The sequence below is a fragment of the Oncorhynchus mykiss genome, chromosome 30 (assembly GCF_013265735.2).
Source record: "Oncorhynchus mykiss isolate Arlee chromosome 30, USDA_OmykA_1.1, whole genome shotgun sequence".
Classification (NCBI taxonomy): Eukaryota; Metazoa; Chordata; class Actinopteri; order Salmoniformes; family Salmonidae; genus Oncorhynchus; species Oncorhynchus mykiss.
Window position 1 is genome coordinate 44215927 of NC_050570.1, and position 70642 is coordinate 44286568.

Sequence of the window (70642 nt, forward strand, 5' to 3'; positions counted from 1 at the left end):
AATATTTCTGGGACCTTTTATTTCATCTCATGAAACATGGGACCAACACTTTACATGTTGCGTTTATATTTATGTTCAGTAATACACCTCGCTACATGTTTTTCCTGAACTGCGTCAGACTCGCTCTCCTTCCATCGTTTTCCCTACCTCAAGAATGTGCTTGAGATAGGGTATCTCTCTTGTCTTGTGTGTGTGTGAATTTCTGTTATGTGTTTCTAGGATGTTGCGGTTGTCAAGGCAACGGTTGGCAGGGAGGGAGAGCAACCGGAGAAGCGGGGATAGAGCAGGGTGGGAGTGAGGTCTGACTTCTCAGTATTACTAGAATTTACATTTTAAATCCATATGAATTATTAAAAGCTTCTGCCACTGTGGTTGGAAAATAGGAGAGAGAAAAAATGACGGGGTGAAAGAGGGGGGCTGCAGAGAAAGAGGGATAGATAGATAGATAGATAGATAGATAGATAGATAGATAGATAGATAGATAGATAGATAGATAGATAGATAGATAGATAGATAGATAGATAGATGATAGATAGATAGATAGATAGATAGATAGATAGATAGATAGATAGATAGATAGATAGATAGATAGATAGATAGAGAAAGAGCGGTGTAAGGAGAAGAGAGAAAAAGGAAGGGAGAGAGGGGTAGAGGGGAGAGCACGACGGGTTGGGGAGGATGGCTACTGGCGATGGCAGTAGGAAGGAAGAAAAGGTGATGGAGGTCCACAAAAATAAATGGGGTAGCTACAAATCCCTGACAAGTGGAAAAAAAACATGGCATTATCAGACAGATAATGAGATGGATAGACTTGTTCTGTTTGTAAGGTGTGGTGGGGGCGGGGAGGCAGAGAGCAGAGTGGGAGTACGGATGGCGCGAAAGAGAGAGAAAGAGGGAGATAAAAAAAAAATAACACGTAGAATGACACAAAAGCAGAAAAGGAAGGAACTAGAGAGACAGATAGAGGTAAAGATAAAGGTAGGACATATCGAGCAAGGGAGAGAAAGAAGAAACAATCTTCCAGACTATCATAATGCAGTTGAACGCAGATAGGAAAGGGGGAGAGGGAGGGGTCTGAATCAAAGGTAAAAAGGAGAGCTGTAATAGAGGGAGAGAGAACGGGAGAAACAAGATAAATAGTGTACTGTATGTGCTGTGCTTCTGATGTTCCGAACCAAGAGCCACGAAACAAATACACACACACGTCTCGGTAGAGTTCAAAGGAGGGTGTGTGTGTGTGTGTGTGTGTGTGTGTGTGTGTGTGTGTGTGTGTGTGTGTGTGTGTGTGTGTGTGTGTGTGTGTGTGTGTGTGTGTGTGTGTGTGTGTGTGTGTGTGGGGGGGGGGGGGCAAAGAATCCGAGCAGCAGTAAGAAGTGATTGGTGTGTCTACAGACTTAACTCTGTGAGAAGATACATTCTGACTTGCCGGTTTTGGCAGACTGGGAGACAGAACGCAGTGTGCTGCAGAGGACAGGGGAAAGGAAGGGAGAGGAGATCTCTTGGGAGATAGCATTTGGGACTTAAAGTGAGGGAGGGAATGACACCGACTGCTTACACTCCATATTCTGTAAGAGTATTTCTTTCCATTGAATACAACGCTTTATTCGAAATCCTCCCCCCTTGAATGTAACACAGATCATCCCTGTACAGCAGACCCGGGCTTCCATCCCACGTCAACAACACCAGTGCTCCAGAAGCTAGCGTGCTAACCTCACAATGCACATTGTTAAATGGACCAAATGATTCCAGGTAAATAACTATTTCAAAATGGTTCTGAAATGGCTGATTCAAAGCATCTTTCAGTTCAGGCTGATGATGCAGTATGTGGCCTTTTAACCTCCTAGCAGAATCAGTATTCAATTCATTGCAGATAGTGGCCTTTCAGATATTTCTTATTTGAAAAGTGTGCTTGATTTGTACAGCAGCTTGTCGTGGATGGAGGGAGTCAATTCAATTTGAATCCATTCAATTCAAAACACTTGATTTATCCAACAGGGGCCAATAATGTTGGCAGTAGTGTAGATATGTAAAACCCACATAACATTAACACACACGCCATGATCACAGCAACAACAACACCACCAATATGACATGGAAAGGGGCAGACCTGTGGTGGCGTGACCTGTTCAGCTCTGATGACCACCATATCTATAACCTTTCTATAGAGGGTGTCAACTCTCTTCGTCACCCAGGACACATTGCACTTGTGTGTCCTGGGTGAAATGCACTGCTGAGAGCGCCATAGATCAGGAAATCCACGATCATTAATATGACTCCTGGTGTGGTATCGTTTTTTTACTACCCAACATTTTTTTCAGACTATTTTCTACTGATCGCGGTCCTTACATTAACAATATTGCGCAATATCGCTTACAAATGTAATGAAAAGACAATAAACATTTTGCATCTTTATTTCACAGTTTCCTACTTGGTGTGTGTGTGTGTGGGGGGGGGGGGGGGGGGGGTTCACAGTGGCTATACATGATACCACACTGGCCCCAGAAACCAAACAGTCAAGACAGTCGAAAACCTTCAACTCAGGCCAAAATCATATTATCCAATAGTTCTCAACTCTACAGCTAAACACTTAATTACTCACCTGCAAACATTCTAACTCAACCTTTAACCATAAGATTTATTCTGTACAAGATAATAAGATAATAACATATTTTCTACCCCTTTTCCAACAATAAGAGAAAGAAAGAGAGGAAGTGAGAGAGACTGTGGGAATATCTCAATTGCATACTCTTCTCTCGTCTCCTTCTCAAAACCAACTGGATGAGAAAGCAAAAGGTCCCGCCCCTCTGACCTTCTCCTCCAATGGGGTTTGAGAAGGAGACGAGGAGAGAGGACACGAGGAGTAATGTAATTGAGATCTTCCAAGAGAGAAGGAGCGAGAGAGAGGGAGAGAGACAAAGAAAGGGGACATTTAGAGAGGGTTACAGTTAACCTTCAGGGATTTCATTTTGTTCTCTGGCTGAATTATCTCATCGTTAAATCTGACTGAGTTATCGAATCAATAAATCCGATTCAGGGACTGCAGCCTCTCCCACACAATCGGCATCTCCTCTCCTGCATGGAGGACGGCAGTGGGCAGTCCAGTCCAGAGGGTCACGCACCTCTTCGTCTCCCGACAAAGCCCTGATGTTGATACCACCGGAAGATAAGAGGCAGACCTGGGATGCGTCTCAAATGGCCACCCTATTCCCTATATAGTGCCCTTGAGCCCTGGTCAAAAGCAGTGAATATGGAATAGGGTGCCATTTGGGATGTACTGTAAACCCAGACGACCAATCCCAGCCCCAAGGGATTTGAATTGGTGGAGGACCTAAGCTGGCAGTGGCTCACTCTGTCCAGTTACCAGATTCTCTTGGGTATCTTTCTTAAAATGTAGCTACTGTTATTAACCTTTTTTAGACACTTTCTTTTGCACTTAACTGCATTTTCCAAGGAGAGTCACCGCCTGCATTGACCAGGGGGGAGAGTTGCAGAGGAGTATAGAGTTGATGTTAATATAGTTAATATAGCATAGAGTTATACTTGAAGAAAGGAAAAACCCGCACTCACTGGAATATTCTTTACATTTAAATGTCTTGTATTTTAGCAGCAGTGATCAAAGCAGGGTAGCCTAGTGGTTAGAGCGTTGGACTAGTAACCGGAAGGTTGCAAGTTCAAATCCCCGAGCTGACTAGGTACAAATCTGTCGTTCTGCCCCTGAACAGGCAGTTAACCCACTGTTCCTAGGCCGTCATTGTAAATAAGAATTTGTTCTTAACTGACTTGCCTAGTTAAATAAAGGTAAAAAAAAAAAGCAAACGGATGCGCTTCTTTCTTCCAGGATAAGCCTTTTGAACCCAGCACCCAAATCATTTTTTAGACGACAAAACGTTTGAGCTGAGCACACCAATTTCTCTTTCAAAGATAAAGGGAACCCATCTTTAATCACCTTGAGCTGTGATTCAATTGAGTTTCGTTAAAGATGCATACTACACTTGTGTAATGAGTAACCTTGCTTGAGACCTGAAGACTTGCCTTACTTACAAGCCCTTAACCAACAATGCAGTTTTAAGAAAATAGAGTTAGTAAAATATTGACTATATAAACTAAAGTAAAAAATGTAAACAAAAGTAACACAATAACAATAGCGAGGCTGTACACAGGGGGTACTGGTACCGAGTCAATGTGCAGGGATAGAGGTTAGGGGTAAATGTAGGTAGGGGTAAAGTGACTATGCATAGATAATAAACAGCGAGTAGCAGCAGTGTAAAAACAAAGGGGTTAATGCAAATATTCCAGGTGGCAGTTTGATTAATTGTTCAGCAGTCTTTTGGCTTAGGGGTAGAAGCTGTTTGGACCTAGACTTGACGCTCCGGTACCATTTGCCGTGCGCTAGCAGAGAGAACAGTCTATGACTTGGTTGACTGGAGTCTTTGACAATTTTTTGCGCCTTCCTCTGACACCGCCTAGTATATAGGTCCTGGATGGCAGGAAGCTTGGCCCCAGTGATGTACTGGGCAGTACGCACTACCCTCTGTAGTGCCGTACGGCCGGATGCCGAGCAGTTGCCATACCAGGCGGTGATGGAACCGGTCAGGATGTTCTCGATGGTGCAGCTGTAGAACTTTTTGAGGATCTGGGGAATCATGCCAAATCTTTTCAGTCTCCTGAGGGGAAAAAGTCATTGTCGTGCCCTCTTCACGACTGTCTTGGTGTGTTTTGACCATAATAGTTTGTTGGTGATGTGGACACCGGGGAACTACAGCCCAGTCAATGTGAATGGGGGAGATTGAGATTGCATCATCTTCGGATCTGTTGAGGTGGTATGCAAATTGGAGTGGGTCTAGTGTTTCCGGGATGATGGTGTTGATTGTGAGTCATGACCAGCCTTTCAAAGAACTGCATGGCTACTGACGTGAGTGCTACAGGGTGGTAGTCATTTAGGCAGGTTACCTATGGTGGTCTGCTTGAAACATGTAGGTATTACAGACTCGGTCAGGGAGAGTTTGAAAATGTCAGTGAAGACACTTGCCAGTTGCTCCGCACATGCTCTGAGTACACACCCTGCTAATCCATCTGGCCCTACGGCCTTGTGAATGTTGACCTGTTTAAAGGTCTTGCTCAAATCGGCTACGGAGAGAGTGATCACACAGTTGTCCGGAACAGCTGATGCTCTCATGCATACTTCAGTGTTGCTTCCCTCGAAGCGAGCATAAAAGGCATTTATCCCGTCTGGTAGGCTAACGTCACTGGGCAGCTCGCAGCTTTGTTTCCCTTTGTAGTCCATAATAGTTTGCAAGCCCTGCCACATCCGACGAGCGTCAGAGCCAGTGTAGTAGGATTCAATCTTAGTCCTGTGTTGACGCTTTACCTGTTTGATGGTTAGTCCGTATTAGTGTCCTGCTCCTTGAATGTGGCAGCTCTAGCCTTTAGCTCTGAGCAGATGTTGCCTGTAATCCATGGCTTCTGGTTGGGATATGTACGTATGGTCACTGTGGGGATGATGAGGTTGATGGATTTATTGATGAAGCAGGTGACTGAGATGGTATACTCCTCAATGCCATTGGATGAGTCCCAGAACATATTCCAGTCTGTGCTGACAAAACAGTCATGTAGCATATCTGCTGACTTCACTAGGTCTGTCTGTTTAGTCTTTTTGTGTTTGGTCTTCTGTTCATAGGCCTACCTCTTTGATTAAGGGCTGAATGGTAAATTAGTTGAGTAGTTGAATCAGATGTTGTTGGGATGGACCAGGGTTGAGGGATCATGTTATAAAACTACTGATGCAGAGGAAATTATACAGGGTTGCACTGCCCCCTTGTGGCTCAACATAAACAAGACAGCAATTTCACCTCCCAAACAGCAGGTGGCGATAAAACAACACACACACACACACACACACACACACTTCCGATTAACCCAACTACCAACAAACGAAGAGTAAAATCACAACATCAGCTGAGAGAGAGACGGGACATTATCCTGCAGTATTATATGTCTTTAAAATGACCAAACTTCAACTGTTGAATGCCTACCTGACAGAACGTTTAACGGTAGTGGTGCGGGAGATTCTGGACGTGGTTGGGGACACAGTGGCCGAGTACCGAGAAGAGACGGCTAGGACGAAGAGAGAGAATGAAAGCGCTAAGAGAGAAAATGAAAGCCTTCGGCGACAGCTCCGGGACATCTTACTCTTGGCGGAGACAGACTGGCGTAAGAACATTTAGTCGGATTTGTTGGATTATGCAAATTTAATGATCATGCAGAAATTAGTTGGCAAACTGTCAACGAGTTAGCTACATTGGGTGACGTCTGTCTGTTGACGATTGACAGCAACGTTACGTTTGCTCGCGAGAAGTGCCCGAATTCCCGAATATCCCTAGCAGCAAACATTAACAACTAATAGTAGTACATGATTAATTACAATGTCATACATATTTACTCAATTTCTTACTTATTTAGTGACAGCACTTTGTCTTTGCACCCTCTTTCTAAGCAGGATCCACCAGCCTTTCTCTCTCTGGGCAGCAGCAGCAGCTTTGTGAGCAAGAGTGGAGCTCCAGGCAGGAACAGGACCCAGAACCCCTTCAGCAGAGCCAGGTCAACAGACGAGGGCTACAGACACAGAGCCAGGTAGCGTTGGGTAAGGATGGGGGTCTCACAGGACCAAACCAGGGACACACTGAAACGGTCCGAGTAGAAGAGAAGTCCAGTCCAGTCCCAAAGACAGAGCACAACTCAGACCCAGAAGCCAAGGGTTTTGGAAACACCTCGTCCTTGGCACCATCTTTGTTCTCCTCCAATGCCCACTGTGCCACAACAACTGGAGCAGCCAACGCTGAAGTGCCAGTCCTTAGGACAGAGAGAAAGAGGTCCTCTCCCATCGACCCAATCCAGGGACGGATCAAAATGGAACCCAAGGAATGTGACGTCACAGTGAACCTTACCAACCATGAACCTCAATCCAGTTCAGGCTACACAGGTCTTCCTATAACACTACTACCCCACAACCATGAACTCTCAGGCGATGCTGGCTTCAAAGACCTTCCGGATATGGACATCTCAGAGCTCCATAACACACATGACCAGCAAACATATGAAACAGATCCTGGGTCCAAGGACCAGGTGTTGCCATATAACGAGAGTAACAACTTCACCCCCACCGACTACCAGGAGGGGCGCCCACACCGCTGCACCCGATGTGGGGAGAGTTTCAGCCAGGCGGCCAGCCTCCACCTCCACCTCCAGTACAAGAAGCCCTACGCCTGTGACTGGTGCTGTAAGTCCTTCGCCCAGTCGGCTGACCTGCGGCGCCACCACCGCATCCACACGGGGGAGAGGCCCCACCGCTGCTCCTGGTGCTCCAAAAGCTTTACCCAGAGAGGCAACCTGAGACGACACCTGAGGTTGGCATACATTATTATATTGTATTGTTATGCAGTGAGCTCCAAAAGTATTGGGACAGTGACACATGTAGTTATTTTTGGTCTCTGTACTGCAGCACTTTGGATTTGAACTGATACAATAACTATGATGTTCAACTGCAGACTGACAGCGTTAATTGAAGTGTATTTTCATTCGTATTGGGTGAACTATTAAGAAATGACAGCACTTTTTGTACATAGTCCCCATTTTAAGTTGGGACAAATTCACTTATGTGTATTAAAGTAGACAAAAGTTTAGTATTTGGTCCCATATTCCTAGCACGCAATGATTACATCAAGCTTGTTGGATGCATTTGCTGTTTTCATTTTCTTTTCAGATTATTTTGTGCCCAATAGAATTGAATGGTAAATAATGCATTGTGTCATTTTGGAGTCAATGCATTTTTTGGTCAACAAGAATAGAATATGTTTCTAAACAGCCGTCTATCTTCACATAAAAGCTTAGTACTGACTCTGTGGCTGGGGCCTGGGTATTGGGCAGGTATGGCAGTATAGCCTATATGGGTTGTTGGCCTATGACAACTTGTCCTCCATTGAATGTTGATTACCTGGTTTATACCCTATCACCAGGGCCGGCTCCAGGCATAAGCACCGCAGTTGCAGTCTCAACTTACTATTAAGAGTTAGAATAGTAGAATACACTAGCTGCAAGTTCGAAATTTGGTTGTGCATCGGCAATTTTTCTCTTGTTTTGTCATCACTGACAGTCAATCAATTAGCCATGTCAGATAACTATTTTTAGATTGGTAAGTTAGTCTAGCCAGCTATCTAAACTTTATGGCCAAGTACCGACCGTGCACGCAGGGCACATGCCCAGGGGCCCTGAACTCCAGGTGGCCCCCATTGATTTTGTTAGTCACTCTCACTCAGATGTCATTAACATTGCATTGGTCATGGAAAATTGTGTATAATTACAGGAAATGTACTTTAAAACTGAAAACAATTATCTCCATCACATGGCAATAGGGGTAGAATTGAAGAAAATTTGCTATAAAACTGGAAACATTTTTGCCTTTGTCCCATGGCAAAAGGAGTAGAATTAATGTGGATGCTACCATGATTACGAATAGTCCTGAATGAATCGTGGATGATGATGAGTGAGAAAGTTAGACGCACAAATATCATACCCCTGCAAAATGCTAACCTACCCTGTTATTGTAATGGTGAGAGGTTTGCATGTCTTGGGGGTATAATGTTTGTGCGTCTAACTTTCTCACTGAATGAATTGTGAATATCTGTAATCACGGTAGCATCCACATTTAATGTAGAAGTGTTTAGAAACATATTCTATTCTTATTTATAATCAAAGTGACTCCAAAACGACAAGACATTACCATTCATTTCTATTCAGCACAAAATAATCTGAAACACAACCAAAACAAACAGCAAATGCATCCAACTGCTGTAATCATTCCGTGCTAGGAATATGGGTACAAATACTAAACTTTTGACTACTTTAATACACATATAAGTGAATTTGTCCCAATACTTTTGGTGGACTATGTACAAAAACTGCTGTAATTTCTGAACGGTTCACCCGATATGGATGAAAATACCCTCTAATTAAAAGCTGACAGTCTACACTTTAACCTCAGTCATTGTCATTTTAAATCCCAAGTGCAGTACAGAGCCAAAACAACAAAAAATGTGTCGCTGTCCTAATAGTTTTTGTAGCTCACTGTATATTGTAGGGAATTTAGGCGCTAGCCCTGACCAGTGACTGTCAATCCAACACCTTTTACACTCAATCCAACACCTTTTACATCCAACACCTGTTACACCCAAAAATCCAAACCTCTTGACAAGGCTGCTAGGTGTTGGGTTAAAGTCTCTCCACTCCATTTCTATATATATTATTATAATATACACTACCATTCAAAAGTTTGGGGTCCTTGTTTTCCATGAAAACATACATGAAATGAGTTGCAAAATGAATAGGGAATATAGTCAAGATGTTGACAAGGTTATAAATAATGGTTTTTAATTGAAATAAAAAAGTGTCCTTCAAACGTTGCTTTAGTCAAATAATCCTCCATTTGCAGCAATTACAGCCTTGCAGACCTTTGGCACAAAAAGGATAATTTTTGTAAAATTCCAAATAACTTCACAGATCTTCATTGTAAAGGGTTTAAACACTGTTTCCCATGCTTGTTCAATAAACCATAAACACCTGTGGAACGGTTGTTAACACACTAATAGCTTACAGATGGTAGGCAATTAAGGTTACAGTTATGAAAACGTAGGACACTAAACAGGACTTTCTACTGACTCTGAAAAACACCGAAAGACAGATGCCCAGTGTCCCTGCTCATCTGTGTGAACTTGCCTTAGGCATGCTGCAAGGAGGCATGAGGACTGCAGATGTGGCCAGGGCAATAAATTGCAACGTCCGTACTGTGAGACGCCTAAGACAGCGCTACAGGGAGACAGGACGGACAGCTGATTGTCCTCGCAGGGGCAGACCACGTGTAACAACACCTGAACAGGATCGGTACATCCGAACATCACACCTGCGGGACAGGTACAGGATGGCAACAACAACTGCCCAAGTTACACCAGAAACGCACAATCCATCCATCAGTGCTCAGACTGTCCGCAATAGGCTGAGAGAGGCTGGACTGGGGGCTTGTAAGGCAGACATCACCGGCAACAACGTCGCCTATGGGCACAAACCCACCGTCGCTGGACCAGACAGGACTGGAAAAAAGTGCTCTTCACTGACGAGTTGCGGTTTTGTCTCAGCAGGGGTGATGGTCGGATTCGCGTTTATCATTGAAGGAATGAGCGTTACACCGAGGCCTGCACTCTTGAGTGGGATCGATTTGGAGGTGGAGGGTCCGTCGTGGTCTAGGGCGATGTGTCACAGCATCATCGGACTGAGCTTGTTGTCATTACAGGCAATCTCAACGCTGTGCGTTACAGGGAAGACATCCTCCTCCCTCGTGGTAACCTTCCTGCAGGCTCATCCTGACATGAACCTCCAGCATGACAATGCCACCAGCCATACTTCTCGTTCTGTGCGTGATATCCTGGAAGACAGGAATGTCAGTGTTCTGCCATGGCCAGCGAAGAGCCTGTATCTCAATCCCATTGAGCATGTCTGGGACCTGTTGGATCGGAGGGTGAAGGCAAGGCCCCCCCCCCCCTCCTGAGAAATGTCTGGGAACTTGCAGGTGCCTTGGTGGAAGAGTGACGTAACATCTCACAGCAAGAACTGGCAAATCTGGTGCAGTCCATGAGGAGGAGATGCACTGCAGTACTTAATGCAGCTGGTGGCCACACCAGATACTGACTGTTACTTCTGATTTTGACCCCCCTTTGTTCAGGGACACAATCCATTTCTGTTCGTCACATGTGTGTGGAACTTCTTCAGTTTGTCTGTTGTTGAATCTTATGTTCATACAAATATTTACACATGTTAAGTTTGCTGAAAATAAACACAGTTGACAGTCAGACAATGTTTCTTTTTTTGCTGAGTGTAGTTAGTCAATTTGTTGAGGTAATCTGAAGAGATTTCACCCCATGCTTCCTGAAGCACCTCCCACAAATTGGATTGGCTTGATGGGCACTTCTCAGCTCAATTGGGTTGAGATCCGATGACTGTGCTGGCCACTCCGTTATAGACAGAATACCAGCTGACTGCTTCTTCCCTAAATAGTTCTTGCATAACTTGGAGCTGTGCTTTGGGTCATTGTCCTGTTTTAGGAGGACAATGTCTCCAATCAAGCGCCGTCCACAGGGTTTTTTAAATGTTATTTTTTTATTTAACCTTTGTTTAACTAGGCATGTCAGTTATGAACAAATTCTTATTTACAATGATGGCCTACCAAAAGGCCTCCTGCGGGGACAGGGCCTGGGATAAAATCTCTATATATTTATTTTTTAATACAATAATTACAGGACAAAACACACAAGGGAGACAACACAACACTACATAAAGAGAGACCTAAGACAACAACATAGCAAGGCAGCAACACGACATAACAACATGGAAGCAGCACAAAACATGGTACAAAAATTATTGGACACAGACAACAGCACAAAGGGCAAGAGGGAAGAGACAACAATACATCACACAAAGCAGCCACAACTGTCAGTAAGAGTGTCCATGATTGAGTATTTGAATGAAGAGATTGAGATAAAACTGTCCAGTTTGAGTGTTTGTTGCGGCTCGTTCCAGTCGCTAGCTGCAGCGAACTGAAAAGAGGAACGACCCAGGGATGTGTGCTTTGGGGACCTTTAACAGAATGTGACCGGCAGAACAGGTGTTGTATGTCGAGGATGAGGCCTGCAGTAAATATCTCAGATAGGGGGGAGTGAGGCCTAAGAGGGTTTTATAAATAAGCATCAACCAGTGGCTCTTGCGACGGGTATACAGAGATGATCCGTTTAGTATAGAGTGAGGTGATGTGTCCAACAAGGAGCATTGGTGGCAAATCGGATGGACGAATGGTAAAGAACATCTAGCTGCTCGAGAGCACCCTTACCTGCTGATCTATAAATTACGTCTCCGTAATCTAGCATGGGTAGGATGGTCATCTGAATCAGGGTTAGTTTGGCAGCTGGGGAGAAAGAGGAGTAATTACGATAGAGGAAACAAAGTCTAGATTTAACTTTAGACCACAGCTTTGATATGTGCTGAGAGAAGGACAGTACACCGTCTAGCCATACTCCCAAGTACTTGTATGAGGTGACTACCTCAAGCTCTAAATCCTCAGAGGTAGTAATAACACCTGTGGGAGGAGGGGAATTCTTACCAAACCACATGACCTTTGCTTTGGAGGTGTTCAGAACAAGGTTAAGGGTAGAGAAAGTTTGTTGGACACTAAGAAAACATTGTAGAGCATTTAACATAAAATCCGGGGAGAGGCCAGCTGAGTATAAGACTATCATCTGCATATAAATGGATGAGAGAGCTTTCTACTGCCTGAGCTATGTTGCTGATGTAAATTTGAGAAGAGCATGGGGCCTAGGATCGAGCCTTAGGGTACTACCTTGATGACAGGCAGTGGCTGAGACAGATTTTATGACTTTATACACTGCACTCTTTGAGAGTGGTAGTTAGCAAACCAGGCCAAAGACCCCTCAGAGACACCAATACTACTTAGTCGGCCCACAAGAATGGAATGGTCTACCGTATCAAAAGCTTTGACCAAGTCAATAAAAATAACAGCACAACATTGTTTAGAATCAAGGGCAATGGTGACATCATTGAGAACCTTTAAGGTTGCAGTGACACATCCATAACCTGAGCGGAAATCAGCTTGCATACCCGAGAGAATACTATAGACATCAAGAAAGCCAGTCAGTTGATTATTGACAAGTTTTTCCAAACACTTTTGAGGAAAACGGCAAATACAAATAGGCCTATAACAGTTAGGATCAGCTTGAGCTCCCCCTTTAAATAAAGGACGAACCGTAGCTGCCTTCCAAGCAATGGGAACCTCCCCAGAAAGGAGAGACGGGCTTTGTGATGATAGGGGCATCAACCTTAAAGAAGAAAGGCTCTAAACCATCTGACCCAGATGTTTTTTAGGAGTCAAGTTTAAGGAGCTCCTTTAGCACCTCCGACTCAGTGACTGCCTGCAGGGGAAAAAGAGGCAGAAGCATCTGGGATAGTCGCGTTAGAAGGGGTGGGAGATGAGGAAATGTTGGACAGGCAAGGAGGCATGGCTGAGTCAAATAGGAATCCTGACTTAATGAAGTGGTGATTAAAGAGCTCAGCCATGTGCTTCTTGTCAGTAACAACCACATCATCAACATTAAGGGGCATGGGCAGCTGTGAGGGGGAGGGTTTATTCTCCAGGTCTTTAACTGTTTTCCAGAACGTCTTGGGGTTAGACCCACAGAGCGAGAAATTCTCCTTAAAATAACTAACTTTGGCCTTCCGGATAGCCTGAGTGCACTTAATTCTCATTTGCCTGAAAGATAGCCAGCCAGCTTGAGTAAACATGTGCTGAGCCTTTCGCCAAATGGAATTCTTAACTCTGCAAGATCACGGTCGAATCAGGGACTGAACTTGTTTTTAATTCTCATTTTCTTTATAGGGGTGTGTTTGTTAACAATATCACTGAAAGGATCAAAAAAGAATGTCCAGACGTCTTCGACAGAGGGGGACCAAGATGATTCTATACCATTTTACAGAGGCCAGTTCATGAAGGAAGGCTTGCTTCATTAAAGTTTTTTAGCAAGGGTCTATGACAAATCAGGACAGGTTGTTTCACTGAGCAGCCATTACAAACACAGGCTGTAAAACAGCGATCATTAAGGTCATTACAGAAAACACCAGACTGATACCTATCAGGATTATTTGTGAGGATAACATCAAGGAGAGTAGCCTTTTCTGGGTGTTTGGAGTCATACCTTGTGGGATTGGTAATAATCTGAGAAAGATTTAGGGAGTATGGCATGGCGTTGCAAAATGGAGTGATAGCCTTCCTTCTTCAAGATCCCTTCTACCCTGTACAAATCTCCCACTTTACCACCAAAGCACGCCCAGCCAATCACATTGCCTCCACCATGCTTGACAGATGGCATCAAGCCCTCCTCCAGCATCTTTTCATTTTTTCTGCGTCTCACGAATGTTCTTCTTTGTGATCCGAACACTTCAAACTTAGATTTGTCTGTCCATAACACTTTTTTCCAATCTTCCTCTGTCCAGTGTCTGTTCTTTTGCCCATCTTAATATTTTATTTTTATTGGCCAATCTGAGATGTGGCTTTTTCTTTGCAACTCTGCCTAGAAGGCCAGCATCCCGGAGTCACCTCTTCACTGTTGACGTTGAGACTGGTGTTTTGTGGGTACTATTTAATGAAGCTGCCAGTTGAGGACTTGTGAGGTGTCTGTTTCTCAAACTAGACACTCTAATGTACTTGTCCTCTTTTTCAGTTGTGCACCCACTGTTTCTATTCTGGTTAGAGACAGAATGCGCTGTTCTGTGAAGGGAGTAGTACACAGCGTTGTACGAGATCTTCAGTTTCTTGCCAATTTCTCGAATGGAATAGCCTTAATTTCACAGAACAAGAATAGACTGACGAGTTTCAGAAGAAAGGTCGTTGTTTCTGGCCATTTGGATCCTGTAATCGAACCTACAAATGCTGATGCTCCAGATACTCAACTAGTCTAAAGAAGGCCAGTTTTATTGCTTCTTTAATTAGAACAAAAGTTTTCAGCTGTGCTGAAGCATAATTGCAAAAGGGTTTTCTAATGATCAATTAGCCTTTTAAAATGATGCACTTGGATTAGCTAACACAATTTGCCATTGGAACACAGGAGTGATGGTTGCTGATAATGGACCTCTACGCCTATGTAAATATTCCATTAAAAATCTGCTGTTTCCAGCTACAATAGTCATTTACAACAATAACAATATCTACACTGTATTTCTGACCAATTTTATGTTATTTTAATGGACAAAAAAAGGTGCTTTTTCTTTCAAAAACAAGGACATTTCTAAGTGACCCCAAACTTTTGAACAGTAGTATAGATATATTTATTTTATTTATTCTTTCTTATATATTATAGGATCCACACCGGTGAGAGACCCTACAGCTGCCCCTACTGCCACAGGACCTTCAGCGACGGAGACACCATGAAAAAGCACAAACGGACTCACTCTGGGGAGAAACCCTATCGCTGTGTCCAGTGTCCCAAGAGCTTCACTGTGGCCAGCGGCCTGCGGGTACACCTGAACACACACCAGACAGATGCAGGGCAGCTCATCACATGAGGTCAATGTGCTCCACCTTTTCAAACACCGGAGGACATGAAGGGATTGTGAAACGTTGAAGTGTTTTAGCCATAGGAATATTTCCTAAATATATTTATTGGAATTAATAAAAACAGTGCAGTAGAAAACAAATGGATAATGTCACCTTAGCTGATGTTTCCAGCTTGATTGAAGAGTGTGTGTTTGTGAACATGAATTAAATCAGTCCGTCATTTAAATATTAATATCACATGTCTGATTCTGTATTTATTTTATATTAACATTGAACCATCTTTCAGGTTGTTTATTTCCAATGCTTGACTCACATCACCGTCACTCAAGATATGTATTAATATACTAGGTAATAAGGGTGCAAACCAAACAGTAGATTTTAAGTAGAAAGTCCCTTTAAAAAGCTTGCCTCCCCTTTTTCATGAATTACGGTAGCATTTTTATCACATGACCATGAAGAGTTAAAGAAATAGGAAGTGAATGCTTTCACCGAGGTGTTTACAAAACAATCTAGCTTGGGTCGTTACTAGGAGGCTTTCAGTGGATTTTAACCAATATTTGGGGGAGGCTAATTTCTAGAAAATGGCCAAACTACAGCTTTTGAATGCTTACCTCACCGAGCGGTTAATGGTGGCTGTAGATGAGATACTGGAGGTTGTTGGGGGGACAGTGTCAGAATTCGAGGAGGAGACTGCCCGGACGAAGAGAGAGAATGAACTCCTAAAACGAAGGCTACGAGAAGTTGGACTCGACACAGGAACGGAGTGTTCAGCAGGTGATGATGCAAATGGCTCTTTGTCTATTGTCTAAAAAACGGTCCTCTCCTCGTCTACTTTATTTGCACTCATCTGAGAAAAAAAAGACCTCTGCGGCCCATACTGTTTTCACCTGTCAATTATTTCACTGGGTGTATATAAAGGTTCTAGAAGATTATGATATGGGGCATTTGGACAGTCTCAAGCCTTGTAGATCACCAGATTACACAAACAAGCTCATCCTACAGAATGCTCGAGAACTCGTGCCTGGGTCGTTGCTTCTGTAGTTGTTTAAACTTAATCAATCTGATTTGTTTCTCTTTTCTGTCTGTTTGTCGGTATGTCCGTCTGTCCATCCAGTCTCGACCAGGCCTGTTTCTCTCTCTGTGTCTGGGCAGCACCAGTGGAGCGCCGACCAGGGTCCAGACCCTGAGTCTACACACACCCAGAACCACATGGTAATGAGCCAGGATGAGATGCCTGCCACACATAGCCAGCTACCCACAGAGTGCACCGAGTGGAAGAGTCTGTGTAACTCTCCATGTACCCTGTCCTCACAACAGACCGATACATCGGCTACCACCCCAGTAGTAGCTCCATTGACTTCAGCGTCCGTGAAAAGGGACTTGGACGAAGAAGACGACCAGCATCTCCTTCCCTCTGCAAATTCCTTCAGCAGCACATCATGCCCCGTGGACAGAGTGGTTTTACACTATAACTCTGAGGGCATCAAAACAGAGCCTAGTGATACTAGCCCTACTGACTTGGGGTCAGTATCTGCTCAGATGGGGTATGGTGAACTAAACCCCAGTTCGGACCCTGGACCAGCCACTGTTGAAACCAGGTACACTGTCTCAGACCTGAGCGCTGACCTGGAGTCAGTGGTTGCAGAGAGCAGCAGGTATGGTGCCTCCACTGCCTCGGGCGTCCCCACTGACCTGGTATCAGCTAGTGCTGCCATGATCCCAAACGGCTTTTTACGTCAGATTGGCAGCGATGGTTGTGTAACAACAGGGCCAGAACAAGACTTTGGGGACGCCACCACCACCAGTACCGTAGGTCCCTTGACCTCCCAGTTCTACCCGGGTCAAACCAGACGTCAACAACAAACAAATAGATCAACAAATAGGTGTCATCAACAAATTAACAGGTCCACAAACAACAGGGGTCAACAACAAACTAACAACAGGGGGGATCAGAGGTCCCACCCGTGCCCTCAGTGTGGTAAGATATTCAGTCACGGGTCACGCCTCAAGATCCACCTCCGCATTCACACAGGGGAGAAGCCGTACGTTTGTGCACTGTGTGGCAAGCGATTCAACAACGATGGCACACTGAGGAACCACCGGCGTGTTCACACAGAGCTGCGTCTGTACGGCTGCCCTGTCTGCGGCATGAGCTTCAAGGACGCCTACACGTGTAGGAAGCACCAGCGTGTTCATAATGGATTGCGGCCTGCCGGAGACTCGGCCCACACCTGCAGCTTGTGTGGCAAGGCTTTCAGTGAGGCGGCTAAGCTGACCAAACACATCAGGACTCATGCGTCAGTCATTGGATGAGGGCAGTACGACCTATAAAGGCTTTTTTATAGCAATCATAAAGGATATTTAAGCACTATATAAACGCTTCACATATAATCTATAAGCGTATGTTATACACTATAAATGGTGTATGAAGGGTGACGTAACAATTACCACTGAAGGGTTTATTGTAAGTTAATAGACCATTTCTAGATTATGACTTACACTTATGATTTGTAAAGCCTTTAAGTAGTGCTATATAAAGCCTTTATTGTACTTTGCAACGGAGCTCCCAGGTGGCGCGTCCTGCTCAGGCACTTCACCTGACGTGCAGAGGGGCGTCACTACAGCCTGACGTGACCGGGGAGCTCCAAGGGCGGTGCACAATTGGCCTAGCACTGTCCGGGTTAGGGGAGGGTAGGGTTGGCATGCAATTCCTTGTCTTAACTTGCTCTAGCGTCGTCTTATGGCGGACTGGGCACCTGCATGCTGACTTGGCCCGGCTGACTTCCAGGTGTGTATAAGAAGCAGCGTATTTGTCCAATCCTCATTTCTCCCGAGCCCGTTGGGGAGTTGCCGCAATGAAACACAATTGGATACCACAAAAATGCTTTCATTTCTAAACGGTAAACAGATATGTATGAAAATCTCAAATCCAAAATGCTGGAGTATAGAGACACATAAAATGTTTTCTCTTCACTGTCCAAATACACATGGAGGAGAGTGTATGACCATGGCTGCACCAGCCTTTGTGTGCTCTTGTCTGTGGCAGATAGTGAGCATCCTGCATCTGATTATACAGTCATCAGCGAACCCACAAGCAGTAGTTGAAGTCATCATCAGATGTGATGGACTACCTTAAGCAAGCAGCAAGTGTGTGTGTAGATTTTTTATTTATTTGTATTGTGCGTGTGTTTTATTTTACTGTATGCGCGCAGTGCATGTTTGTTTGTGCACCGGCCCGTCCAAAGGGCAGCGGGGCTCAGTCTGTTACGGGGAGGTTATTGACTTTTGCTGTGTTGTAGTATTGATCCACTTCCTGCTTGTGACTCTGGGGGTGGAGCATGCTGACCTTAGAGACTGCAGAGGATGAACCATGGGTTGAAGACGTTGGTGTCAAACACAATTCCTGGAGAGCCGCAGTCGGGTCATGTTCACTTGAAACTATTTGAACTTGTCCAATAAGAGTCACTGATTCATTAAGTAGAAGGGAGGAACCAAAACCCACAGACGCTGCAGAGCAGAATCTAAAGGACTGGAGTTTTACTCATGTGGTTTAGGAGTCCAAAAACACATTCCTTACCCCAGGATATGTCATAAGGTCACGCTATAGGAACATTTCAGGAAAAGGAGCACCCCGTGTCTGCATTTCATTTTGGATAACATAAACCAGCTTAGGATGCCTCTATTAGAGTCTCACCATGTTCTCTGATAGCAAGTGCTCAGACTTCAAGATGTATTGTGGCGCTGATAGAGCCTAATGTACAGTAAATGGGATTATTTTTAAACGTGTGTTGTTGTAGTCATGTTTCCAGTTGCCTTTAATTTAAAAGTTTATCATGTAAAAAAACAGCAGCGTCTTATTGATTGTTGCAGTTGAAAATTGAAAATTGGTTAATGCTATCCGGAATCCTTGGGACGTCCCTAACTTTACCCTTACCTAATCGTAACCATTGTACATTTCAACTTCAATGAGTTAACGTTAGAGTTGGGATATCTGAAGGATGCAGGATAGCAAGGACCGTTGAACATGGTCTGATGGTTTGCTAAGTTACTCAAATGTGAAATTGAACCACCAGTGAGCTATTTTACTGTTCAGTAGTACTGAGGGAGTACTGGATTTCCCTCAGCCAAGCCATTTCACAAAATAGAAACCAAGTCAGACTTACACAGTAGTGCATTCCAAATGTACTTTCATATTGTACACAAAACACCTGATATAAATGTAAGAACAACAATTGTTAAAAGCAGGACAAGATAATCGAATACAGCCATTGAAACGTCAGTAAAAAAGCAACATTCACACATTCAGTCATGCATTAAGAGACAAAAACATGACATAAAATAACAATACAGGGAAAACACCTCAATAATATATAAAGTAATAATCTTTTTTTGTTTATCAAATACTTTTTTGGGGCAGGGGATAGTTATATAAGGGAGGGGACAACTTGTATTAGTCAATTCTGTGTTGCATCATGCAAACACATGGAAGAATTTATGTATTCATAATATTATCCGTGTATGTCATGTTTGGGATGCAGTGAATGTGTTTGTCCCAAATGGCCCCTTATTCCCTATGTAGTGCACTACTTTTGACCAAGGCCCATAGGGCTTTGGTCAAAAGTAGTGCATTATGTAGGGAATATGGTTCCATTTGGGTTCAAATGTCAACAACACAAACAGGATATATGATGTTAGATATTCTTGTGCTGGTATTCATGTAGCATAGGCATATTATTACCAACATAGATATCAATTTGTTATTAAAATAACCATAAAAGATATGGAATTCAATCAAATCAGCTGAACAAGAGAAGTTAAAGAGCCCGTAGACTAAAACGTGTAGATGAAATCATAAAACATTGGAAGTATGACGTTGAGTTGTGAATGTCAACATTAGTGACAAGAGGCCGTAAGGCAACGTGAACCGCATTCCCCATCACCACTGACCAACATCTCCATCTAACTCAGCGTTTCACAAACTCCGTCCTCGGGACCCCAAGGGGTGCACATTTTGTTTTTTGCCCTAGCACTACTCAACTGATTCAAATAATCAAAGAAACTCTAATCTAACTTGAAGGGATCATCTACACCACCACTAGTCTATTCCATAGCATAAAGGAGTTGTGCTTAACAACATCCAGGCCTTGTATTGTATATGATTTTTATTCAGCATGCATCATTTCCGTGGTGTGTTACAGTGTGTAGGTTTGAATCACCTTTATAGACATAGAAACATACTGGTAAGTGCATTCCATCCTGTGGCAAGTCATCCCCATTTATACCTGGTGCTAACATGTGTCCTTTGGCTTGATCCTGTCCAAATGTGGATTGTGCCCACATTTTTAGACAGTGGTAGACGATTAAAAGACGCATACACTACAGTAGATCTGAAAGGTTTCAATAGGATCCAGATCAATATGGTCATGGCTTCCCCCTTTTGTTCTGATAACCTAGGTGGAATTTCCCCCATATTTTTGGTCTATCCAATCCTCTCAGATCTATAGGAATTCCTAGGTGGTAGGGGGCTAGAGGGATGTTTTGATCTGTGTCTTGATTCTCCACACTTGCCTTGAAGGAGTTTCTACCATTGATATATCAATGACTGGAAGTGTGCAATTTTGGGAGAAGGGTGAAGAATTAGGACTCAGCCTTGTGTCTCAGTAGATGTGTGGCCTTATTCATGACTTACGGATCTTGGGAGCTCATTGGTGTGCCAGCGCTCCACACTCTGACCCTTGTTCTTAAGGCAGTCCATCCAATGGCGGAGGGTGTCTCCCTGTGAGTGACAGCTCAGGCACACTCCACCTGTAAACATGATAAGCAGTGTCACCATGGGAACCTTTCAGGAGTTCAAAGTCTCAATGGAATATCTGCACAAAAGTTTGGCTTCTGTGGGTATAGGGATGTGTCAAGATGGGATTTGACTCTCTCGCTCCTGCTCTCTAGCCATCTCTCTCTCTAGGTCTGTGTGTGTATGTGTGTATGTGTACGTGCATGTGTACAAAGTGAAGAGTCTCACCTATGAAGTCATTGGATCGTCCCAAGTCGTAGTCCCAGACAGTGACCTCCAGAGTCTTATTGGACAGCTCTGACATGGATATCTCCTAAAATAACTCCTATAGGGTGTGAGGGAACCACAGGAGAGCCCATTCAGTAAGAGTAGGAGGAGGTTGCTACTGGACAGTGATCTATGGTCAGCTTTAGTAGGATTTGTGAGGGGTAAGCTGATCCCAGATCGGTGTCTAAGGGCAACGTCTACTCGTAGCTGTGACATTACCTACAGAAGTACTGTAAACAAAATGGGGGGAAAAAACGAAACCATACACACACACAAGGAAAGGGCCCGCATTCACAAAGCGTCTCAGAGTAGCAGTGCTAAAGCTATGAACAGACGGAATTTGATCCTAGATCGTCACTCCTACTCCAAGCACCTATACTCCAAGCAGCTTTATGAATACGGACCCTGATGTCACTTGTTATGCAAAATGCTTTCCACTGTTGATCCAACTACTCCTTGGCAACATGAAAGGGAGATGTATGGGAGGTCATTGAGAACTAGGAGACATGTCACAACCATAGTTTTAGAAATAAGTGATCTGGAGACATACGGTACAGTATATCCCATCTATTAATTAACAACCAGATATGAGCAGGAGCACTATCATCAGATGGGCCTGTAACTGAGCCTTATATTGTCTCCACTTGGAGTTGAATTTAGGCAGTTATAGGTTCCAGACTAGCCACATCGCTGCAATTATATCAAGGCCCTGTGATAGGGAATAGAAATAAAAGGCTTAGCGTTATTACTTCGCAATGCCCATGCTGTAGGATGAGAGGGGGAGAGAGGGAGGGGTGACAGAAATATAGAGATGAGAGAGCCAACCAAAGGACCTTACTGACATGCTTACTGTAAGTCTTTGTCAACACATTGATGTGTCAGTGGTAAAAGTGTTCAGACGATTGCAAATGATTATCGATTGTTAGAATTCAATTCAGATGAAAGGGATGTAGAGGATGAGGGAGAGAGATTTTCCTATGAAAAGGGAGAGGGTAGAAGAGGTGATGAATACTGTATACTAGAACTGAGCGAGATAGTGGGATATTGGACTGGACATCTCATTAGCATTGACATTAAGATTGACCCTCAGAGAGAGCATTGCTAGAGCATATGCTACAACACACTGCATGCCTGGCACTCATGGTGCCAGTCTCCCCTGGAGACCCAGCAGGGACATACCTCATTGAATTCAGGGTTAAGGGTCTTTTTAATCACAGACGTCTTGTGTTTGGATTTCTTCTGTGTGTCGGGCTTCAGATATCTGAAAGAGTGAAAGATAGAGAGGGAGGGAGGGGAGTGAGAGAGGGGAGAAAGAGGTTTAGGAAAAAGAGAGTAGGAGGGACAGTATCATAGATTGACGCACAAACACTCAATCCCTCAAATGTGTGTGTGTGTGTGCGTGCGTGCGTGCGTGCGTGCGTGCGTGCGTGCGTGCGTGTGTGTGTGTGTGTGTGTGTGTGTGTGTGTGTATGACAGAGCCTGTAGCAGTGTGTGTGGGGGGGCAGGCGATAGTGAACTAAGCTCTCGTCTGTTCCTGTGCCATTTTGCCTAGGGAGGAATTAAATGCTTTGGAGCATTTTAAGAACATTCTTAAACAGATGACACAAGGAAAACATTTAAGAGGAACATGGATGATGGAAAAAACAGACATGCTCTATGCCTTTCTCTTTATCACACGGATGCTCTCTTGCCACCCAGACCAATTGAAGTGAGTGATGGTCTTCTTGGGCCCCATTCAATTTCAGGCTCAAATTAAATCAAACTTTATTAGTTACATGTGCCGAATACAACAGGTATAGGTAGACCTTACAGTGAAATGCTTACTTACGAGCCCTTAACCAACAGTGCAGTTCAAGAAAGAGTTAAGAAAATATTTACCAAATAAACTAAAGTAAAAAATTTAAAGTAACACAATAAAATAACAATAACGAGGCTATAAACAATTTGTTATTTGTACATGTAGGTAGGGGTGAAGTGACTATGCATAGATAATAAACAGCGAGTAGCGGCAGTGTAGGGGGTGTCAATGTAAATAGTCCGGTGGCCATTTGATTAATTGTTCAGCAGTCTTATGGCTTGGGGGTAGAAGCTGTTAAGGAGCCTTTTGGTCCTAGACTTGGAGCTCCGGTACCGCTTGCCGTGCGGTAGCAGAGAAAACAGTCTATGTGGTGCAGCTGTAGAACTTTTTGAGGATCTGAGGATTTGAGGATCCCATGCCAAATCTTTTCAGTCCCTGAGGGGGGAAAGGTGCTGTCATGACCTCTTCACGACTGTTTTGGTGTGTTTGGACCATGATAGTTTGTTGGTGATGTGGACACCAAGGAACTTGAAACTCTCAACTTTGTTGGGGCGGTAAGCGAATTGGAGTGGGTCTAAGGTATCCGGGAGGATGCTGTTGATGTGAGCCCTGACCATCTCCCCTGGTGCTTTCAAATCTGATAGAACTGGATAGTGGATTGGTCTAGATTCATGTAACATGGTGATGCTGACAGCTATCCTTCAAACAGGACAATAAAAGCTTCCATTGTATTGATTTCCCGACCGACCAATGCCAAAAAGGAAGGAGTTAGGAGAAGGTGAAAGGATCCTAATGGATCTAGGCCCAGGTCATCTCTACTACCCATATTCACCCCTCTCGCTTCACTCTTTAACCTATTCCAACTCTCCTCTCCTTTCATCTGAAAACCCAGTAACCCCCCCTTCTTTCTCCTTCTTATTTTTGATTTTCAATGCTGCCAGCCACACGGTTTGAACACTTTACTCCTGTCTGCTTTTGTGCTCAATTACAGCTGGTAATTGATGTGTTCTTGACACTAAGACTTTGCTGCGTTTGATATATTATACTGTTAACTTGTCATTTATAACGTCCTCTCAATCTCCAGCTTCTTCAATTCCTGCTTGGCTTGAATAAGAATGCCTGAAGCTTAAGGAAAACTCTCCTCCTCCTCCTGGTCAGACATTGTTGAGTGCCAGAATGAAGATATTATAATGGAAAGGAGAACGGATGTTTAAGAATATTTTAAAAAATCAATCAAGTCAAGATCGGTCGTCAGTCACCTCTAGTGTGCTGTGTCTACACGTGTAAATCATTGTTTCGTGGTAACGTTTTGGCAGCGAGGGTTTTCTCAAGAGTATAGGACTCTCTATTCAATCCTTAGTGCTGAAGATCCACTTCATAGTGTGATTGACAATTAAAGGCTATGCTCCCGCATTCGCGGAGACTACATTCACAGTATACGTCGCATTTTTCGACTCAATCGGGAATCACCTTTACATTTTTATGAGGATCCTCAGTGATACAGATTGAATCCAGCCCCTAGTCTCTCAACAACTTCCTTCAATGACGTCTAACAGTCTATTATCTTCTTCGTGATCCTTGGTTTCTCTGTAGTACGTTTACAGCCCCAGGAGATTAACATTCACTGCAATGTATTTTTCTTTAAGAGTCTACGACGTACCCATGCGTCAATCTAAGTAACATAATAAAACAATCCCCACCCAGAATCTGTCATTTTAAGCTAGACATATCGGGTTTTCAATCCACGGCATCCGCCTATGTCAGCCTTCCGCGTCTGGTTTGTCAGACCGTGAGACATCAAAAACGTCTGTAGTGTCTGTTTGGCCTACAAATTAAAATGACCCCTCTATGGAAAGATGAGACTCTCATAAACACGATTGACTCGTCTGAAGGTAACCCATACAAATGAATGGAAGTATGGAGGTAGTTTTGTGCCAACAAAAATAAGGGGTTAAATATATGTGTAAAAAAGAAAAAAATCCTGAGCTATCTCCTAGATATAGGACAGACCCTCCAAAACTTTATTCCTTATGATATTTTTTTTTTCAATTCAATATTTTGCAAAATATTTTTTTTACATTTTCAGGGGGATACCTATAAAGGGGTCGTAAAATGCACTTATTGATGAAGCCGATGACTGAGGTGGTATACCCCTCAATGCCATTGGATGAATCCTGGAACATATTCCAGTCTGTGCTAGAAAAACAGTCCTGTAGCGTAGCATCCGCATCATCTGACCACTTCTGTATTGAGCGAGTCATTGGAACTTCAAAAAGTTGAAGAAGGCCCTGACCTACCTTGTAAATAGTCATCAGGTAAAGGAAGAAGATTGTGATGACATCATTTGACAATACTCACATTTTATTGATGATATTGTCCAGGCCCAACACTGAGTTTGTAAACTTTGATCCTGTCCAAGACAGCGTGGACACATTTTTACATGAGTATATATCAAAGGAGAAAGAGCTCAGAAATCTATGGAGACTGCCACCAACTCCTCTTACTGTCACACGGGCAAACCTCAGTAGAGCGTGGATTCTCCATCAATCGGCAGATTGAAGTGGAGAACTTGAAGGAAGATTCATACGTAGCACAGATCTGTATAGTTGACCACATAAGAGCTGTGGGTGGCATACATAATGTGTGCATTGACAGGCTGACACATCAAGAAGAACAGAGACAGAGAAGAATGGATGAGCTAAACAAAACTGAAAAAGAAAAGACATTATAGATGATATAGATGAACTTAAAAGGGAAGAAAATAAGACTGACAGATGACATAAATACTCTCGAGACCTCTGCAGACAAATTTGCCCTCAAAGCGGAGAGCACAGGCAACCTCACTCTTATTGTCAAGTCCAATAGCTTGAGAAAGGGTCCTAAAGATAAGAACACAAATAGCTGAAATAGAAACACTACTCAACAAAAAAGTGAATGATCTCAAAACGAAACATGAAGCTAACGATAGTGCTAACAGGCAACTATACATAGTCAAGATCCCACAAAGCACAAAGGGAAAATGGCTGCCTAAAAATGATCCCCAATCAGAGACAACGACAAACAGCTGCCTCTGATTGGGAACCATACATGGCCAACATAGAAATATAATCACCTAGATGACCCACCCTAGTCACACCCCAAACTAACCAACATAGAGAATAAAAAGCTCTCTATGGTCAGGGCGTGACAGTACCCCCCCCCCCCTCCCCCAAGTTGCGGACTCCGACCGCAAAACCTGACTCAATAGGGGAGGGTTCGGGTGGGCATCTATACCGTCGGGGTCGGCGCCGGTGAGGGGCGACACACCCACTCCGCTCACGGACACGTTATCCTCAATGGCGGCTCTGGTGCGGGGATCGTCGCCGGATGCTCGCTGGAGGTTCCGGACCGCAGACCGTCGCTTGGAGGTTCCGGACCACAGACCGTCGCTGGAGGTTCCGGACCACGGACCGTCTCAGGAGGTTCCGGACCATGGACCGTCTCAGGAGGTTCCGAAAGCTCTGGACTGGGAACTGTCGCCGGAAGCTCTGGACTGGGAACTGTCGCCGGAAGCTCTGGACTGGGAACTGTCGCCAGAAGCTCTGGACTGGGAACTGTAGCCGGAAGCTTTGGACACGCTTGGTGCGTGGGGCCGGCCGGGCTGGTGACACGCACCTCAGGGCGAGTGCGGGGAGGAGGTACAGGATGCACTGGGCTGTGAAGGCGCACTGGGGATACAGCACGTAGAGCCGGCGCAGGATATCCTGGACCGAGGAGGCGCACTGGAGACCAGGCGCCCTGCTAACAGGCAACTATACATAGTTAAGATCCCACAAAGCACAAAGGGGAAATGGCTGCCTAAATAGAATCCCCAATCAGAGACAACGACAAACAGCTGCCTCTGATTGGGAACCATACTTGGCCAACATAGAAATATAATCACCTAGATGACCCACCCTAGTCACACCCTGACCTAACCAACATAGAGAATAAAAAGCTCTCTATGGTCAGGGCATGACAGCTGGTGCTAATGAAACAAACGGGGAGTTACTTATCTCTTCAACTCATAAATAAGTCTCTATCGCTCAACTTACACAATATATTGTTTTGCTGTGCTTTGTTAGAGAAGGCAAGATACCATGTAGTCTGCCATCACTGTAACACAGCACAATTGAGAAGTGTTCACACATTCAAGCCTCTCTCTCTTTTTAATTGTTGTCTGTGAACTTCTATAAAGCCTGCTAGTTCTCATTATAAAAATTATCAGTGTTGTAACAGTAAACAACCTTGATCCATGTCTCAAACTATGCCATGTTGGGTCCTTGAATTTGAGGGAATTAGGTGCAGACCTATTCACATTGAGCGTCACTAACTACTTACTGGTGGTGGAATATTTCTCAAGATAATGTATGCAGGTATAGCTCAGCTCAGCCTTTCGAGGTCCACATATGTCATTGCACATTTGAAAGCTATGTTGCCCGCTACGGGACAGCAGATACATCAGTGACAGATAATGGGCCACATTTTTCAGGGAGAGACCTGCAACACTTCGCAACAGACTATGGCTTTGAGCATGTGACGAACAGCACTCGGTTTCCCCAGAGCAACGAGCCGTTCAGACAGTCAAAAACCTGCTGAAGAAGGCTGCTGATCCCTATCTGTCATTGCTCGCCTAGAAATCTACACCTCTAAGCAATGGATACAGTCAAGCGGAACTAGTCGCCTGCACACTACCTTACCAGCCACGTTAGAACCAGTACTTCCAGACTTCAGGAAAGCTCATGCTACATCAAGAGACATTGGGTGAGAGACATTTCCAGCCTGTCCTCAGGAGACAATGTGTGGATCACTGAAGCAAAAGTACAGGGCACAGTGACATCTGCACTTCGCAATCCCTGCTCTTACCTTGTCAGCGAGCCACACTGCACACTGCCATCATTTGGTGCCAATGCCTGCTACAAAGAACAACTGCGAAGACAGCCAACAGTTGCAGCTACCTGAGGAGGACATACCTACCCTTCCCAGGCAGACTCAGATGTCTACCTCTGTGAACTGTTAGGTCACACCTGCCTTTGTGAGAACAAGATCAGGCGGAGAAGTTATAAAACCAAAGAGACTTTGAGTGACTGAAAGTAACGTGTATAAAAGTTTAAAGTAGTGGGGACAGTTTAACAGAAATATTTGTTAAATAAAATAACAGTGAAATGTTTACGTGATAAACTGAACTTTAGTAAAAAGCCAGACTGGGAACAGGTCTGTTTTACAAGGGCAGAATAACCCCTTATAACCTGCTGAGACAAAGGCAGGCTACCCTTGGTTCTCCAGAAAGGGAGATGTGGCGTAATGTTAATGTTGAGTAGTGACTTAGATGGGGGCTGGAATGTCACAAGAAGAAGGCGGAAGCCTAGGTATGCTTTACATGCTGACTAGACCGGACGCGCATGTTCATTTTGTCCATTCACACCAGACGCAATCAGGACACAAAGGTTGAAATATCAAAATGAACTCTGAACCAACAATATTAATACGGGGACAGGTCGAAACGCATTAAACATTCATGGCAATTTAGCTCGCTAGCTTGCTGTTGCTAGATAATTTGTCCTGGGATTTAAACATTTGGCTGTTATTTTACCTGAAATGCACAAGGTCCTCTACTCCGACAATTAATCCACAGATAAAAGGGTAAACCTAGTTAGTTTATAGTAATCTCTCCTCCTTCAGTCTTTTTCTTCTTCTTTGGACTTTGTATTGCAGTTGGCAACCAACTTTAAGGTGTATTACCACCAACAACTGGACTGGAGTGTGGACCTCATTTCATCTTTCAATCACACGCTGTTAAACTCAGCAAAAAAATAAACGTCCTCTCACTGTCAACTGCATTAATTTTCAGCAAACTTAACATGTGTAAATATTTGTATGAACATAATAAGATTTAACAACTGAGACATGAACTGAACAAGTTCCACAGACACGTGACTAACAGAAATTGAATAATGTGTCCCTGAACAAAGAGGGGGTCAAAATTAAAAGTAACAGTCAGTATCTGGTGTGGTCCCCAGCTGCATTAAGTACTACAGTGCATCTCCTCCTCATGAATTGCACCAGATTTGCCAGTTCTTGCTGTGAGATGTTACCACACTCTTCCACCAAGGCACCTGTAAGTTCCCTGACATTTCTGGGGGGATGGCCCTAGCCCTCACCCTCTGATCCAACAGGTTCCATACACGTGCTCAATGGGATTGAGATCCGGGCTCTTCGCTGGCCATGGCAGAACACTGACATTCCAGTCTTGCAGGAAATCACTCACAGAACAAGCAGTATGGCTGGTGGCATTGTCATGCTGGAGGGTCATGTCAGGATGAGCCTGCAGGAAGGGTACCACAAGGGAGGAGGATATCTTCCCTGTAACGCACAGCGTTGAGATTGCCTGCAATGATAACAAGCTCAGTCCGATGATGCTGTGACACACTGCCCCAGACCATTACAGACCATCCACCTCCAAATCAATCCTGCTCCAGAGTACAGGCCTCAGTGTAACGCTCATTCCTTCGACGATAAACATGAATCCGACCATCACCTCTGGTGAGACAAAACCGCGACTCGTCAGTGAAGAGCACTTTTTGCCAGTCCTGTCTGGTCCAGCTACGCTGGGTTTGTGCCCATAGGCAACGTTGTAGCCAGTGATGTCGTGGGAGGACGTGCCTTACAACAGGCCTACAAGCCCTCGTCCAGCCTCTCTCAGCCTATTGTGGACATTCTGAGCACTGATGGAGGGATTGTGCATTCCTGGTGTAACTTGGGCAGTTGTTGTTGCCATCCTGTACCTGTCACGTAGGTGTGATGTTCGGAAGTACCAATCCTGTGCAGGTGTTGTTACAACTGGTCTGCCACTACGAAGACAATCAGCTGTCCGTCCTGTCTCCCTGTAGCACTGTCTTAGCCGTCTCACAGTACAGACATTGCAATTTATTGCCCTGGCCACATCTGCAGTCCTCATGCCTCCTTGCAGCATGTCTAAGGCACGTTCACGCAGATGAGCAGGGACCCTGGGCATCTATCTATGGTGTTTTTCAGAGTCAGTAGAAAGGCCTCTTTTAGTGTCCTAAGTTTTCATAACTGTGACCTTAATTGCCTACCGTCTGTAAGCTGTTAGTGTCTTAACGACCGTTCCACAGGTGCATGTTCATTAATTGTTTATAGTTCATTGAACAAGCATGGGAAACAGTGTTTAATCCCTTTACAATGAAGATCTGTGAAGTTATTTGGATTGTTACTAATTGTCTTTGAAAGACAGGGTAATGAAAAAGGGCTATTTCTTGGTTGCTGAGTTTAGATTAGATGAGACTAACTAAATGGGAACAACCATCTCAGTAACGGGTGCAATAAGTCCATCTACTAACGCGTTGGATTAGTTTAGAAAAATGTTATTTATGCAAAAATACACAAACAAACAATTGAAAAAATCAACCTGCAATAGAACATGCTGGGAAATATAATAATGATGGGCATAGTTTTTCAGAGCATGATGATTGAATCTTTATATTCAAAATATGTAACGTTATACTAGATTACCAGTGTCTGCACATGTACCCTAAAAGGTACTGAACAGTACCATGTGAGATTATACATTGTCTACCTCTGAAGGTACATTATGTGTATTTTATTTAAATATTTTTGTACCCCTGGGAACAATACTGTACCCTAACCATACCCTTTTTTCTGAGAGTGTGATCCACGAATGCAGTCAATGCTAACCCGGTTCAACCGGGGCATTAATCGAGTCTCCTCAATGAGAGAAGAATGATAACCATTGCGTGTTATGCCTCATTATACCATATTATTCCTTGTCATTTCTGTCTTAGTATCTGGGTTCCTTTGTACCCTCCCCTTAGACATCAGTAAGGAGGTGGAACAGCTGCGGGAGGCGTTGCTGTTAGGGAGTGCCCGTGTGGAGGCAGAGTTAGAGACCAAGCGGTGGTCGGAGCAGGGCAGGAAGCTGCAGAAGTTCAGACCCTGGAGATCACCCAGCTGAAACTGGACAGGTAGAACAACCAGGAGGCCATCAAAAGATAGGAGGGGTGAGTGTGTGTGTGTGTTTGTGTGTGTTTATAACTGTGTTATGTGTGCGTCCCCAGGTTACAGCACGAGGTGAATGTCTTTGAGCAGGAGTGCTACGCTGCATGCATTCTGGGATACGGTTACCATTGTTACCACATATTCTACCACATTTATTGGCACATAACTAACTGTCTAAAATTGCACTCTATTTCCGCCTTTATATACTTTTGCCCAGAGCCTAAGTAGTAGTGCATTAAATAAGGAATAGGGCACCATGCCATTTGAGAATTACCCCAACTCTAACACTGATTCTCCACTCTTCCTCTCCTCCTCACAGACCCTGCTCTCTCTCCCTCTGTCCGAGAGACTGGACTCTTCAGCCCAGCTTCCCCTCTCTCCCCCACACTGGATCCCCAGGAGACAGACTCTTCTCTGGAGGGCCAAGCCCCAAACGGCTCTTTTACAAACCGTAATGGCCGCCACACTGTGGGGAATGTTGATGACTTCCATGCCCTGCAGCAGCAGATCCTAGAGGGACACATCCTCATTGGCAAGATGGAGGCTGCCCTCCAGGCCACTGCCAACCACGCCCTGCTGGAGCTCATCCTGGATAAGGTGAGAGGTCAGGGGTCATTTAGAGGTTAGAGGAGCAGCAGACATTTTACAGAGGAGTTAATGATCCCAAGAGTAACTTTTAGATCCTTGGTTTAAATTCATTAAACTCATGCGTCATCTCAGTAGTACTGTATACAGTATAGCCTGTTGAACTGAAAATATGTCACACGTATTGTTATCCTGTGTTTTAGTTAGATTTGTTTAGTCAAACTGTCTGTGCATGTATCTTTCTCTGTGTGTCAGCCTGCAGACTCTGGCTAGCACTAAGACCCTGCGGCAGATCCTTGAGGAAGCCAACTCCTTGCTCAGAATGTTCTGGAGGGCAGCCCTGCACAGTTGTGAGGGTACCCTCCGAGCACCATGGTCAGAAACACATACTCCTTATAAAGCATTCATAAAGCATTCATAATGCCTTCATATGCATGACATACAGAGACAATGGGTCACTCTTTGTGTTTGTTTGTAAGAGTTACATTAAAGGGAATTGCTTTCGCTGTTAGCGTGTTATGTGTGTGAAGTTACTGATCATTGTTTAGAGTTTGTGTGCTTTAGTGGTGACTTTGTTAATACATGTCACGTCACTCCAGGTGCAATCAGAGAGGGGTCACACTCACTGCTCTTTACAGGTGTGTGTAGATGTTTGAAATGTGACGGTGTATTTTTTGACTATTTGTGTGTGTCTAGGAGCTGTCTCTAAAGGCCTAGCCCAAACCATGAAAAACAGCCCCAGACCATTATTCCTCCTCCACCAAACTTTACAGTTGCCACTATGCATTGGGGCAGGTAGCGTTCTCCTGGCATCCGCCAAATCTAGATTCGTCCGTCCGACTGCCAGATGGTGAAGTGTGATTCACCACTCGAGAGAATGTGTTTCCACTGCTCCACAGTCCAATGGGGGCGAGCTTTACATCATTCCAGTCGACACTTGGAATTGCACATAGTGATCATAAGCTTGTGTGTGGCTGCTCGGTCATGGAAACCCATTTCATGAAGCTCCTGATGAACAGTTATTGTGCTGATGTAGCTTTCAGAGGCAGTTTGGAACTCGGTAGTGAGTGTTGCAACCGAGGACAGACTGTTTTTACACGCTCCAGCACTCGGCGGTCCTGTTCTGTGAGCTTGTGTGGCCTACCACTTAGCGGCTGAGCCGTTGTTGCTCCTAGACGTTTCCTTTTCACAATAACAGCACTTACAGTTGACTAGGACAGCTCTAGCAGGGTAGACATTTGACAAACTGACTTGTTAGAAAGGTGGCATTCTATGAAGGTGCCACGTTGAAAGTGAATGAGCTCTTCAGTAAGGCCATTCTACTGCCAATGTTTGTCTATGGAAACTGCATGACTGTGTTCGATTTTATACACCTGTTAGCATAAGGTGTGGCTGAAATAGCCGAATCCAGATAAGATAAGTATTCAATCCCCTGAGTCAATACATGTTATAATCACCTTTGGCAGCGATTACAGCTTTCTGGTAAGTCTCTAAGCTTTGCACACCCGGATCTTACAATATTTGCAATATTTATTATTTTAAAAATCCTTCAAGCTCTGTCATGTTGGTTGTTGATCATTGCTAGACAGTCATTTTCAAGTCTTGCCATAGATTTTCAAGCTGATTTAGGTCAAAACTGTAACTAGGTCACTCAGGAACCTTCAATGTTGTCTTGGCAAGCAACTCCAGTGTATATTTGGCCTTCTGTATTAGGTTATTGTCCTGCTGAAAGGTGAATTTGTCTGTTGGAAAGCAGTGTCTGTTGGAAAGCAGACGAACCAGCTTTCCCTCTAGATTTTTGCTTGTGCTTAGCTCTATTCTATTTATTTGTATAATAAAATACTCCCTAGTCTTTGCCAATGACAAGCATACCCATAACATGCAGCCACCACCGTGCTGGAAAATATGAAGAGCTTGTGTGTTGTGTTCGATTTTCCCCAAACATAATGCTTTGTATTCAGGATATAAAGTACATTTCTTTGCCACTTTTGTTGCAGTTTTACTTTTGTGCCTTATTGCAAACAGGATGCATGTTTTGGAATATTTTTATTCTGTACAGGCTTGTTTCTTTTCACTCTGTCATTTAGGTTAGTATTGTGGAGTAACTACAATGTTGTTGATCCATCACAGCCAGTAAACTCTGTAACTGTTTTAATGTCACCATTGGCCTCATGGCAACTGATTTAGGAAGGATGCCTGTGTCTTTGTAGTGACTGGGTGTTACGTTCCCACAAGACAAACTCAATATGTCGCTCACAACAATGAAAATCTCTTTGATAACCAAAACAAAACCGAAAGGGGTTCTGAAAGGCACCGTTTTCCACATTTAATTACGTTACAGCCTTTTTCATCATCTAGCCAATACCATCCCTACGATGAAGCATGGTTTCAGTTTTTCAGTTGCACGAAATGGGAGACTAGTCAGGATCGAGGGAAAGATGAACAGAGCAAAGTACAGAGAGATCCTTGATAAAAACCTGCTCCAGAGAGCTCAGGACCTCAGACAGGTGGCAAAGGTTCACCTTTCAACAGGACAAGGACCCTAAGCACACAGCCAAGACAACGCAGGAGTGGCTTTGGGACAAGTCTCTGAATGTCCTTTAGTGGCCCAGCCAGAGCCCGGAATTGAACTCAATCGAACAGCTCTGAAGAGACCTAAAAATAGCAGTGCAGCGACACTCCCCATCCAACCTGACAAAGCTTAAGAGGATCTGTAGGATAAGAATGGGAGCAACTCCCCAAATACAGGTGTGCCAAGCTTGTAGCGTCATACCCATGAAGACTTGAGGCTGTAATCGCTGCCAAAGGTGCTTCAACAAAATACAGAGTAAAGGGTCTGAATACTTATGTCAATTAGATATTTCAGGGGTTTTTTTGCAAACATTTCTAAAACACTGTTTTTGCTTTATAGGGTATTGTGTTTAGATTGATGAGGGGGAAAAAACGATTTAATCCATTTAGGAATAAGTCTAACGTAAAAAAGTGTGGAAAAAGTCAAGGGGTTTGAATACTTTCCGAATGCACTGTAAGTCAGTGATTGAGCACCAGTGGACACTCCTCAAAGGAGGAAGGGGAGGACCATCCTCCTCAGTGAGTTTCATAAAAATAAAAATGTTCTAACATTTAAAAAGTAATAATTTTGATATAAAATTATACTAAATATTCACGTCACCAAATAATTGATTAGACTTACTTACACGGTAATTATGACAGCTTACGGTGGACATCCTCCAACCTATCAGAGCTCTTGAAGCATGACTCTTGAAGCATGGCTCTTGAAACTGACATGTTGTCCAACCAATCAAAGGATCAGATAATGTATCTAGTACTGAAAGCATTGTAGCACTGCAGTGCATACAATGTGGTGAGCAGTTGACTAAAAGAGAGAAAAAGACAATAGTTGAAGTTTTTAACAAATTAATTTCTTCCAAAATAAGGAGAAGCAAGAGAGAGATTAAAAAAAAATATATATATATATTTTTTTAGAGATTTCATATTTTTTTCAGTTTCATTTACTTAGCAAGCGAATGCAGCTAGCTAGTTTAGCCTACTCAAACACACGCATCTCAGATAGATATCAAAAAGAATATCCAACACTGGAAGTGAAGGTAAGTTTTTGGTTTTACTAATTTATTGCCACCGTGGCCTGGCATTGTAACTGCTAAACTATATTGCATGATTGTAGTGGGTTTACTAACACGTTAGTACATGTTGCCTATGTTGTGTCTTTGGCTATGCCGGATTAAGTGATATGACATGCTATTCTATAAAATAATTTCTCTGTAATTAATAATACCTGATTGAGCTAATCATGTAAATGTAATTAACTAGAGAGTCGGGGCACCACGAAAGAATATTTATAGAGCTGTTATCTTCCGAATAAACTCTTAAAGACCTAGTAATATTTTACATCAATAGCAGTCAATATTAATCGTCATATTAATTCAATCTCATCTGAAAGTTGTAAATTCTTGGTTATCTGCACGAACCCTGGCTAACAAGTTGAATCAGCAATACAAAATTGGGTATAATTATTTATTTATTAAATACCTAACTAATCACACAGAATTACATATACACATAATTAATCAACTTGATTACAAATTACGTCATAAAGGAAAACGTCCCTAGCGGGCGGAACAGATATGACAGCTTGTTACACAAAAGAAAAGAAGCTGGGTTTGAGTGAAAGAGCGGGAAGACTGAGGAACAAATGGTGAAGCTGTGCTGTCGTAAATACAGTATCTTATGCATTCTAAATTACCGCCCATTTGGAAAAGGAAAATGCAATAAATATTTACTCTGAGCTGCGCTTCGGTAGGTTGGTGGTAGATGGAAGGCCGTGTTGCCAAACCGAGTCCTTTGTCCTTGGTGGTCCTTGAATGTCTCTGGTGGTCAATTGTATACGTTGTAGTAATGTGTGAGATAGACGGGATACTCTGTCTGTTCCTTCCTAACCCTCGTTTGCAGTTGCTGTTGCTAACTCAATGGCTAGGAGGTATCACTTCTGTAGTGAATAAGAGTTTAAAGTTCATACCATTCGCAACCAAAGCTCACGCTGATGTTGGCTTCGTTCTGTAGTTATTATCTGAACCATTCTGACATCGGACCGTCGTCCTCACATCCTCGGAACAGGAGGTTATATTGTCGTCAAGGCTTTATATAGGAAGGGAGAGGAGGGCGTGTTTGAAAAGTTTTATAGCCCATGTCCCTTCACAGGGGCGGGCCACTGATTGAGCACCTTATGAAAACCCAAATCTCACATTTTAGAAGCTAAAATCACATTTCATCCCATCACGAATAATGTCATATTCAAACATTTAAATTGAACAACAATTCCATGTGAATCCGATAACTCTGATGTGTAGATTTTCCACTGTAGAGTTTGTCATCCTATCATTGATGAGAATGTCTCAGATGACATCCGAACTGACATCCTATTCATTAAGTATCACCGCATATGTTCAATTGGTCAGATGACCAGAATATAGTTCATTTCCCCCCACCTTCTGATGTTCCCAGAATCTCTTTGTTAACCAAGGGTTTTGCAAATGTAACATCAGTAGGGTAGAGAGAGGAAAAGGGGGGGAAGAGGTATTTATCACTGTCATAAACCTACCCCCAGGCCAACGTCATGACACCTATAAAGTCAGCTAATATGGTGACAACAGTGTGTGTAGCGTTTAGCGGTTATGATATAAAGGTTTGGCTTGGAAAGGTTTCTTAGCCTGGTCACAGACAGCTGATATGTTGTGCACTGAAGTTAACAAGTGAAGGGAAAAGGTGAGAGGAGGAGAGCGCATAGATGCGAGAAGGACTTTACAATGAGTAAAGTGATCATGCTGTTTGTATGTGGCTGCTATGAAAGTGAACTGTTTGCACGTTATCATGATTCTGTTGAAAAAGTTTCTTAAACAGAAGCAAACGGAATGAAACGTGGATAAACATATCTGAAATTGTCCAATAGAAACTCTTGTTTGTAATTGTTGGACTAATGATTACACCCTAGATCAGGTAGACGCACGCAATAGTGTGCAAGGCGGTATTGAATGTGTCACTGTCACCTTGATTACTCAAATGTTTCTCTCGACCTGTGCACCTACGTTGTAAACTTTAATTCATAGGCTAGGTTGTAACAACCTCATGATGGTTATCGGGAAAATTTGAGTATCATGTAGTAGCCTAAACCTATTGATGTTACATTGAGCTGGGTGAATGGAATATGAATGACAGTCATCCAACATGCTGTAATAGAAATAAGGCCATTATCATAAAGAAATTGTCATCCCTCATCTTAAATGTCACTGACCACCACTGGTATCAAGATAAGGTGACTCAGAAGCATTTGATTTTGCAATCACATTTATTATTTTGGATTTGTGTGCCCATGATAACTGTTTTCAACCCATAATATAAGGAGACATGAAATGTTACGCAGGCATATTTCTGAGATCTCTATACAAAAACACTGTCCAACAGCTAGATCCAAGATTCTTACAGAGTTTAAGTTCAATGTCTAATTTAACTGATTACTTAACTATAACTTACTCTTTTTTCATGATGGGAATAACATAACATGCTCCACCAAAGGCTTTTGAAAAAAAAATGGGTGTTAGATGATACTGGCAGCCTTTTTATATCAGTTTCCCTTTTAGAAGACCATGGAGCTCAAGGACACACACTTTGTGAGTGCATTTGATAGCAAATTTTGTTTTTGCAATTTAGAAATAGGGAATTACTTTTAAAACAATACACAATCTAACTGTCATGTAGGCTATATCTCCTTGAAATATATCTGTGAAACTAACCTAGTATAAAAACCCTGCCTAACATCAACTAATTTCAGCTCAAGGGTAGCCTACATTTTCAGACGCAAAGAGATGCAAAGTACCAGACTTAAGTTATTTTCTCATTATTCATTTAGTTTAAGCAGTTGAACGAGCAGTCAAGGAAATTGCTGTTCTTTTACATTTTCCTTTCTTTGTCAAGGGTTCTTCAAATAGTACATTTCTTGACAATAACCCTTAATTCTTTGGCACAAATGTATTTTCTAAACTAGAGCATTCCCAAAGAAAGGACTTTAACTTGACACAAATCGGTTACTGCCACCTATTGGCTTGTTTGAAGATTGCAGCCCATGACACCTTCCATGAAGACAAATTCAGAATTAAAGATGTCCTCCAGTGATGTTGGAAAAGTAATATCCCAAGTATAAAGACAGTAAAGTACACACACCAAAAGGTAAAAATAGGTTTTAAGCAAAATAGGGTTTAGACAACTGCAAATTTCAAGGAATAGGGCATACAAGGAGTTGGTTGGATGGGAAGTTGTGACGTCAGCCTCAGCCTTGCTTGAGGAACACTAGAGGAAAGCCCACTCCCGTGCCATGTCATGACTTACCTGGACAACCTATTGAGATGAACCTTTTGTTAATAAGTAATTCAGGTGATAAATGAGTTGAAAAGGAGACTGGAGTAACACTTTAAACCTAGACTTAATACAATTTATGAAAGCATTTATTTTCAAAACACTTTGTAAAATAAATCAATTTTAAGAACCTCTTTGCTTTAAAAAAACATTAAGTGACAAATATCATCAATTAAGACTTAAAAACAAAACCACATTGATACTGAAACACAATGCAGCCTGCAACCACTCCCATTACTCCCCACTTGTTTGGGAAGGTCGTCCAGAAGACCGCTTGCACGGTGGTCTACATCACCTTCAGTGGAGGTCTACCCATGACTGAGGTGAACAACCAATATGGGGGCCACTCCCACTCCATACCATCAGCTCTATGAAGGAGAGGACTGAAATCCCCCTTCACTGACGCTAGAGTCAAACTCATTGGCAGCATGTGACCCGTCCTCATATTCACCCCTCTCTACATTGGAGTTCACCGTCTGTCTGCCCATCTTGTTTTGTCACCAAGGCGGCCATGGTCGGTTGCCAGTGTTAGCCGTCCGATTTGCCCTGAAAGGAAAGACAAATGCACTTTGGTTACGGTTCTGCCTAGTGGACCGTTTGCTACATGAGGGCACTTGAGGGTGGTAGGAACAGAGTACCAAGATAGAAACAAAACAATGCCTTAAAAATGGTATTTAGTAGGTCAATAAGCCTACAAAAATATATATAATTCACTGTAGAGGAAATGTTGAATATTCACTTCCTCAGACTTCATATTGTGTACCACACTTGTTTGAAATTGTGAAGTGCATTCAAAGATTGGAGGGGGTGGCTTACCTCCATTTAGTCACTCCTTGGCCTTCTTTTCAGTGTTCTGAAGTTTCTCTATGAGCTTGCGCTCGTGGCCTCCGGGGTTGGGTCGGTTGGTATTGTCGACGGCTTCCTTCTTTGACCTCCCCTTGCGGCTAGCGCCACCTGGAAACAGTGCAAGTTCACAGTTCAGATTGTGAGGCTTTGAAAACAATAACACACCCACTTGCCCCCAATGCAACATTGTAGCAGTCAACATGTGCCACTTGCAACACGTTGAGGAGTTTGGAAACTTGAGCGTTCTTCATAGATTGAACCTCACCGACCCATAGAAATGGAATGAATCTTCAAATGATTTGTGGCTACCATTATTTGATGGTCATAACTTGATAATTCATTGCACAAACAAACATAAGAATTACTGATTCTTACTTGTGTATTTTTCTGAAAGGTTGTAGTATTCATATTCGTCGTAGTGTTGTTCTTCAAAGTGGGTTGGCTCAACATTCTTCACGTCTACGAAACTTGCCATAGCGACGCTTCTATAACTTTAGAAAGCAGTTATTTTTCCACGGGTGTTTCTCTTTCTTTCAACTCTGGAAATGAGTGGTTTTCTGCACTTGCCCATGTGCTTAATAAAGCATGGTCGCTCCTCCCTTTCTCCTTGTTATGAGTCCTTGGCCCTTGCCTGAGTCAGTGAAAGTTGCATGAGTTTTTGGTAAATATTTGACGCCAACTGACTTCCAAGGTCACCCATGTTTGTTTTTTTTATCAGGTGCCCTTTATTGATTTCATTTGCTATTCATCTTGTGGTACATGTTTTCTTTCATTCTCTCTCTCTCTCTATTAGTAGCCTGTTTGTATTTCTGTAATCTATTCCATTGCACAATTATGCTTACTTTCTTTCTATTGGTCTTCTTCCAATAGTCATTTATTTTACATGGTCAATTAACACATTTCTTAATTCTAAATGCACCTAGTTTCCTTCACCGACATGGTTTATCTGCCCTATCAACCCCTCCCTCCTCGGAGACAAAGATTAGATGAATAATGTTTTTCCTTCAGTCTTATCAACATCTGTGGTTCAAAACTCACACTTCTCACATTTTCTAACAGACCCCCTTTTCTTTGTTTGTCCTCCATTTGTCTGTCAGGGCTCCATCCAAAGGGTGCTTGAAGGTGAGGTGTGTGAATGTGAGCATGGGGAACCAACTTTTGGTGACAATGCAAACCTGTTGATAGATTCTGGTTGTTCAGTAGGCATTGAACCCATTTTGATCGCAGTTCTATAGCACCCATGAAATCCCATTGTGTGTGTGTTCTCACGTGTGCATGTTAGTAGAGAGGAAATTAAATGTATGTGGCACTATACTGTATAGCGAATACATGTAGGCCTACATAAAGGAATATATATATATACAAATATATATACAGTGGCTTGCGAAAGTATTTACCCCCCTTGGCATTTTTCCTATTTTGTTGCCTTACAATCTGGAATTAAAATAGATTTTTTTTGGGGGGGGGGAGTTTGTATCATTTGACTTACACAACATGCCTACCACTTTGAAGATGCAACATATTTTTTATTGTGAAACTAACAATAAATAAGACCAAAAAACAGAAAACTTGAGCGTCCATAACTATTCACCCACCCAAATTCAATACTTTGTAGAGACACCTTTTTCAGTAATTACAGCTGCAAGTCTCTTACAGCATGCCCGTTCTTTAAGGCAAAACTGCTCCAGCTCCTTCAAGTTGGATGGGTTCCGCTGGTGTACAGCCATTAAGTCATACCACAGATTCTCAATTGAATTCTCACTGTTCCTTCAATTCTGACCAGTCCCTGCTGAAGAAAAACATACCCACAGCATGATGCTGCCACCACCATGCTTCACTGTGGGGATGATGAGAGGTGTTGGGTTTGTGCCAGACATAGCGTTTCCTTGATGGCCAAAAAGCTAAATTTTAGTCTCATCTGACTAGAGTACCTTCTTCCATATGTTTAGGGAGTCTCCCACATGCCCTTTGGCGAACACCAAATGTGTTTGCTTATTTTTTTCTTTAAGCAATGGCTTTTTTTCTGGACACTCTTCCGTAAAGCCCAGCTCTGTGGAGTGTGCGGCTTAAAGTGGTCCTATGGACAGATACTACGATCTCTGCTGTGGAGCTTTGCAGCACCTTCAGGGTTATCTTTAGTCTCTTTGTTGCCTCTGATTAATGCCCTCCTTGCCTAATCCGTGAGTTTTGGTGGGCAGCCCTCTCTTGTCAGGTTTGTTGTGGTGCCATATTCTTTCCATTTTTTAATAATGGATTTAAGGGTGCTCCGTGGGATGTTCCACGTACTTCTTCTTCTTCTTCTCTCTACTTCTCCACAACTTTGACCCTGACCTGTTTGGAGAGCTCCTTGGTCTTCATGGTGCTGCTTGCTTGGTGGTGTCCCTTGCTTGGTGGTGTTGCAGACACTGGGGCCTTTCAGAACAGGTGTATATATACTGAGATCATGTGACAGATCATGTGACACTTAGATTGCACACAGGTGTACTTTATTTAACTAATTATGTGACTTCTGAAGGTAATTGGTTGCACCAGATCTTATTTAGGGGCTTCATAGCAAAAGGGGTGAATACATATGCACGCACCACTTTCCATTGTTAATTTTTTTGAATTTTAAACAAGTTATCGTTTTCATTTCAGTTCAACAATTTTCGACTATTTTGTGTAGGTCCATTACATGAAATCCAAATAAAAATCCATTTACATGACAGATTGTAATGCAACAAATTAGGAAACACGCCTAGGGGGATGAATACTTTTGCAAGGCACTGCAGGTACAGTTGAAGTCGGAAGTTTACATACACCTTAGCCAAATACATTTTTACAAGTTTTTCACAATTCCTGACATTTAATCATAGTAAAAATTCCCTGTCTTAGGTCAGTTAGGATCACCACTTTATTTTAAGAATGTGACATGTCAGAATAATAGTAGAGAGAATGATTTATTTCAGCTTTTATTTCTTTCATCACATTCCCAGTGGGTCAGAAGTTTACATACACTCAATTAGTATTTGGTAGCATTAGCTTTAAATTGTTTAACTTGGGTATAATGTTTTGGGTAGCCTTCCACAAGCTTCCCACAATAAGTTGGGTGAATGTTGGCCCATTCCTCCTGACAGAGCTGGTGTAACGGAGTCAGGTTTGTAGGCGTCCCTGCTCGCACACGCTTTTTCAGTTCTGCCCACACATTTTCTATAGGATTGAGCTCAGGGCTTTGTGATGGCCACTCCAATACCTTCAATTTGTTGTCCTTAAGCCATTTTGCCAGAACTTTGGAAGTATGCTTGGGGTCATTGTCCATTTGGAAGACCCATTTGCAACCAAGATTGAACTTCCTGACTGATGTCTTGAAATGTTGCTTCAATATATCCACATCATTTTCCGTCCTCATGATGCCATCTATTTTGTATAGTGCACCAGTCCCTCCTGCAGCAAAGCCACCCCATAACATGATGCTGCCACCCCCGTGCTTCACAGTTGGGATGGTGTTCTCCGGCTTGCAAGCCTCCCCCCTTTTCCTATAAACATAACGATGGTCATTATGGCCAAACAGTTCTATTTTTGTTTTATCAGACCAGAGGATTTTTCTCCAAAAAGTAGTCCCCATGTGCAGTTGAAACCATAGTCTGGCTTTTTTATGGCAGTTTTGGAGCAGTGGCTTCTTCCTTGCTGAGCGGCCTTTCAGGTTATGTCGATATAGGACTCGTTTTACTGTGGATATAGATACTTTTGTACCTCTTTCCTCCAGCATCCTTTGCTGTCGTTCTGGGATTGATTTGGACATTTTGCACCAAAGTATGTTCATCTCTAGATGACAGAAGGCGTCTCCTTCTTGAGCAGTATGACGGCTGCGTGGTCCCATGGTGTTTATACTTGCAAACCTTTGTTTGTACAGATGAACGTGGTACCTTCAGGCGTTTGGAAATTGCTCCCAGGGATGAACCAGACTTGTGGTCTACAATTTTCTTTCTGAGGTCTTGGCTGATTTCTTTTGATTTTCCAATGATGTCAAGCAAAGAGGCACTGAGTTTGAAGGTAGGCCTTGAAATACATCCACAGGTACAATTGACTCAAATGATGTCAATTAGCCTATCAGAAGCTTCTAAAGCCATGACATCTTTTTCTGGAATTTTCCAAGCTGTTTTAAAGGCACAGTCAACTTAGTGTATGTCAACTTCTGACCCACTGGAATTGTGATACAGTGAATTATAAGTAAAATAATCTGTAAACAATTGTTGGACAAATTACTTGTGTCATGCACAAAGTAGATGTCCCAAACGACTTTCCAAAACTATAGTTTGTTAACCAGACATTTGTGCAGTGGTTGAAAAACAAGTTTTAAATGGCTCCATCTTAAGTGTATGTAAACTTTCGACTTCAACTGTATATACCGTTGATAGAATGATTCAGACTGTAGTCATGACAAGGTACTGTATCTGTGACACGACTGTCTATATCTGTGAGAACGAAGAGGAAGGACCCTTCCCTCACATGAATCTACTCCTGATCAGACGCCGTCGTATAAATTACAGGCCGTGAACCAGGAGATATGAGTAAAACCTCTCAAAGTAGCTTCTTCTCTTAAAGCCTCCATTGAATATTCCACAAACCATTCCTTTTGGATATGACCTAATTGTTTTTGAGCAAGGAAGGGTTGACACAGGTTTGACACAGCCACAGAGTTCTTGGCATATTTTACTTCTCTCGCTGCCTCCATAAACAGTCATAAACAGTACTGTACTGGCCATAAACCGGGGCGACATGTTTAAGCGTCACTCTCTCTTTGTCCCATTCTCTCTTCTTTATCTATCTCTCTTTCACTCCCACTATTCATATTTCTTACATGTGCTGTTTTCCTTTCAACGGCAGTCTCTCAGTTATCTATCAACAGTCCTGTTCTTTCTTTCACTGTTTTTCTCCTTCTCCCCTTACTCTTTCTGTGACTCGTCCTTCCACGCTTTCTTAGCATCTCTCAGTCATGTGGGCACTCTGTTAAATAAATATTTGCTGAAATATGAGCTTACCATATGAGCTGTGACTAAGCTGCTCTCAACAAACACACAAAGACTCACACAGACATTTATAAACAGCACGGAGCGCCCCAGAATGTTTTGAAGCATGGCAGATAAGCCAACACTTATCTGTGTTTGTCTATGGTCCATTTTATGACCTTATTTTCTCCATGTCAGTGTTGAATATGAACTTTTCAGTATCTCCACCTCACCACCCTTTGTGCTTCCCTCCACACACACCCAACTAGTAATATCAAACAGGTATAATATATGGCTTTACATTAAGGCACGGTCTACCTAGCTTTACATTCAAATTAGTACTCTATTAAGTTTTGTTCTTAGTGATTGTTTTGCTGTTTATGTGGTTTGTTTCCAGAGGCCAAACCTCCCTCCGCCCCCTCGCAGAATTCTGCTGACTGAACATTTTACACAAACATTACAGTGCAATTGAATGTGTTTACAAGATCATGTCTGAAAGGAATTGTCTGTATGTTTCAATATGTAAACATTGAGGAGAGATGTTTGGAAAATATAATTTACTTCACCACTTACATTCCATGGGTTGTAAATATTAGCTAAACGAATTCAAACAACAATTATATTTACGTGTGATTATTATTATATATATATATTTTTACATTAGATCACCTATATGGTAGAGAGATGCCTTATTTCTTATACAGTCTGTGGCCGAGATGCAATATTGAAAGACCCGTAAGACAAACGTTTGGGGGTAGTGCTGTTTGTCCTCGCTGCCAGTCCGTAGTAGGCCTTGAAACGAATGAAAGCTCACAAACTACCAAAGGTAGGGAGATAGTCTGAATGTATAGTTCTAAACATTTTGTAAAACAATTTACGACTACTTACCAACATGTAACTTTACTCCACAAAATAAACTGCGCTTGGTGGTTGATAAAAGGAAAGATCACGTTTAAGGAGTCATAGAAGCTAGCTAGCTATTTAGCCAGCTAAGCTAGCTTGCGAACATTAGTTGGCTTGCTAAATTTTCTAATTTTAGCTGGCTAGTTTCCTACAATATGTTTGTTCTGACCACGTTAGCTAACTATTGCAGACAACTTGCCAGTACAAAGTAAATGTGACATAAGTTGCGAACAATACAGCTAACCTTACTGTTAGCCAGAAGATTCTAACGTTGCGCTTGTTTACATTGAGCTGCACTGGGGTCAGAACGCAATTATGGTTAGATTAAAGGCCCATTGCAGTCAACGTTATTTTCCTGAGTTTTGTATATATATACCCACACTATGTAGTTGGAATAATATTGTGAAAAGGATCATGCCTTTGGTGTAAGAGCTCTTTTAAAAGATCCAGGCTGTATCACAACTGGCAATGATTGGGAGTCCCAAAGGGAGTAACACAATTAGCCTAGCGTTGGCCGGTGTAGGCCGTAATTGTAAATTTGTTCTCAACTGACTTGCCGAGTTAAACATTCAATTTTAAAAAGACCACCAAGAAATGTCAGCCTGTTTTGGTGGGATGTGCCAAATATACAGTGAAATGATTATTTACGAGGCCCAGCATTGCAGTTTCCCCCCAAAATATGGATGAGAATAAGAGATAATTACAGAACAGCAGTAAAAATTAACAATATATACAGGGAGGGGTGCCGGTTAGTTGAGGTAGTATGTACATGCAGGTAGAGCTATGTAAGTGACTATGCATAGATGACAACAGAGAGTGGCAGTGATGTGGAGGGGGGCAATGCAAATAGTCTGGGTAGCCATTTGATTAGATGTTCAGGAGTCTTATGGCTTGGGGTAATAGCTGTTTAGAAGCCTCATGTGACCTAGACTTGGCACTCTGGTACCGCTTGCTCTGCAGTAGCAGAGAGAACAGTCTAGGGTGGCTGGAGTCTTTGACAATTTTTAGGGCCTACCTCTGACACTGCCTGGTATAGAGGTCCTGAATGGCAGGAAGCTTGGCCACAGTGATGTACTGGGCCGTTTGCGCTACCCTCTGTAGTGCCTTGCGGTCGGAGGCCGAGCAGTTGCCATACCAGGCAGTGATGCAACCAGCCCGGATGCTCTCGATGGTGCAGCTGTAGAACCTTTTGAGGATCTGAGGACCCATGCCAAATCTTTTCAGTCTACTGAGGGGGAATATGTTTTTGTCATGCCCGCTTCATGACTGGCTTGGTGTCCTTGGACCATGTTAGTTTGTTGGTGATGTGGACACCAAGGAACTTGAAGCTCTCAACCTGCTACACTGCAGCCTCTTCGATGAAAATGGGGCCGTGCTCGGTCCTCTTTTTTCTATAGTCCACAATCATCTCCTTTGTCTTGATCACGTTGAAGGAGAGGTTGTTGTCCTGGCACCACACGGCCAAGTCTCTGACCTACTCCTTGTAGGCCGTCCTCTTGTTGTCGGTGATCAGGCCTACCACTGTTGTGTCATCTGCAAATGTAATGATGGTGTTGGAGTCGTGCCTGGCCGTGCAGTCATGATTGAACAGGGAGTACAGGAGGGGGCTGAGCATGCACCCTTGAGGGGCCCCTGTGTTGAGGATCAGTGTGGCGGATGTGTTGTTGGGTACCCATCAGGAAGTCCAGGATCCAGTTGCAGAGGGAGGCATTTAGTCCCAGGGTCCTTAGCTTACTGATGAGCTTTGAAGGCACTATGGTGTTGAATGCTGAGCTGTAGTCAATGAATAGCATTCTCACATCGGTGTTCCTTTTGTCCAGGTGGGAAAGGGCAGTGTGGAGTGAAATAGAGATTGCATAATCTGTGGACCTGTGGGGGCGGTATGCAAATTGGAGTGGGTCAAGGGTTTCTGGGATGATGGTGTTGATGTGAGCCATGACCAGCCTTTCAAAGCACTTCATGGCTACAGACGTGAGTGCTACGAGTCGGTAGTCATTTAGGCAGGTTACCTTAATGTTCTTGGGCACAGGCACTATGTTGGTCTGCTTAAAACATGTTGGTATTACAGACTCGGACAAGGGAGAGGTTGAAAATATCAGTGAAGAGACTTGCCAGTTGGTCAGAGCATGCTCGCAGTACACGTCCTGGTAATCCTTCTGGCTCTGCGGCCTTGTGAATGTTAACCTGTTTAAAGGTCTTACTCACATCAGCTGCAGAGAGCGTTATCACACAGTCTTCCGGTACAACTGGTGCTCTCATGCATGTTTCAGTGTTATTTTCCTCGAAGCGAGCATAGAAGTAGTTTAGCTCGTCTGGTAGGCTCGTGTCACTGGGCAGCTTCCCTTTCTGGTCTGTAATGGTTAGCAAGCCCTACAGCATCCAACGAGCGTCAAAGCTGGTGTAGTATGACTCGATCTTTGTCATGTATTGATGCTTTGTCTGTTTGATGATTCGTCGGAGGGCATAGCTGGATTTCTTATAAGTCTCCGGGTTACAGTCCCGCTTCTTGAAAGCGGCAGCTGTAGCGTTTAGCTCAGTAACAGATTCTGCCTGTCATCCATGGCTTCTGGTTGGGGTATGTACGTAAGTCACTGTGGGGACAACGTCATCGATGCACTTATTTATGAAGCCAATGACAGATGTGGTGTACTCCTCAATGCCATTGGAGGAATCCCATAACATATTCCAGTCTGTGCTAGCAAAACAGTCCTGTAGTTTAGCATCTGCTTCATCTGACAACTTTTTTTATTGATCTAATCACTGGCGCTTCCTGCTTTAATTTTTGCTTGTAAGCAGGAATCAGGAGGATGGAATTATGGTCAGATTTGCCAAATGGCGGGCAAAGGAGAGCTTTGTATGCATCTCTGTGTGTGGAGTAAAGGTGGCCCAGAGTTCTTTACCCTCTGGTTGCACATTTAACATGCTGATAGGAATTTGGTAAAACTGATTAAGTTTCCCTGCATTAAAGTACCCTGGCTACTAGGAGCGCCACCTCAGTGTGAGAGTTTTCTTGTTTTCTTATGGAGGAATACAGCTCATTCTATGCTATCTTAGTGCCAACCTCTGACTGAGGTGGTATGTAAACAGCTACGAAGAATACAGATGAGAACTCTCTCGGTAGGTAGTGGGGTCTACAGTTTATCATGATATACTCAACCCCAGGCGAGCAATAGCTCGAGACTTCCTTTGATATAGTGCACCAGCTGTTGCTTTTATTTACAAAAATACATAGTCCGCCGGCCCTTGTCTAACCAGACGCCACTGTTCTATCCTGCCGGTACATCGTATAACCAACCAGCTGTATGTTGAGTTTGTCGTCGTTCAGCCACGACTCTGTGAAGCATAAGATGTTACAGTTTTTAATGTCTCGTTGGTAGTTTAATCTTCTTATTGTCCAAAGATTGCATGTTTGCTAGCAGAATTGAGGGAAGTGGGGGTTTATTCGATCGCCTCCGACTTCTCAGAAGGCAGCCTGCTCTCCAGCCTCTCTTTCTCCGCCTCCTCTTCATGCAGATCACGGGGGTCGGGGCCTGTTCCCGAGGGAGCCGTATATCCTCCGTCTCGGGCTCGTCAGAGTCGTGAAAGAAGAAACAGGATTCTGCTAGTCCGTGGTGAGTAATCACAGTTCTGATGTCTAGAAGTTATTTTCGGTCGTATGAGACGGTAGCGGCAACATTATGTACAAAATGGGTTAAAATAATAAGTTACAAACAACGCAGATAAATAAACAAAAAAACACAATCGGTTGGGGGCACGTAAAACGTCTGCCTTCTGCTCCAGCTCCATCTTACATCCACCAGGTGGTAAATTAGTTTATGGGCGGTATTAGATTATGCTGAGCTGTGGGGCACTGGTCTATGGCCCGTGATGTGAATGGAAAAAGTGGTGAGGGAGGAGCACCTTTCTCAAATTGAACAGTAATCTACACTGCGCGGTCGTGTTGTCAACATGGTACATCATCCAGTAACATACAACCTTTGTATCAAAAGCAATCACTTTTGAATGTGAACACAGGCCAGATTAATCGATTCCCTTCAGTAAGCGAGTGAGTTCCAAACCTCTCTGCCAATAACAGAAAGTTATCCATTTTCCCCGCCCCGCATAGACCACTCCCAGACAGTCCTAACAAAATTCTTGCTTGAGAAATTGCTATTTGCTAAGAAGCTATTTTTGTTTCTTGTTGACCATTTCAATTGAAAACAGTCACAGTAAGGTTACCCAGAAGTTATTTGATATTGAGAGAAAAATGGCAACATTGGACCTTTAAGACACCTTGGAGCCAACGCAAGATATGGATCGGAAAACCTACTTCAATGCAAAGATGGGATGTTACACTGTACTCTAAATTTGACCTAATTTGATGAATGCATTTTGAACATCTCATTACCACAGGCAACATCATGTCGGCGGACACCAAAATCGCAGAGCTTTTAACAGAGCTCCATCAACTCATCAAGCAGACGCAGGTAAGTCTCAACCAATGGTTTTTACACCCAAGTGCTGTTGTCATCAGGAGCGCTGACCTGTGATTCAGGTACCACAGTGGAGGAATAGCTACCTAGCTGGTTATATTCAAATGTGACTCCAATTACTCATATTTTTCCATCATGCCATCATAGGGATTGAAGTCACATTTGGGAGTAGTGTAATAACTAGCAATACAGAATAGGAATGATATTCAGAGATCAAATTAAATCTCATTGCCAAACATCAATCACTGTAATACATTTTGTGTGCACATTGCATGTTATTCTTGTTGATATATTGCATCAACCACATTGTAATATTAATCCCTTTCCTTCTCTTTTTCAGGAGGAGCGGTCGCGCAGTGAACACAACCTGCTCAACATCCAGAAAACACATGAGAGGATGCAGACTGAGAACAAGAGTGAGCCTCTTCCTCGCCTCCCCACATTCCCCTTTGTCCATCCACACTGCAACACTGTTTTAAAACTCTTTATATTACTGTTACACACCGTTTCTATTTATGTATTGTCAGGCTAAGCCAGTTCTTCTATCCTCATGGGGACCTAAAATTAATTTCCATTCAAAATCCTATTTTCTCTAACCCCTAAACCTAACCCTTACTTGTAACCCTAAACCTTACCACTAACTTCTTATCCGAATTGTAACCCTAAACCCTAAGATCAAAATATTACTATCCTTGTGGGGACTTTGGGGCTTTTAGATCCCCATAAGGATACACACACACACACACACACACACACACACACACACACAGTGTAATAAGGTGTTATTCTTGTTTCTCCCTCCCCCAGCCTCCCCTTACTACCGGACTAAGCTGAGGGGACTCTACACCACAGCCAGAGCAGACGCTGAGGCAGAGTGCAGGTCGGTAGCCTACACTTGAAAAAGAAAAGGAGAGCCGCACACTCTAGGAGCTCAGATGCAATAATTTAATAACCTAATAACCAACGAAGACAGCTTGTCTGTCGAAGCATCAGGGTAGCCTACACTGATATCCCTATGCCCCTTGCCCTATGGACCCTTGAAGTGTCCACTGATCTGATATGGTAGGTTTGGTGTAAGCCATTTAATGTAATGTTTCCTTTCACCTATCCAACTGTGGTAGTTCAGTGATTGGATGTGTTTTTGCGTTCAGAAATCATCACCACCATGTGGAGTACGTAAGTACAGCTTAATTCCAAAGAAATAAGTCGGGCGCCACTCTTTCTCTCCCACAGTATTCTTCGTCATGCTCTCGACAAAATTGCAGAGATCAAATCCTTATTGGAGGAGAGGCGAATAGGTAAGAATGGAAGGAAGGAGACGAGAATAAGCCACTGTTAACCATTGAGATGCAGCCCATGCCTCACTCTTTCCTCTCTCTCTCCTCTCCCCCAGCGGCTAAGATGGCAGGGGTGAACAGTGACAATGACCCCCCCAGGAAGACCATGCGGAGGGGGGTGCTGATGACACTGCTCCAACAGTCAGCCATGACGCTCCCGCTGTGGATTGGCAAGCCAGGAGACAGGTAGGGTCTGATGATTCAGTCTCTCCTGAGCTCAGTATAGTAGTGCACAACATTTTACAACGGGAAACAAAAATGTATTTATTTTTATTTCCCCCCCCGTATTTCGTAGTATCCAATTGGTAGTAGTTACAGTTTTGTCTCATCGCTGCAACTCCCGTACAGACTCGGGAGAGGCAAAGGTCGAGATCCATGCGTCCTCCGAAACACAACCCAAAACAAGCTGCACTGCTTCTTGACACAATGCCCATCCAACCCGGAAGTCAGCCGCACCAATGTGTCGGAGGAAACACTGTACACCTGGCGACCGTGTCGGCGTGCACTGCGCCCGGCCTGCCACAGGAGTTGCTAGTGGGCGATGAGACAAGGATATCCCTGGCGGCCAACCCCACCCTAAGCTGGACGACGCTGGGCCAATTGTGCAACGCCCCATGGGCCTCACGGTCGCGGCCAGCTGCGACAGAGCCTGGACTCAAACCCAGACTCTCTAGTGGCACAGCTAGCACTGCGATGCAGTGCCTTAGACCACTGTGCCACTCGGGAGGCCAAAATCTGTGTTCTTGTTGTGTACATTTCAAGTTCAGTACCCCCCCCCCCATTTCTTTTCCACCTGCCCCTTTTTTCTGTCCTCCATTACTATATTACTCCCTCAACCCTAAAACCCTCCATCCTTCCCTGTATCCCCCTCTCCTCCAGTCCTCCTCCCCTGTGTGGGGCGATGCCAGCCAACAGTGACTACGTGGCCAAGCAAGGGGACAAGGTGGCAGCGCGGGTCAAGGCCGTGGACGGAGACGAACAGTGGATCCTGGCTGAGGTGGTCAGCTACAGCCACTCCACCAACAAGTAACTATCAGCAAATCAGCTACAGCCACTTTTAGCCAATCAAGTACAGCCATGTACCACTGTTACCAATCAACTACAGCCTTTAACACTTTTAGCCAATCAGCTACAACACAGACTGTTTTGAGTTGTATTCTTTTGCTCTATCCTTCAGGTACGAAGTGGATGACATTGATGAGGAAGGAAAAGAGTAAGTCAATGTCTTCATTTTCTATATTTCTTTTCCTACTATTTTGTCTTGTAGTACATTATATTTTATGCCCTGAAAATCTCACCTTGGATATAATTACAATTATCTACTCTACTTCTTATCCCCCCCCCCTCCCATCCTCCTACTCCAGGAGACACACCCTGAGCAGGCGGCGTATCATCCCCCTGCCCCAGTGGAAGGCCAACCCAGAGACGGACCCGGAGGCCCTGTTCAGTAAAGACCAGCTGGTGCTGGCCCTCTACCCCCAGACCACCTGCTTCTACAGAGCCCTCATCCACACACACCCACACCGGGTGAGACAAGGAAAGGCAGAGGAGAGGAGCGGGGGGGGGGGGCTGATTGACGTCATTTGAATACATTTTGTTTGATGACGAAACTACATAAAGCTGGTTCAGAGATAATGTTACTGTACACCAAACCCTGCATCCAAGCAGTCCCCTCGCTTGGCAGCTTCCCCTCCATCAATCCTAACCTTAACCATTATTGGGGAAAATGCTAAACTGACCCCAAATCATCTGTGAACTCTGTTCTCTCCACAAACCACCATGCTCTCTCTGCTCTCTCAGCCCCAGGACGACTACTCAGTGCTGTTTGAGGACACGTCGTACGCAGACGGCTACTCCCCGCCCCTCAACGTAGCTCAGAGATACGTGGTGGCCTGCAAAGAGAACAAAAAGAAGTAAAGAAGAGACTGATAAAGAGGAGAAGAAAGAGAGGAGTCAGGATAAATCAAGGGGACTGTGACTGAAGATACTGTATTTTGTCAGACTTGACAAGTACACTGTGTAGACAAGTGTTCCTAGACAAGTGTTTCCAACCACCCCCCCTCCCCAGAATAACAATGGATTCCATACCTTAACCACACGTATGGACACACTGAGGGCGGGTTTCAAATAAAATAACATCAAATGAAACTTTACTTGTCACATGCGCCGAATACAAGTGTAGACCTTACTGCGAAATGCTTATTTACAAGCCCTTGACCAAAGGTGCAATTCAAGGAGAATTAATAAAATATTTACCAAATAAACTAAAGTAAAAAATAATAAAAAGTAACACAATAACATAACAATAACGAGGCTATATACCGAGGGTACCGATACCGAGTCAGTGTGCGGGGGTACAGGTTAGAGGTCATTTGTACATTTAGGTAGGGGTGAAGTGACTATGCATAGATAATAAACCGCGAGTAGCAGCAGTGTACAAAACAAATGGAGGGGGGGTCAATGTAATAGTCTGTTGGCCATTTGCTTAATTGCTCAGCAGTCTTATGGCTTGGGGGTAGAAGCTGTTAAGGAGCCTTTTGGTCCTAGACTTGGCGCTCAGGTACCGCTTGCCGTGCGGTAGAAGAGAAAATAGTCTGACTTGGGTGACTGGAGTCTCTGACAATTATATGGGCTTTCCTCTGACACCGCCTATTATATAGGTTCTGGATTGCAAGAAGCTTGGCCCCAGTGATGTACTGGGCCATACGCACTACCCTCTGTAGCGCCTTACGGTCAGATGCCGAGCAGTTGCCATACCAGGCGGTGATGCGACCGGTCAGGATGCTCTCTATGGTGCAGCTGTAGAACTCTTGAGGATCTGGGGATCAATGCCAAATCTTTTTAGTCTCCCGAGGGGGAAAAGGTTTTGTCGTGCCCTCTTCATGACTCTCTTGGTGTGTTTGGACTAGAGGTCGACCGACTATGATTTTTCAACGCCGATGCCAATTATTGGAGGATGAAAAAAAGCCGATACCGATTAATCTGCCGTTTTTAAATGTATTTTATTTATTTGTTATGATGACAATTACAACAATACTGAATGAACACTTATTTTAACTTAATATAATACATAAAAAAAATCTATTTAGCCTCAAATAAATAATGAAACATGTTCAATTTGGTTTAAATAATGCAAAAACAAAGTGTTGGAGAAGAAAGTAAAAGTGCGATATGTGCCATGTAAGAAAGCTAACGTTTAAGTTCCTTGCTCAGAACATGAGAACATATGAAAGCTGGTGGTTCCTTTTAACATGAGTCTTCAATATTCCCAGGTAAGGAGTTTTAGGTTGTAGTTATTATAGGACTATTTATCTCTATACCATTTGCATTTCATTAACCTTTGACTATTGTATGTTCTTATAGGCACTTTAGTATTGCCAGTGTAACAGTATAGCTTCCGTCCCTCTCCTCGCTGGGCTCGAACCAGGAACACAACGACAGCCACCCTCGAAGCAGCGTTACCCATGCAGAGCAAGGGGAACAACTACTCCAAGAACGAGTGACGTTTGAAACGCTATCAGCGCGCACCCCGCTAACTAGCTAGACGTTTCACATCGGTTACACCAGCCTAATCTCGGGAGTTGATAGGCTTTAAGTCATAAACAGCGCAATGCTTGACGCACAACGAAGAGCTGCTGGCAAAACGCACGAAAGTACTGTTTGAATCAATGCTTATGAGCCTTCTGCTGCCTACCATCGCTCAGTCAGACTGCTCTGTCAAATCCTATACTTAATTATAACATAATAACACACAGAAATACGAGCCTTAGGTCATTAATAAGGTCAAATCCGGAAACTATCATCTCGAAAACAAGACGTTTATTCTTTCAGTGAAATACGGAACCGTTCCGTATCTAAGGGGTGGCATCCATTAGTCTAAATATTCCTGTTACATTGCACAACCTTCAATGTTATGTCATGATAACGGAAAATTCTGGCAAATTAGGCATTAACTGTTAACTGTTGCATATACACTGACTGTGTGCAATGAAATCAAGAGAAGTGACACAATTTCACCTGTTTAATATTGCCTGCTAACCTGGATTTCTTTTAGCTACATATGCAGGTTTAAAAATATATACTTCTGTGTATTGATTTTAAGAAAGGAATTGATGTTCATGGTTAGGTACACATTGGAGCAACGAGACGCACCGCATCAATTACAGTGGGGCAAAAAAGTATTTAGCCAGCCACCAGTTGTGCAAGTTCTCCCACTTAAAAAGATGAGAGAGACCTGTAATTTTCATCATAGGTACACTTCAACTATGACAGACAAAGAGAAAAAAAATCCAGAAAATCACATTGTAGGATTTTTAATTAATTTATTTGCAAATTATAGTGGAAAATAAGTATTTGGTCAATAACAAAAGTTTCAATACTTTGTTATATATCCTTTGTTGGCAATGACAGAGGTCAAACGTTTTCTGTAAGTCTTCACAAGGTTTTCACACACTGTTGCTGGTATTTTGGCCCATTCCTCCGTGCAGATCTCTAGAGCAGTGATGTTTTGGGGCTGTTGCTGGGCAACACGGACTTTTAACTCCCTCCAAAGATTTTCTATGGGGTTGAGATCTGGAGACTGGCTAGGCCACTCCAGGACCTTGAAATGCTTCTTACGAAACCACTCCTTCGAGCCCCAGATCGAGGGAGATTATCAGTGGTCTTGTATGTCTTCCATTTCCTAATAATTGCTCCCACAGTTTATTTCTTCAAACCAAGCTGCTTACCTATTGCAGATTCAGTCTTCCCAGCCTGGTGCAGGTCTACAATTTTGTTTCTGGTGTCCTTTGACAGCTATTTGGTCTTGGCCATAGTGGAGTTTGGAGTGTGACTGTTTGAGGTTGTGGACAGGTGTCTTTTATACTGATAACAAGTTCAAACAGGTGCCATTAATACAGATAACGAGTGGAGGACAGAGGAGCCTCTTAAAGAATAAGTTACACGTCTGTGAGAGCCAGAAATCTTGCTTGTTTGTAGGTGACCAAATACTTATTTTCCACCATAATTTGCAAATAAATTAATAAAAAAATCCTACAATGTGATTTTCTGTTTTTTTTTCTCATTTTTCTGTCATAGTTGAAGTGTACCTATGGTGAAAATGACAGGCCTCTCATATTTTTAAGAGGGAGAACTTGCACTATTGGTGGCTGACTAAATACTTTTTTGCCCCACTGTATATACACCAAAGTATGTGGACACCCCTTCGGCTATTTTTTTAAAACCTTTATTTAACTCAGTTAAGAACAAATTCGTAATTTCAATAACGGCCTAGTAACAGTGGGTTGGTTACCTGCCTTGTTCATGGTTAGAACGACAGATGTTTACCTTGTCTGCTCACGTATTCGATCTGGAAACCTTTAGGTTACTAATCCAACGCTCTAACCACTACTTGCCGTCCCATATTTCAGCCACACCCGTTGCTGACTGGTGTATAAAATTGAGCATACAGCCATGCAATCTCCATAGACACACATTGGGGCCTTACTGAAGAGCTCAATGACTTTCAACGTGGCACCGTCATAGGATGCAACCTTTCCAACAAGTCAGTTCATCAAATTTCTGCCCTACTAGAACCTCCCCGGTTAACTGTAAGTGCTGTTATTGTGGGGTGGTAACTTATAGAAGCAACAACAGCTCAGTCGCGAAGTGGTAGGCCGCACAAGCTCAGAACCGGGCCGCCGAGTGCTGAATCGCATAAAAATCTTATGTTGCAACATTCACTACGGAGTTCCAAACTGCCTCTGGAATTAACGTTTGCACAATGACTGTTATCTCACCACACCAGGGTCGGTTGAAGCCAATGATTTTTAACATCATTGGTTGAGGCTAGGAAAAATGCAACTATGTACTTTGACTATTTGCCAATGAAAAGACTTGTTTTTCTCGTATCTATTCAGTATTCAGTCACTGGTATCAGTTTCATTGTTGGTCGATTTCCAACGGAGGTGGTGTTGTAATAAGTCATGTGAGTAAGGTGCGGAAGTTGGATACAATTTCAACATGGCTGCGCCGCGATAAGGAAAGAAGAACCTAGCTGCGCCTCACAAAAACATAACGGTTTACCTTCGTCCGACCAGTTTTTCAGAGAGCATCAAGACATGTTGACGCTAGTGTTTAAGCTAATGGCATAACGTCCAAGAGCAGATCTGACATCAACACAGGACCCGAGACAGATAACCTCGTCTCATCACTGAGTTGACCAGCTACCAGGTAACGACCGTTAAACAATAACAAAAAGTAGCTTTGAGACTCACAGGTATTATGGACATCTGTTTTCAAAGTATACGAGAGTTGGCAAGATTATACTGCTGGGCTGCTAGGTATGGGATACATTTGTTACAGAGTATTAGCAACGTACTGTCATTCGATGTCAATCTGTTAGGTAGCTTTAGTTTTGTTAGCCAGCTAACAAGGTGTTTGGTAATTGTATACGGTGTCACACTGGTTGCTAGCAACAAGCTAACCAACCAAGGTCCCATAATGATAGGATTTGCTAGTTAGCTACATAATTTGCTGTCCAGCAACCCGAGGTAAAGACACTTTCAGGTTGGATATTCGCCTGTAGTTTTCACCACCAACAGCAGTTAGGGACCGTCAACATAGTGACAAATCAACATTTTCAAATTTCAATTACTCCTAAAACTTTCAAACTGGTTCTAGCTAACCCGATGGCATAGACACACATCGCACACACTTTTTTTGTCTCTTTTGTTGTCTTTCACAGTTTTCAATGATTTATTTACATTTTTGAATTTCAATAGCTCTTTGGTCATGTGACCTGACTTCAAACAAAGTTCAGAATGTACACTCAGTGGGCCTACACATTGCACACCCTTTAGTTTGCCCATTTTCATCTCATGCATTTATTCATTCAATGTTTTTCAATGTTTCTAATTTCAATAGCTCCTTGATCATGTGACCTACTGACCTCAAACAAGGTTCATAATGTCCACTGACCACTTCTATATTGCACACCCTTTAGTTTGTCCATTTTCATCTCACATGTTTTTACATTACCATTTTTAATTGTTGTAATTTCAATATTTTACTGTATGTTTGTTTATTCCATGTGTAACTCTGTTGTTTGTGTCGCACTGCTTTGCTTTATCTTGGCCAGGTCACTGTTGTAAATGAGAACTTCTTAATGAGCCTACCTGGTTAAATAAAAGTGAAATAAAAAATGTGCTCCTTGGTCATGTGACCTACTGACTTCAAACAAGGTTTGGAATGTACAGTCAGTGAGCCTACACATTGCACACCCTTTAGGTTGGTCCAATTTCAACTCACACAATTTTACATTAATTTCCCTGCTCTGCCCCCCTGAAGGACAGTGTCACTCACACACCTATTCACTTCGGCCTTCTCTCTGGGGCCTTCCTGACCTCCTGGCTTCTAGGTCTACACTCCCTGCCTTCTCCCTGGGCGTGAGAGTGAATAGCTTACTCCCTGGAACTACAGACCTCCAGGCCTCCACACCTACTCTCCCTACTCGTTCAACATCCCTCTCCCTTGGCCTTAGAGTATTGCTTACTCTCTGGAATTACTAAAACATCTATAGTCCCGCTGTCAGGAACCACGTGCACCTGGTAACCCATAAAAGGCTCTGCGCTGCTGGTGACCCGCCCACTTTTTTTCTGCTCACAGACTAAGTCCCCACTCCAACCTCCATGGACCGAGTGCTGCCCCCAGCCCCCGAGCCTGGCCGCCCCTGCTTGGACTCGGAGTGTCCCCTACCTTGATGGAGGTGTCCTTGTGCACCTGGTAACCTGAAACAAGCTCTGTGCACCTGGTGACCTGCCTGCTTTTATCAGCTAAGAGACTAAGTCCCCAACCTCCACAGCCTGAGTGCTGCCCCCAGCCCCTGAGTAACGCCCGGTGTTATCATCAGAGGCTTTTCTGTCTTACAAACTGGACATCATTTGCCGCTACTAACCTTCTGTGGACTTCAACTGTTTCTTTACACCCAATCGACATCAAGTGCCAGTGCAATACTTATAGGGTTGAGAACCAAATACCCTTTGCAGTAACCTAGCGGCACCATCAACTGGGTGTCGGAAGAAGCAACCTTTGAATTTCATCAACTTGACATTCAGTGATCTGTGCCTAGTGGGAACCTAGGCTTCCTCTGTCCGTTTTATGGTTCCGCAGCAAATCAATGGCCGTGGATGGTACTACCAGATGTAGGCCCCCCTTCCCAGACAAGCTTGAGATACTGCTCCCCACTTCATAGGGCATGAGCCAGATCCATGCAATGCCCTATCACTGCGGGGCCAATGGGTTTAGTCTCCGCCTCAAATCTAGTGAGCGTAGAGGAGACCTCCCCACCTACAACGTCTGGGGCCAGCGAGCGCCGTAGCTGGGGAGATCTGCGAAAAGGGCCTGGCATGCGTCCAGAGTTGCCGCCGCCAACCACCGGACCCGACCTGCCTTTACCTACTCCCTTTGTTATAATAAATATCGGAGCTCAACCATCTGCCTCCTGTGCCTGCATTTGGGTCTCGCCTTGTGCCCTTGTACCGTGGACATTCTGAAATGAGTTTGAGGTCAGTAGGTCACATTACCAAGGAGCTATTGAAATTTGAATGTAAAAGTTTGTATTTTGATTACGCTCCCTAATTAAACTAGGAATACAAAATGCGGCTCACATTTCCACATGTTTATTAGCTTTGGAAAGCGAATTAATCTCCAAATTGCTAAAATAAGACCTGTGCAATATAGTGTGCAATTTTTTCCAACATCATGACACTTATTTGGAGTCTGTGGCTCAAGTGGTTTGAAAGCTATTGAGGTTTGAAAACGCAAATATCTGTTGAATATCCAACTTATAACTGTCTTTACCTCGGTGTCCAGAAATCACGTAACAGTAGCCAGCTAACTGGTAACTACATAATGTCTACTTCTGCAAGCTTACAAAGACGTCAATGGAACCTTGCTCAAACTAGATTACTTGAACTTTAGCAAGTTTCGATCAGAATCACATTGGTATTTTATGTAGCGATCTGTAAACAGATGAAGCATTTTAACCCTCTACTCTAGACATAGTTTTGTGGTTAATTATGAACAGTTTAGATTTTTGTTTGAAGAGGATGTTCGTGTATTAGCCTGCCTGTCAGCACAAATTGACCCTTGTCTGGTTAGCCTTTGTGTGACGTTGAAAAACACTTCAGGAAATTGGAAACCATACTCAAGCCCTAACTCGTCGTTCTCTCTGGTATTTTTCATTACCTGCGTTTCCTCACATACTCTTTCTAAACAACCTCCATTCTTGCTGATACAAATGCACACACACTGTCTTAACACTCTGCGCACACACACATTCAGACATATGCTGTCCATGCTCACATGACAGTAAGTTAGTTTCGTTAGCATACATCACAAGACTGCATTGCTATACTTCCCCTATACTGCCCCTTTCTCCCACATTGTCTCTGACTGTCTTGTTCCCCTGGCTCTAAATTACATTGCTTTCCCTTCAGCTGAATAACACAACCAAACCACTCAAATTTGCTTTGGTTTTACAATGACACACATTTGAAATGCATTTGGACCTTTGTGTCTCTGCCATTCATTTAGGTATTTTTCCTTTTGACTTTTTCCTTTTTATTTTCCCTCCTTTGTTTCTTCTAGATAACTCTTTGCATGTGAGTTCCATTTAACTCCAGGTGCATACTGTGTTGACCCAAAAATGGCCTTCTCAGCATTCAGTTTTCTTTCCTTGTTCTCTCCAGCAGCTGTGATGTCTCTAGCTGACCCCACCTCTGACACCACGCCCTTCTTCTCTGATGACAGCGAGGCGGAAGGCTCAGAAGAGCCTGGTGCGGGGCCCAGCCAGCACCGGGAAGTGGAAGAGCCAGCCAGCGGCGTGTCCAGCATGAGATCGGTGTTCACTGTTATCGTCCTGTGTTTCATCAACCTGCTCAACTACATGGACAGGTTCACCGTGGCTGGTATGGACGATCTAGCGTTACACCAAAATTGACCAAACCCAATGCTCACCTAACATTTCTTTAAAGGGGAACTACATATCATAAGTGTTTAGATATTGGTCCTCACCTTTTAAAGGTCCCGAACAGTCATTCTGATTCCCATGTAAAATAGCCTTACGTGTGACTTAAACATCACCCATTATATTTTTTCCAGATTTAGATACTTCAATTTTTTTTTATGTTACATGTTTTTCTCTCATGTCAAACTACCAGGAAGTCTGAAAATATTGAGTGGGCAGGGAGCTCACCTTGACTGGAGGTTCTTTTGAAAACACCAAACCCACTGGCTCCAGGTCATCTATAAGTCTTTGCTCGGTAAAGCCCCGCCTTATCTCAACTCACTGGTCACCATAGCAACACCCACCCGTAGCACGCGCTCCATCAGGTATATTTCACTGGTCATTCCCAAAGCCAACACCTGCTTTGGCCACCTTTCCTTCCAGTTCTCTTGCTACCAATGACTGGAACGAATTGCAAAAATCACTGAAGCTGGAGACTTATATCTCTCTCACTAACTTTAAGCATTAGCTGTCAGAGCAGCTTTTCGATCACTGCACCTTTACACAGCTCATCTGTAAATAGTTGACTGCCTTTAAACAGCTTGGAAAATTCCAGAAAATTATGTCATGGCTTTAGAATCTTCTGATAGGCAAATCATTTGAGTCAATTGGAGCTGTACTTGTGGATGTATTTCTATGCCTACCGTCAAACTCAGTGCCTCTTTGCTTGACATCATGGGAAAATCAAAAGAAATCAGCCAAGACCTCAGAAAAATTGTAGACCTCCATGAGTCTGGTTCATCCTTAGGAGCAATTTTCAAACGCCTGAAGGTACCACGTTCATCTGTACAAACAATTGTACGCAAGTATAAACACCATGGGACCATGCAGCCGTCGTACCGCTCAGGAAGGAGATGCATTCTGTCTCCCAGAGATGAACGTACTTTGGTGCGAAAAGTTCAAATCAATCCCAGAACAACAGCAAAGGACCTTGTGAAGATGCTTTTGTACCTGCTTCCTCAAGCATCTATATCCACAGTAAAACGAGCCCTATGTCGACATAACCTGAAAGGCCGCTCAGCAAGGAAGAAGCCACTGCTCCAAAACCTCCATTAAAAAAAGCCAGACTACGGGTTGCAACTGCACATGGGGACAAAGATTGTACTTTTTGGAGAAATGTCCTCTGGTCTGATGGAACAAAAATAGAGCTGTTTAGCCATAATGACTATCGTTATATTTGGAGGGAAAAGGGGGAAGCTTGCAAGCCGTGGAGCACCATCCCAACCGTGAAGCACCATCCCAACCGTGAAGCACGGGGGTGGCAGCATCATGTTGTGTTGGTGCTTTGCTGCAGGGGGGACTGGTGCACTTCACAAAATAGATGGCATCATGAGGCAGGAACATTATGTGGATATATTGAAGCAACATCTCAAGACATCAGTTAAAACTTGACATTGACCCCAAGCATAATTCCAAAGTTGTGGCAAATGGCTTCAGGACAAAGTCAAGGTATTGGAGTGGCCATCACAAAGCCCTGACCTCAATCCTATAGAACATTTGTGAGCAGAACTGAAAAAGCATGTGCGGGCAAGGAGGCCTACTACAAACCTGACTCAGTTACACGAGTTCTGTCTGGAGGAATGGGCCAAAATTCACCCAACTTATTGTGGAAGGCTACCTGAAACGTTTGACCCAAGTTAAACAATTTAAAGGCAATGCTACCACATACTAATTGAGTATATGTAAACTTCTGACCCACTGGGAATGTGATGAAAGAAATAAAAGCTGAAATAAATCACTACTATTCTTCTGACATGTCACATTCTTTAAATAAAGTGGTGATCCTAACTGACCTAAGACGGGGCATTTTTGCTAGGATTAAATGTCAGGAATTGTGAAAATGAGTTTAAATGTATTTGGCTACGGTGTATGTAAACTTCCGACTTCAACTGTAGCTAGCCAATGGACAATTTTAGTTGAAACTTTACAAGGTGAGGTCTGAATACATTTAATTAAATACATGTATATTGACTATCAAACAATGTTAATATATCATGACATCAATGATGTCCAGAAATTTGTATGGATCTTCCAATTGGAATGTCTCAATATAAATGACATGACATCTGTCAGTTTTGGGCAGCCCTTCCCCCTCTTTTGTTCCATGCTGGCTGAAGACTTAGCTAGCCTCTAATTATATTTGCTGACACACTGAAGTCAAATTTTGGTGTTATTTTACTTGTACCAATCTAAACCACGCAACTCTGCCAACACGCTTTCTGCGATGACAGTTACAAGGCTGTACGTATTTAAGATCGGTAAGATAATAAGAAGTTACCATGGTTTATTAAAATTAGGCTTTATGTGATTAACTTTCTGATCAAACTTTATCATTGTAAAAGCAACAGCAGTCTTTTATAATTTGGTCATCCTACTTTGTTCTGGTTTCATCCAAATATCATCAAATTTGATGAAAAACATGATTTTGACTGTGTATATATTATTATAATTTCACACAAAGAACAATCATCGATCTGTTTGCTACAGAAGCATAGGCAACTCCTAAAAAGCATGTTGGATTAGACTATCATAACCCCAATAAGTAATTTCCCATATTCCAAATAACAGGTCTGTCTGTCTGTCTGTCTGTCTGTCTCTGTCTTGTTTAGGTGTTCTGCCTGACATTGAGCAGTACTTTGGGATCAATGATGGGAAGTCGGGGCTGCTACAAACAGTCTTCATCTGCAGCTACATGGTCCTGGCTCCTGTCTTTGGTTACCTGGGTGACCGGTACAACAGGAAGGTGATCATGAGTGTGGGCATCGGCTTCTGGTCCGTGGTGACGCTTGCCAGCTCCTACATGCCCAGAGAAGTGAGTGACACTGTTCTGACCAGCAAAATAAAACTGTTTTGAATCCCCAAAAAGTTAGGGTTTATATCGTTCCTTACTGTTGCTTTTTCTTTCTTTTTTTTGCAGAGCAGCTCCAGAATTTAAAATTAGAACACATCTTTTTTGTAGTTAATTAATCCAATGGGAAACGTGATAACTATAGTATCCTTAACTAGCGTTGAAAAGGTTACTCCATTCTTCTATAATTAAAAATCTCTCCCTAATTTCTGACGATTATTGTTTTAGGAACTATAAAGTTGGGAATATGCTCCACATCGAAACAACACATTTTTTTTGTCATTTGTTATAGGCAGTTTTTAAGGACGCTTAACTGTGGATAATTTGGCCAATATCGCTTGTTTATTGATGGTGCTGGCAGCGCCCAGTTGGTTTCTTTCTCTCGCATCTGAACGGGTCTTTGGATCCGAACCAGCACAGGTCTGTTTGAGTCTGCTTTCCACAGTACTTTTCAGACTTGGTCCCACTGACCTTGGGTTAATTCGGAACGGTCTCCGTTTTTTGGGAAATAATTGTGTGCTTATCGAGTCTGGTGGGAGAGCCACGGATCCATTTCGGAACGGATCCAACTTTTTGTACATGTGAAGACCTCTAGGCCCATGCCCTGGTTCTCAGACAGTGAATATGACTTGACAATGAACTGTAAATCTGTGTGTGACAACTCTTAAACTTTCTGTGTCTGCCTGCCTGCTTGCTTGTCTGTCTGTCTCCGTGTGTGAGGAGACGTGAGCTGCGGGTCTCCACTGAATTAAGTAAATTCGCCTTCAGTTTTAATGCCACCCATTTTTTTTAAATAACATGCAGAACTCCCTGCATCTTGATTCCCTGGTGGCAGTTTAGAAGTCTGTGTTGAATTTGTTAAGTCAGAGTATTTTTTTTGTTTTTATTAACTGTGAATAGCTGGGCCTCCCAAGTGGCGCAGCGGTCTAAGACACTGCAGTGGTTAAGGCGTCACTACAGACCCGGGTTTGATCCCAAGCTATGTCACAACCGGCCGTGACCGCGAGTCCTGTAGGGCGGAGCACAATTGGCCCAGGGTTGGGGGAGGATTTGGCCTGGGAGGCTTTACTTGGCTCATCACGCTCTAGCGACTCCTTCTGGCGGGCCGGGCGCCTGCAGGCTGACGTTGGTAGTCAGTTGAATGGTGTTTCCTGAGATATATTGGTGCCCTCCGATTCAACAGGTCCCAGACGTGCTCAAGGGGATTGAGATCCGGGCTCTTCGCTGGCCATGGCAGAACACTTGATTCCTGTCTTGGAAGTCACCTACAGAACGAGCAGTATGGCTAGTGCCATTGTCATGCTAGATGGTCATGTCAGGATGAGCCTGCAGGAAGGGTACCACATGAGGGAGGAGGATGTCTTCCCTGTAACGCACAGCGTTGAGATCGCCTGCAATGACAACAAGCTCATTCCAATGATGCTGTGAATATAGATATTTTATGTTTGTGTTTGTGTTGAATTTGTTGTCCTCAGGGCACCATTGAAAATGAGAACCTGGCCTCAATGGGCTCCCCTGATTTGAAATGAAAATAAATTCTTAACCTGAAGGAATGTTCTTTTCTCCCCCTCTCTCCACCATTCATCCTGTCAGTATTTCTGGCTCCTGTTGTTGACGCGTGGCCTCGTGGGGGTTGGGGAGGCCAGTTATTCCACTATCGCCCCAACCATCATCGCTGACCTGTACATCAAGGAGAGGAGGACGCAGATGCTCTCTGTCTTCTATTTCGCCATTCCAGTGGGCAGGTGGGGTCATAGAACATACACACCTAATAATGTATACATCTGTCCATCTTTGTTATCTGTCTTGGATTATGTGTTAAGAGTAGGAGCCAATTGACCCTGTGGTGAATGTTTGTTCCATTGTCCTTCCTTCCTCAGTGGTCTGGGCTACATCGTGGGGTCAAAGGTTGATGACATGGCAGGGGACTGGCATTGGGCCCTGCGGGTGAGTTATCAAATCCCCTGAGCTGTTGGATATTATACATTCATCTCAACACACACGTTTCTCAAAATACATGCACTCTCAACCATGAAGGGAATAAAACAAAAATGCATAAAAGCATGTCACCCAGCCAGCTGGTCATCTGACTTAGAACTAAAACATGGACACATTGAATTTTTATCTGTCCGTATCAGAAACGTCAATTACGCCATTAAAATTGTGTTTTTTCCCCTTAGGTGACTCCTGCGTTAGGACTGGTAGCGGTGGTGTTGCTTCTGTTTGTGGTGAAAGAGCCGAAGAGGGGTGCTATCGAGGCCCGACCGGAGCACACCCTCCAAAGGACCAGCTGGCTGGGTGACATGAAGGCCCTTTGCAGAAAGTATGTCCACCATCACAAGCCCAGTGTCAAATGATATCCCTGTGTAGAGAACTACGTTTGACCAGAGCTGAGTATCATATCCTCTTTTCTATATTGTGCACTACTTGAAATGACACCCATGTTCCCTATAATAGTCCACTATGTTTTGCCCATATCTCTATAGCTCTGTAGTCATTGCACAATTATAGTGTATCGTTGGTCTTACAGAAGAGTTATCAAACCAATATATTTGTTTGTGTCTATGTGTGCAGCCCCAGCTTTGTGTTGTCTACGTTTGGCTTCACAGCAGTGGCCTTTGTGACTGGCTCCTTGGCACTCTGGGCCCCGGCCTTCCTCTTCAGAGCTGCTGTCTTCACCGGAGAAAGGCCCCCCTGCATTAAGGGGCCCTGCGACACCTCCGACAGGTAACACACAGGCTCACACCTCAAACTCACACCAACATCCAACAGGTGACGCACAAACGTCCGACAGGTAACACACACACTGGAACTAAGGGGTGAACAAAGACACTTTATAATCAGTCAGAATGTTAAGGGATCATCAGACTCCTCTGTAATCACAGGATAAGATTGAATCATCACAATGTTGTTGCCACTACTACACTCGACTCCTGATGACTGCAACGGTTTGGGATGACAGTACGAGTCAGTGAATAGAGAGCAGCAGTGGAGAATAGACATCAAACTTTCACTTTCAAAGGAATTCAGTTTATCAGGAAATAGTAAATTGTCAATCAAAAACCACACAGATGAGTCAGCAAGGGTAAACAAATGTTTCCAATTGAATTAAATGTTATAAACCCTTCTCACTCTCTCCCTTCGCAGCCTGTACTTTGGCATCATCACAGTTGTGTCGGGGATCCTGGGTGTGGCCAGTGGTGCAGAGGTCAGTAGGAGGCTGAGGTTGAGGACCCCAAAGGCTGACCCCCTGGTGTGTGCTCTAGGACTCCTGCTCTCAGCGCCCTTCCTCTACCTCGCCATCGTCTTCGCTCAGGCCAGCCCCACTGCCACCTACGTAAGTCAACACCCATCTCTCGCTCTGTGTGGCCGTGTCAGAATACTTGCATTCTAAATAGTAGGCGTTTTGGGTATGGACAATTCCACAGTGCTGGAGCTGAACTGACTTACATTTTTCACTTAAAAACAAAAAACATGGATTTCAAAGTTTAACAAACCATACAAATCTATGCACAAGGACTATTTTAAACAATTAACACTGACATTTTTACAAAACCTTTTTAAATTAAAAACATTTTTTTACCCCTTTTTCTCCCCAATTTCGTGGTATCCAATTGTTTTTTAGTAGCTACTATCTTGTCTCATCGCTACAACTCCGGTACGGGCTCGGGAGAGACTAAGGTTGAAAGTCATGCGTCCTCCGATACACAACCCAACCAAGCCGCACTGCTTCTTAACACAGCGCGCATCCAACAAGGAAGCCAGCCGAACCATTGTGTCGGAGGAAACACTGCACCTGGTAACCTTGGTTAGCGCGCACTGCGCCCAGACTGCCACAGGAGTCACTGGTGCGCGGTGAGACAAGGATATCCCTACCGGCCAAACCCGGACGACGCTAGGCCAATTGTGCGTCGCCCCACGGACCTCCCGGTCGCGGCCAGGGTCTCTGAAGGCACAGCTGGCGCTGCAGTACAGCGCCCTTAACCACTGCGCCACCTGGGAGGCACTTGCCTCTTTTTTTTTTTTTTTAATGAATTCACGTTTTCCCAAAAACTCTGTTTAAATATATGCTCCGAATTAAGATTCAACGATGTCTGCGGAAAGAATGGGGTGTCAGCTATGACATAAATTTAATTTGGTTATTCAACTACAGTAAGTGAAGTGGATTTACACCCGGTAACGGAATTTCATCATGGTTCCCTGATCTGTACTACAGAAATTCTCTTCATGGTGATTTATCCTAAATGGGTACACAAAGGTTAAAATTTGACCACACCAAATCTGAACCAATCATAGAAGTCTATGTTTGGAGAGTACAGCACAGTAGAGCTCAGTAGAGTGCAGATAGTTCAGTACATTAGTGTACTCAACTTGTGTGCTCTACTGTATACTATACTGAACTCTACAGTATTGAACTATACTCTACTACTTACTCTACTGTCCTGTCCAAACTTGTGAAACCAACTGTGGTTTGTGACTACTATTATTTCCCATTGTAGCCAACTCAGTTGCAGCTATTCTGCTACCAATTTGGTATGAAAGAAAATAATGTAAAAACACTAATTGTTAGGTCTACCTTTTTACTTGTTACTTCTGTGAATGCAGCTAGCTCAGCCTATTCAGAGAGGGATGCTATGTTAGCTGAAGTGCTGTGCACTGAAGTCCCCAAGAGAAGGGAGAAGGTGAGAGGATAATAATAGAAATAAGGCCATGCTCATTAAAAAAAAAGAAAAATCCTCATGGCGCTGACCACCACTGATACACACGGTCTGCCGTCTGCCCGGTACAGTTGAAACTGGGATTAATCTGTGAGGAGCACACTAGGCAGGGTGCCAGTGGCCATTTGAAGGTGAGCATTTTCCCACTGAAGTTTGTTACGGCGCCGAACTGCAGTCAGATCAAGACCTTGGTCAGCACAACGAGCACGCAGATGAGCTTCCCTGAGGCGGTTTCTGACAGTTTGTGAAGAAATTCTTCATTTGTGCAAACCCACAGTTTCGTCAGCTGTCCGGGTGGCTGGTCAGATGATCCCGCAGGTGAAGAAGCTGGATGTCGAGGTCCTGGGCTGGCATGGTTACACGTGGTTGTGAGGCCGGTTGGACTTTCTGCCAAATTCATTAAAACGATCTTTGAGGCGGCTTATAGTAGAGAAATGAACATTTTAATTCTCTGGCAACACCTCTGGTGGACAGTCCTGCAGACAGCATACCAATTGCATGCACCTTCAACTTGAGACATATGTGGCATTGTGTGACAACTGCACATTTTAGTTGCATTTTATTGTCCCCAGTACAAGGTGCACCTGTGTAATGATCATGCTGTTTAATCAGCATATTCATATGCCACACCTGTCGGGTGGATTGATTATCTTGGCAAAGGAGAAATGCTCATTAACAGGTGTGTAAACACTTATGTACTAAATTTGAGCGAAATAAGCATTTTGTGTGTGTGGAACATTTCTGGAATCTTTTATTTCAGCTTATGAAACATGGCACTACATGTTGCGTTTATATTTACGTTCAGTGTATATATGCCTTACTTTCTCAGACTAGCTTTCATTTTAACACCCAATTTGATATGCTCCTAGTGACTTCACGTTGGTACTTTTACATGGAATTGATCATGTGTGAAAGTACGTGAAATTTTGCACAATATTGAGGAAGAGAAATGCTTGTGTTTGACAACAGCTGATACTCAGATATAGTAACACGCTGTACCAAAATAAACAAATGGCAGGAGTCAACGCAATTGCACATTAGATGACTCATTCTCAATATGGCTGAGTCTAGTATGTTATGTTTTTGAAATTTAACTAGGCTAGCCGTTTAAGAACAAATTCTTATTTTACAATGACTGCCTACCCCAACCAAACCCTCCCCTAACCCGGATGACGCTGGGCCAATTGTGTGCCGCCCTATGGAACTCCCGATCACAGCTAGTTGTGATACAGCCCAGGATCGAACCAGGGTCTGTAGTGATGCCTCTAGAACTGAGATGCAGTACCTTGGACCACTGTGCCATTCGGGAGCATGTGTTGCTATCTGCATTCGATTTTACTGAACAGTACATAAATAGTATGTAGAATGATTAGTACACAGTATGCAGTTTTAGTAAGTAGTAGGTAAGACCGATCAGGCTGTCTTTCACACACACGCTTTCCTCTCTGTTGGCTTTGTATCCCCAGTGTATGGTAGTCTAACCAGTTTTTTTTTGTGATCAGGTGTTTATCTTCCTGGGCGAGACCTTCCTGTCTATGAACTGGGCCATCGTAGCGGACATCCTGCTAGTGAGTTCAGATGCATAACAATCCAAAATCTAAACGCAAGGTGGTTGTGCCCTATTCAATCAATGTCCATATGCAGATGTTTCTGATCAAATTAGTCAAACTCACCTGGTGTGCTCGTCCGGGGCGACAACAAAAATGTGTACTAACTGGATAATATGGATTCGGTTTCTGTTGAGGAATTTAGATCATGCCATGTCAGTGGCATATATGAATAGCCACATTTTTAAAGTAATGTGACTCTTTAGTGTACATGTTTGACCTTCCAACCTCAAGGTTACTTTTAAATTGTGCTGATTTATAAGATATGGAAAAACCATTTGCTAATTATTTC

General features: G+C 43.4%; 5 protein-coding genes and 1 long non-coding RNA gene across 10 annotated transcripts in view; 5 read left to right on the forward strand and 1 right to left on the reverse strand.

The window, feature by feature from the left end:
• The first annotated feature begins 5468 nt into the window (after nucleotides 1–5468).
• Nucleotides 5469–15389, forward strand: LOC110521880 (zinc finger and SCAN domain-containing protein 22-like). The gene is made up of 3 exons (XM_021599816.2): nucleotides 5469–6210; nucleotides 6497–7403; nucleotides 14967–15389. The coding sequence occupies exons 1-3, from the start codon at nucleotides 6003–6005 to the stop codon at nucleotides 15169–15171; spliced, it is 1320 nt and encodes a 439-aa protein (XP_021455491.1). The 5' UTR covers nucleotides 5469–6002; the 3' UTR covers nucleotides 15172–15389.
• Nucleotides 15390–15632: 243 nt separating this feature from the next.
• On the forward strand, nucleotides 15633–19007 carry LOC110521881 (oocyte zinc finger protein XlCOF8.4-like). The gene is made up of 2 exons (XM_021599817.2): nucleotides 15633–15937; nucleotides 16278–19007. The coding sequence occupies exons 1-2, from the start codon at nucleotides 15745–15747 to the stop codon at nucleotides 17474–17476; spliced, it is 1392 nt and encodes a 463-aa protein (XP_021455492.1). The 5' UTR covers nucleotides 15633–15744; the 3' UTR covers nucleotides 17477–19007.
• An 11908-nt stretch (nucleotides 19008–30915) lies between these two features.
• On the forward strand, nucleotides 30916–32427 carry LOC110521882. Its single transcript, XR_002473228.2, has 3 exons — nucleotides 30916–31076; nucleotides 31394–31671; nucleotides 31915–32427. It is a non-coding gene; the product is annotated as an uncharacterized LOC110521882 (long non-coding RNA).
• A 5084-nt stretch (nucleotides 32428–37511) lies between these two features.
• Nucleotides 37512–39998, reverse strand: LOC110521883 (nuclear protein 1). The gene is made up of 3 exons (XM_021599818.2): nucleotides 39808–39998; nucleotides 39403–39540; nucleotides 37512–39132 (listed from the first exon to the last, which is right to left on the reverse strand). Exons 1-2 carry the CDS (start codon nucleotides 39905–39907, stop codon nucleotides 39413–39415), a joined length of 228 nt encoding a protein of 75 aa, XP_021455493.1. The 5' UTR covers nucleotides 39908–39998; the 3' UTR covers nucleotides 37512–39132; nucleotides 39403–39412.
• Nucleotides 39999–45218: 5220 nt separating this feature from the next.
• LOC110521884 (SAGA-associated factor 29) lies at nucleotides 45219–53280 on the forward strand. The gene is made up of 11 exons (XM_036969469.1): nucleotides 45219–45246; nucleotides 48837–48934; nucleotides 49716–49789; nucleotides 50136–50211; nucleotides 50603–50675; nucleotides 51029–51093; nucleotides 51189–51318; nucleotides 52012–52158; nucleotides 52310–52345; nucleotides 52497–52659; nucleotides 52933–53280. Exons 3-11 carry the CDS (start codon nucleotides 49724–49726, stop codon nucleotides 53047–53049), a joined length of 873 nt encoding a protein of 290 aa, XP_036825364.1. The 5' UTR covers nucleotides 45219–45246; nucleotides 48837–48934; nucleotides 49716–49723; the 3' UTR covers nucleotides 53050–53280.
• Nucleotides 53281–56622: 3342 nt separating this feature from the next.
• LOC110521885 (protein spinster homolog 1) overlaps nucleotides 56623–70642 on the forward strand; it is a 16727-nt gene continuing 2707 nt past the window's right edge. For 2 of the 5 annotated variants that reach the window (XR_005040988.1, XM_021599820.2), the window contains exons 1-9: nucleotides 56623–57342; nucleotides 60861–61079; nucleotides 63787–63989; nucleotides 65619–65770; nucleotides 65906–65972; nucleotides 66206–66348; nucleotides 66600–66752; nucleotides 67173–67362; nucleotides 70246–70311. Coding sequence is in view for 4 of the 5 variants with exons in the window: in XM_021599820.2 (XP_021455495.1) it covers nucleotides 60869–61079; nucleotides 63787–63989; nucleotides 65619–65770; nucleotides 65906–65972; nucleotides 66206–66348; nucleotides 66600–66752; nucleotides 67173–67362; nucleotides 70246–70311 (1185 nt within the window). In the remaining variant the exon portion in view is untranslated. Of the gene's footprint in view, nucleotides 57343–59520; nucleotides 59676–60860; nucleotides 61080–63786; nucleotides 63990–65618; nucleotides 65771–65905; nucleotides 65973–66205; nucleotides 66349–66599; nucleotides 66753–67172; nucleotides 67363–70245; nucleotides 70312–70642 lie in introns of those variants that run through there. The other 3 variants (XM_021599821.2, XM_036969471.1, XM_036969470.1) reach the window with 3 other exon arrangements.

What these genes read in the sequence shown, in the direction of transcription:
- LOC110521880 (XM_021599816.2), top strand. Translation starts at nt 6,003, where the DNA reads ATGACCAAACTTCAACTGTTGAATGCCTACCTGACAGAACGTTTAACG. An exon ending in CTTGGCGGAGACAGACTGGC is followed by an intron (nt 6,211 to 6,496) that starts GTAAGAACATTT and finishes CTTTCTAAGCAG; the next exon opens with GATCCACCAGCCTTTCTCTC. An exon ending in AACCTGAGACGACACCTGAG is followed by an intron (nt 7,404 to 14,966) that starts GTTGGCATACAT and finishes TATATATTATAG; the next exon opens with GATCCACACCGGTGAGAGAC.
- LOC110521883 (XM_021599818.2), bottom strand. Translation starts at nt 39,907, where the DNA reads ATGGCAAGTTTCGTAGACGTGAAGAATGTTGAGCCAACCCACTTTGAA. An exon ending in CCTTTCAGAAAAATACACAA is followed by an intron (nt 39,541 to 39,807) that starts GTAAGAATCAGT and finishes CACTGTTTCCAG; the next exon opens with GTGGCGCTAGCCGCAAGGGG.
- LOC110521884 (XM_036969469.1), top strand. Translation starts at nt 49,724, where the DNA reads ATGTCGGCGGACACCAAAATCGCAGAGCTTTTAACAGAGCTCCATCAA. An exon ending in AACTCATCAAGCAGACGCAG is followed by an intron (nt 49,790 to 50,135) that starts GTAAGTCTCAAC and finishes TCTCTTTTTCAG; the next exon opens with GAGGAGCGGTCGCGCAGTGA. An exon ending in ATTGATGAGGAAGGAAAAGA is followed by an intron (nt 52,346 to 52,496) that starts GTAAGTCAATGT and finishes CTCCTACTCCAG; the next exon opens with GAGACACACCCTGAGCAGGC.
- LOC110521881 (XM_021599817.2), top strand. Translation starts at nt 15,745, where the DNA reads ATGGCCAAACTACAGCTTTTGAATGCTTACCTCACCGAGCGGTTAATG. An exon ending in AGGAACGGAGTGTTCAGCAG is followed by an intron (nt 15,938 to 16,277) that starts GTGATGATGCAA and finishes CTGTCCATCCAG; the next exon opens with TCTCGACCAGGCCTGTTTCT.